Genomic DNA, 71,238 nt, shown 5'->3' with positions numbered 1-71,238 from the left:
GCTTTAAAAATAACCCTTAGGAAGTAAGACCTTTGCAGTTTCTAAGCTCTAAGTGCATCACTGCCATGCAGGAAATGAGACACAAGTTAAAAAAATGATCCACACCGCTGGGCTACTGTAGCCAACCATTGAATGACAGCCATGAAACCTGTGTAAAATATTGCATAGGTAAATTCTTGCTTACGGTAAAGTTAAAGGGACCCCTGACCATTAGGTCCAGTCGTGACCGACTCTGGGGTTGCGGCGCTCATCTTGCATTATTGGCCGAGGGAGCTAGCATACAGCTTCCAGGTCATGTGGCCAACATGACAAAGCCGCTTCTGGTGAACCAGAGCAGCACACGGAAATGCCGTTTTCCTTCCCGGTGTAGCGGTACCTATTTTGACGTGCTTTTGAACTGCTAGGTTGGAAGGAGCTGGGACCAAGCAATGGGATTCGAACCGCCAACCTTCTGATTGGCAAGCCCTAGGCTCTGTGGTTTAACCCACAGCACATTACTCTAAAGGAAATTCCAGAAAAAAATACATGGGAAAATGTAAACTTTTAGAATATGTGATGGACAACAAATAAAGCATTCAATTATTTACAAAACATCAACACACATGGGCCTGGCTGACTCAACACCACGTGATCCGACCATCAGCTTTGGGTGCTTCTGATGGGAAATCACAAAGGGGCACATCCCTAGAGATATAACCCCAGAACTTTTGGAGAAGGTAAAATAACTACTCATTACTGTTGCATCATTTGTAAGAAGGGCTTTGCATAGTGTAGATGAAATATCCCTTTCATGTATGAATCAGAAGTGCAATTAGACCACGGATGAAATATCTTTTACAGGGAAAGTTGGACAGATCTCCTTGAAAGGTGGGCACTGTTGAAGGAAACATGGTTTTACCTCTGCCCTTGGTTCTTTACCTAAGAAAAGAAAAGAAAATCAACACCCATGTACAGCTTTTGGGGGGGGGGAGTAGGTATTGTGGACACAGAATTTGTTATAGAGGCACATCAACAATTATTGTGGTGGTGGTGATGTTGATTTCCTTCTGCAGCTCTAACATCATTGACAATGGGCCTTCACCTGTGCCTCCTATCTGATTGTGGTCAGCATCTTGTATGGAGCAGTCCTTTTCATCTACTTAAGACCTACTGTCACAGGAGCTTCATTCAAGGTGGTGAAAGCCATGTCCGTACTGAACATGATAGTTGTCCCAGTGCTGAACCCTTTCAGGAACAATGAAGTCAAAGATGCCTTACAAAAAGCATTAGGAAGGAAGACCTTTGTACCTCATAAATTATTAGCATCTTTTACCACATAACAAGTAAGTCTGGAACCCCCAAAGAACAGTGTTTGTAAGTCCTACCAGACTTGGTGGCAGCCTAAGAATAACACATTCACTTGGGTGTTCTGTAGAAGAGAAGGCTGTCCCTCAAATTACCAGGTTTGTGGTGGGATTAATATGCAATGAAATAAAATAATGTTGATGATTGGACGAAATATTTGCCTCCATTCTCACTGTTGTCTGGGTACATGTGTATATCCATTGTATTTTAAACATACAAACGCTTTTATTAATGAGCTGCCCTTCATGTATTCTGTGGTGTCTTTATCACACTTAATGATCCAGTTCAGACATATATAACTCATTTTATTGAACTGAAATATGTGCAAGCTTTATGCCCTTTCTCTCCATATTCTTAGGGTGCTGGATTAATCCTGGAAGTCTTCCATTAACCATAGTCTCCAGTTACATATGAACCAAGAGACTAGGTTTACGAGGATCAGGGCAAACCAAGATTTAAACCAATTCTAAGCCATAGTTTTAGATCTTACCTTATTCCGAATCTTGCAATGATAGTTTATTGGTTCAGATGTAAGAGTTATCTATGGTTAATGAAATACTTCCTGGGTTAATCTCAGCACACAATGACCGTTCCCCATATAAAAGGGGTGCACATTTTGTGCGGTCGTGCACAGCCCCCTGGAATCCCTAGGACAGCCCTCGGCAGCTCGGAGGCTGGCACCACCTTCCCGGGCTGGATACCTGTGGTCTCCGCCCACACAGCCAGCCGTCCAATCCAGCTGGGGGAGGTGTTGCCAGGGGGGTTGGCCAGGTAGGAGTAGGTAATCATACAGTGCACACAGCAGAAGGATAAACATACCTGGGAAGCAGCTGACAGCTCCAGAACTTTCCCACCCTCTACTCCCAAAATTAATGCTTACATTACAGGTTAACCTTTTTCTTCTCCAGGCGAACACTCACGCAGGCGCTGCTATAACAAGGCCGCTGTTGAAGGGCCGGAAAGGAATTTCCCTGCATTGGCAGGTTTCGCCTTTCCCATAGCAATTCGTCACAACTTTGGCGGTTGCAGGCTTTGGGCAGAATCCTTTAGTCATTTACCAAAATGGGGGGCGTGGGAGAGGTGACCCCCCGCCCCCATTGTGGCAGCGATACCAGGGTTCCTGTTAAAGGGGTCTAAGGGGGAGGCATTGACCATATGCCCAGAGGTCGTCATTGCGCTCCCCCTCCAGCAGCGGCGAAAAGGGGGGCCGGGCTATCTGCTTGAACATATGTTCTCCAGAGCTAGCCCAACCCCCACATAAGCTGGATGACCCTGAAATTATCCAGATCCCTGGCTGGGGGCTGGGAAGCATAAATGCCCAATGCCTGAGCCAAGGTCTCCCTACATCTGAATCTTAATAAAGTTGTGGTCAATTTTAATCCCATAGAACGTTGTCTGGTGTTGTTATTCCGCTCGGGGGCTGCCTGCGGTTTTGGGGGACTCCGCCAGACCCCGCAAAGAGATGAGGAATGAAGAGGTAGCGTGAGATGAAGAATGAAAGATTTCAGAGATACCTTGGATTAAAGTGAGATTTGAACAGTGACACTGGGCCAACGATCTGTCAAAATTACGGTAGTTCACCCGCAGTGAAAATTGGAATAGGATTCTGTAGAGCTGAAGTTAGGAAAAACAAGTTATAGGATTGCAAAGATTTGTGTACACTGAAGAGGTGATTTATCAGTTGTGTGCATTTATTGAATTCTGCTTCCCTCTCTTGCCTACATACTCCATACATAATGTCTATATATACCGGTATACATTAAGAGAGAGATTCCTGTGTTTGTTAAGTGGATGAAGCCATGACACTGGGAGGATAAATGAGTTAAACATTATGCTCTAATTATTAAAGAATGAGGACCATGAAATGTCCCCATCCTATACCTAACATTCTCTCTCTGCCCTTCTCACACCTGGCACAGCTACAACTGTTTCAAACATCCATCATTAGTTCTGCTTCTCAGTTTCATATTTCTGCACTTAGAATGAAACTCAAAACCTAAAAGTCTTGGTACTTCCCAATACATCTGAAACTCTCACCTGCTCTTTCCTAGTGGCAAAATAGCACAGTCTGATACCTTTGCTTTGGAGAACAAAATATGTTTCCTTATCAAATAATTGAGGATTATTTTATTATTAAAAAATGACCATCATAAATTGTGACAAGCATTTACATCTCATGGTTATCCCTACCCGAAGCCCTTCCTTTGATAATTAGATTATGTCTGTGAAATTGGAAAGCCATGAAGGGATGAGAAACATCTAGACCTCCCAGTATTGGATTCCAACTTCCATAATCTATTAAACATAAAAAGCCTCCCCAAACAGGGCTGCCTTCAGATGTCTTCTAAAACTCTGGTAGCTGTTTTTCTTTTTGACATCTGATGGGAGGGCGTTCCACAGGGCAGGCGCCACCACCGAGAAGGCCCTCTGCCTGGTTCCCTGCAACTTGACTTCTCGCAATGAGGGAACCGCCAGAAGGCCTTCGGTACTGGACCTCAGTGTCCGGGCAGAACAATGGGGGTGGAGACGCTCCTTCAGGTATACTGGACCGAGGCCGTTTAGGGCTTTAAAGGTCAGCACTAACACTTTGAGCAGTCAGAAACATACTGGGAGCCAATGTAGATCTTTCAAGACCGGTGTTATGTGGTCTTGGCGGCCGCTCCCAGTCACCAGTCTAGCTGCCGCATTCTGGATTAGTTGTAGTTTCCAGGTCACCTTCAAAGGTAGCCCCACGTAGAGCGCATTGCACAGTCCAAGTGGGAGATAACCAGAGCATGTACCACTCCGGCGATACAGTCTGCAGGCAGGTAGGGTCTCAGCCTGCGTACCAGATGGAGCTGATAAACAGCTGCCCTGGACACAGAATTGACCTGCGCCTCCATGGACAGCTGTGAGTCCAGAATGACTCCCAGGCTGTGCACCTGGTCCTTCAGGGGCACAGTTACCCCATTCAGGACCAGGGAATCCTCCACACCTGCCCACCTCCTGTCCCCCATGAACAGTACTTCTGTCTTGTCAGGATTCAACCTCAATCTGTTAGCCGCCATCCATCCTCCAACCGCCTCCAGGCACTCACACAGGACCTTCACCGCCTTCACTGGTTTTGATTTAAAAGAGAGATAGAGTTGGGTGTCATCTGCATACTGATGAACACCCAGCCCAAACCCTCTGATGATCTCTCCCAGCGGCTGCATGTAGATGTTAAAAAGCATGGGGGAGAGGACAGAGCCCTGAGGCACCCCACAAGTGAGAGCCCAGGGGTCTGAACACTCATCCCCCACCACCACTTTCTGAACATGGCCCAGGAGGAAGGAGCGGAACCGCTGTATGACAGTCCCCCCAGCTCCCAACCCCTCTAGACCCATCAGTCCCAGACTATCATGATGAGAGCTGAAGTCCAGCAACATCTGGAAGGACATGGATTCACCATCCCTTGGCATAATCCTCCTTCTCATCATCAGCTACAAATCTAGATGATGGACATGGAATGTTCTGTCTCTTTAGCCCAATTAGTAGACTAATTGGGCATCTAAAAGCCCCACAAACCAGCATCCCATAGCTACCCATCCCAACTGTCACAGAGCATGCCAGTCAGTAAATCACATAGTTCAAAGTTGGAGTTAACTCTTTATCAGCAAAAACATAATCTCCACAGGGAAGCATCCATGAGTTTGAATAAACTGCTGTATGAATGCAACCTAACCCACAATTTATGGTAAAAACTTTGTTTGGATCAGAGCTCACTTAGATGTAGAATGTCTCCTATCACCAAACTGTAGTGGGTTTTTTGCACACTAACATGGCTGACACCTCTGTTGCTTTGTGGGATATCATTTGGGAGAAGAAAAACCCAAGGCAGAGTTGTCATATGTCTGGAATTTCCCAGATGTATCCGGAATACTGTGGTTGGTATCATCAGCAAAATGTCCTGGGAAATCCGGACATGGGGCAACTCATGTCGACAGTGTAGTTTTTGCTGATTTTCCATTAAAAAATAGCTTAAAACATCATTTTTTAATGTGATTTCTCAGAGAAAGCTCAACAGTGTTTGAAATATGGCAACCTTACCTAAGGAGTAAACCCTACACAATTCCAGTGTGGAGTCCCTAGATCAGGCATGGCCAAACTTGGCCCTCCAGCTGTTTTGGAACCACAACTCCCATCATCCCTAGCTATCAGGACCAGTGGTCATGGATGATGGGAACTGTAGTCCCCAAACAGCTGGATGGCCAAGTTTGGCCATGCCTGCCCTAGATGGTTGGATGGTGCCCTTGTACGCCTCCTTCTGGAAACTCCTGAAGCCAAGCTGGTGCCAAATGTATTTCTCTACTTTCCTTTGGACCACATCAGCCAGGCTGAGTGAGGGGGGGGGTCTTGTTTTCTGGGCAGCCCAGAACCTCCATACACACTGTCCAAGCTTCTGCCCCAGGAAAGTCACTTTGATGCTGCTAATATAGTGGTTTGACTTCACCCTCAGAGGCTCACTCCATTGTCTCTCAAAACAGATGGATGCTAACAAGATAATATTTTCAGTTACTACTGTATGTAATTTATCATTAGACTATGATGATCAACTTTATTGTGTCACGGTAATAAATTAATACAACTACACATATTTCCCCAAAAGAAACAGGTGTCTGATTAAGGGGGGTTGGGACCTGTTAAAACTGTCCAAAATTAGACCTACCACATTTCTGAACTAGGCATATTTCACCAAGAAACCAAAACTATCTCCTCCTCCTCAGTCCCTGAATAACGGTAATTCGTATTTCTGCTTTCTCATAACTTTATTATCTCAACCAGTTTGTTGTTGATGGAGCTTTCAAATGACATCCAGGAGCCACTACTGAAATACCCAGATGTCAGGATTCTGAGAAATATCTAGACAAAAATATTTCAGAGGTGATAACCTGAGCCAACGGCCACCAACCACAAACGTGCTAATCAGGGTATTTCTTTTGTACATGTGTGTTTTTTAGCGATGCTTTCTGTCACTGTAACGAAAGATGAGGTTTAAGCTTCGAAAGAAGTTTGCGAGAACCTCAGCTGTACAAGTTGTGTTCTCGAGCCCCACCCTTTAAAAAAAGAAATAGGCAATAGAATGATACATTGGGAAAATAAACCTAGTGTTTGGTTTTAGGCCCCAACTGCAATATCCATTAAAGTAGCATAATTCCATGATAAATGGCCATGGCTTCCTCAGAGAATCATGGCAATTGTCATTTATTAAGGGTACAGTGAGTTCTTTGGAGACCCATATTCTCCTTGAATAATAATAATACTGCAATAATAATAATAATAATAATAATAATAATAATAATAATAATAATTATACCCCACCCATCTGGCTGGGTTTCCCCAGCCACTCTGGGCGGCTTCCAACCAAATATCCTTGAAACACAACAATTCCCAGAGTTCCCAGGGCAGAAGGATTAGTTGTTAAACCACTCTGGAAATTTTAGCTGAATGTTGTAAGATTAAGGACAAATAAAAGAAAGTATTTTTTTCACAGTTAAACTATGGAACTTGTTTCTACAGGAGGCAGTGATAGTAGTAGTAGTAATAAAAAATAATTATTTATACCCCACCCATCTGGCTGGGTTTCTCCAGCCACTCTGGGCTTCTCCCAACAGATTATTAAAAACAAGATAAAACATCAAACATTTAAAACTTCCCTAAACAGGGCTGCCTTCAGTTGTTTTCTAAAAGTCGGAGAGTTGTTTCTTTCCTTGACATCTGATGGGAGGGTGTTCCACAGGGTGGGTGCCACTACTGAGAAGACCCTCTGCCTGGTTCCCTGTAACCTCACTTCTCACAGGGAGGGAACCACCAGAAGGCCCTTGGAGCTGGACCTCAGTGTCTGGTCAGAACGATGGGGGTGGAGATGCTGGGCAGAGGCCGTTTAGGGCTTTAAAGGTCAGCACCAACACTTTGAATTGTGCTTGGAAACATACTGAGAGCCAATGTAGAACTTGGATGCTTTGGTTTGTTCCCCCCCCCCAATAATATTTATTGATTTTCTAACATTCCATATTACAAAAAATTCACACACAAAAAGACACAGGAATGAAGACATAAAAAAGAAAAAAAACATATCAAATCTAACATTTTGATTAACCTTGTAGACTTCCTCGATTCCCCTCGCACTGGGTCCATTTTTAACTCCAAATTAAGCATTTCTCGTATATTATCCTAAATCATTCTAACACATTTTTTCATTATCTCACAATTATTTCTATTCATCAATATATCTACTATCTTCCACCCATAATTTATCTTAATCCAAATCTAAATTTATTTTCCCATCCATCTATCCTCTATTTCTCACCTTAGCCTCAAATTTATACCCAAAATTTTTCCATACATTCAAATATTATTTCTTTTATCATAAAAACATTTAAACACTTAAATCTAATTCAGCCCCCCCCCTCCCCTGGACTCAGGGTCTCCCAGATGAATCAGCCAGTTCCATAGGTCGTTCCAGTTTCGGGCCATCTTGATCAGTCAAAAAATAACATCAATTATAACTCCTCACCCCACTCCAGCTCTTTCACCACCTGTCCACCACTCTCCCTTCTTCGTCCCCTGCTGCCTCCCCAATTTCCTAGCTGTTCCACAAAACCATCCAACTACATTTCCACTTTCCAGCCATGTCTCATTTTTGATACCACTTAAGTTCTGGCCCCAGCATGGGTCCTGTCCTCCCTCTCTCACTGGGAGGGCATTGTTCCATGCTGGTTCTTCCTTGAAGGCTTAGAACTTGGATGCTTTGAAGGGGTATTTGTTAAATCCATGGAGGCTAACACAATCAAAAACTACTAGCCGTGATGGTTAAGCTCTGCCTCCATGGTCAGAGGCAGTAACGTTTCTGAATGCCAGTAGCTGGAAAGTGCAGGAGGGGCGAGTGCTCTTGTGGGGTCCTACTTGCCACAGGCATTCAGTTGGCCAATCTAAGAACAGGATGCAGGACCTGAATGGTCATTTGGCCTGATCCTGCAGGCTCTTCCTATGTGCTTAATAAAACAAACTAGAAACTTAAGTTAACAATTCTCCAAATAATTAATTCAATGGCATTTCAAAAAGTCATAAGTGGCTAACCGGATGCCTATGAGATGCCCCAAAGAAGGACTCAAGTGCTACACTGGTGATTCACAGCAACCATACTTGCTGCCACCAGCACTGTTTCTTCACCCACCCACCCCTGCTGCCAGAGGTGAAGTAATACCTGCATCAGCACTAATTTTGGGTGAGATCTCACTGAAATTGACCCACAAGATATGCCCAGGATGCCGATGGGGCTGCCACTTTGTTCTTCTGTCTGAAGCAACTGCCTCATGGCAGAGCCCTCCAGATGTGTATAGGTCAACCAGATGTCCATGAGAAGCCTGGAAGCAGGACCTGAGTGCAACAAAGCACGTTCTCCAATCAGGGAGAGTGTGGGTTGCGGAAGGGTTAAAAGACATCTCCTGGGTTGGGGGGGGGGGTGTTGGATGAGAGGGAGTGTGTGTGATAGGATCCTTCTGGGTTGCTGGGGTAAAAAGCATGTAGCGAATTTTGATTGACAGGAAGTGACCCTTAAAACCTCAGCGTCCAGCAGTTAGTTACACTTTTGCAAAGTGCTTCGGATCTCCCTCCCGCCCACCACCTTTTTCTAATGGTTTAGCCTGACATTGCTTTGCCTTTCATGGGGTCGCTTGCTTTGCAAGGGCCCAGTAGGAATTTTGCCATTTGGTTGATTGGCTGTTGCCATTGGTTTTTGCCTCCTGCTTAGCAAATTGTCACAACTTGGAAGGTTGGCGGTTAGGGATTGGTTAATAATTCTGGTTGGTGGAGGGGTTTGGCATGGAGGTGACTACCCCTCATTAAAATGCTGCTCCACATAGAAGTATTCCTTTAAAGGAATCCTGGGGCTCCGGGGCTCTAGCCAATACACCCCCGCAACAGGCGGGGCTGGGGCCATTACAGAGCACGAGCCTTGGGGAGCATTTCTGGTCGAGGGGAGAAGGCCTGGACACAGCTACCTCCTCTCCCATGGGGTGTTTACTTGACTTCCCTATACGGCTAGGGAAGTCGGAGCTGATCTGTCCCAGGCAGGGGACAGATGGATTAACCAATGCCTAAGCCAACACTCACATTTAATTGTGTTTAAATAAAGTTGTGGCCAAATTAATGCCAAAACCCAAACTAAAATTCTGTGTGTGGTGTGAGTTATTTAGGGGGGGGGGAGTGTCTGGCAACCTCGACACGCAACCCTCTGCCCACTTGTGATTCCCAGTGAAGGCATAGCCACTGTGTCTCAAAGTCACGGATTCTGTGTTCCTTCTCTTCCAGATTTCTGTTTGTTCCTACCAATCCTACTGAACACCTTTTCTCCTAGCACCTTGTTTCTAGGAGCTTTGCCTCCCTTGGCATCTCTACAACTTGGAAATGCTTCCCAGTGCTCAACCTGCCCCACAAAGCTATTTCTGTATGTAGGACCTCTGTGGAAAACTTTATTTCCCAAATAGAAGGCAAACCATTTTGAATCCCTGAGCTGTTGGAACTATGAGCAGCCACATGGTGCCAGGGTCTTCTCTTCAATCATAATACAATATAGATGTTGACATGGGAGAGTTACAAGTTTGTTTACTTATTGCATGGAGCTTACACAGTTCTCCTGCCCCTCATTTAATTCCCAACTCAACCCTGTGAGGTGGGATAGGCCAAGAGGCAGGGCCACCCATTGAGCTTCATGGCCGAGTCGATATCTGAACCCTGGTGGTCTCTTAGGGCCTAGTTCAGGCATAGGCAAACTTGGCCCTCCAGATGTTTTGGGACTACAACTCCCACCATTCCTAGCTAACAGGACCAGAGGTCAAGGGTGATGGGAATTGTAGTCTCAAAACATCTGGAGGGCCGAGTTTGCCTATGCCTGGCCTAGTTCAACACTCAAACCACTACCCCAATTGGGGAATTCAGATTTTAAAAATCAGATCCAATTTCCCCACCCAAGCAGCTACACATTGCAAAATTTGTAATTGTGACTTCTTCTTCTTCTTCTTCTTCTTCTTCTTCTTCTTCTTCTTCTTCTTCTTCTTCTTCTTCTTCTTCTTCTTCTTCTTCTTCTGCATTTTATAAAGGTATTTTCATGTGTTTTAGAGATGTGAAAGCTGCTTCATGAGGCCAGTTTCCCAGGAAGGATGGGATTCCTTTTTAAAATAAATAAAAATTAGGAGAAGTGACCTGTGAATGTATTTCAATTATTTGTTCTTCTCACGTCTAGAAGGATTGCCACTCATTTATTTTTTTAATGTCTTTCTCAAGACATTTAATTCTGTTAATCATTTCTCTCTCTAGCCTGGGGTGTCAGCCCTCTACAGAGCTTCAGACAGGAAGCGACCACAGATGCAGGCCTAGATGCACATGATTCAGTTTGGTTTCCTTTGCTCCGAAAACATCTGCCGATCGTGACTGCACTTGAAAGCAGGGACCGAGAGACTGAGGGCCATTTTTAGTATATCCTTGCAAATGAGCTTGAAAGTGGGGTGGTGGGGTAGGGGGGGGGGAATACACACAGAGAGGCATTGGTCCAGGAAAACAAATTGTACCATAGGGTAATGGTGGTAAAGTTGTTTTGCTGCAATTTCTGGGAGTCTCCATTTTGTTAGTAGGGTGACTATGCTAGAGGATGGATGCAGAGACTCCATTTTGTGCACAGGTTAACTGTGCTAGAGGTTGCATGTATCTGGGAAGGTGCAGATTAATAATAAAATATCAAACCACTGGTGTTTGAAGCCAAGTGCACACGACATTCGCCACAATTCATCAGTATTATGTAGTTCCTTTAGAAAGACCCCTGTTTGATGGGCTTACTCTCCAACTAGCTTCCATCTGATTAGAAAACAGAAGCCATGGTAGAACTGAGATGTGTCAGGCAGCCATTGTAATAATAATAATAATAATAATAATAATAATAATAATAATAATAATAATAAATTTATACCCCACTCATCTGGCTGGGTTTCCCCAGCCACTCTGGGCGGCTTCCAACAGAATATTAAAAATATGATAAAACATCAAAGATTAAAAAGTTCCCTAAAACAGGGCTGCCTTCAGATGTCTTCTAAAAGTCAGATAGTTGTTTATTTCCTTGACATCTGATGCTCGGAAACGTACTGGGAGGCAATGTAGGTTTTTCAGGACCGGTGTTATATGGTCTCAGTGGGCACTCCCAGTCACCAGTCTAGCTGGCGCATTCTGGTTTAGTTGTAGTTTTTATGGGTCACTTTCAAAGTTAACCCCACATAGAGTGTGTTGCAGTAGTCCAAGTGGGAGATAACTAGAGCATGCACAACTCAGGTGAGACAATCTGCAGGCAGGTAGGGTCTCAGCCGGCGTACCAGATGGAGCTGGTGGAGAGCTTCCCTGGACACTGAACTGACCAGCAGCTCCATGGACAGCTGTGAGTCCAAAATGACTCCCAGGCTGCACACCTGGTCCTTCAGAGGCACAGTTACCCCATTCAGGACCAGGGAGTCCTCCACACCTGCCTGCCCCTTGTTTCCCCAAAACAGTACTTCTGTCTTGTCAGGATTCAACCTCAATCTGTTAGCCGCTATCCATCCTCCAACCACCTCCAGGCATGGAGGACATGACAGGAGGACACAGGACATGACAATTTCAGAGAATTGGAAGCAGATCAGGTAATGGGAATCAGAATACCACCTTGCCCCTTTTCTGGTGTGAAACACAATATTAAAAAGTTACTTGAAAAGCAATAGGGAAAACAACCACGAGGCATTTCAAGGTGTTAATATGTACATAGCCATAGTCAAGATTACATTACAAAAGCAAAACAAACAAAAAATTGGGCATATTTTTTTAAGAACACATTTTCTGTGGTTCTTCATTTATACCATATAATAGCTTTATTAATGTTTATTGCTGCGGCCGAAACAACCTCTTTTTGCTCTCCCTTCTTACAATTTCTAAACTTTGCATAATTTAGCCCCTTTAACTGTGAACTAGCACAAATTTCATTTTAGCTTGCTTTTCCTCTCATGGGAGTCCAGGCTGGCAAACAGCAGAACAATATGATATATCATAATTAAAAATATATTCAGAATATATCCTAACTGCAGCTGTTGAGATTGCAATAGACGTTCACATCTTAAAGGGCTGGATAAACATACAGGCCTTTAAGCTGCCCTAAACAGCAGCAGTGTAATACAGTCGTACCTTGTTTTGTGGCCAGAATCTGTTCCGGAGCCCCGGCTGCTAGCTGAAAACGACACAGGGCAAAGTGCTGTGTCTGCGCACACACGCGGGGTGGTTTGTGTTTCTGCGCATGTGCGAGCGGCAAACCCGGAAGTAACCCAGTGGTTAGAGAGTTGGACTAGGACATGCGAGAGCAGGGTTCAAATCCCCACTCATCCATGAAATTCACTGGGTGACCTTGGGCTAGCCACTTCCTCTCAGCCTAACCTACCTCACAGGGTTATTGTGAGAATTAAATGAAGAGGTTGAGAATTATGTAAGCTGCTTTGAGCTCCTTGGGCAAAAAGATAGGAAATAATTGCAATAAATAAATAACACAATAAGAACAATATAAAAGCAATGGAGGGAATTGAATGGCACCAGCCATTCACATAGAATCCATGCAACTTAAAATCGCTGTAGACACATGGATGTCTTCAGAAGACATCTGGAAGTATGAAATGAGGGTGCCTGGAAGATTGCCATCAGGAAGACATTCCACATTGCTGGGCGAGCTATGCCAGATGCTCGATTTTTCAAGGATGCCACATTCAGTTAACTGTATTCCTTAAACATATCTCAGTGATTGGGCTGGAACAGAAGGGCAAAAAATGAAAGGCACAAATACAGGATGGGTGACACCTGGCTTGAGAGCAGTACATGTGAAAAGGATCTAGGAGTCTTGGTAGACCACAAACTTGACATGAGTCAACAGTGTGATGCAGCAGCTAAAAAAGCCAATGCATTTCTGGGCTGCATCAATAGGAGTATAGCATCTAGACCAAGGGAAGTAATAGTACCACTGTATTCCGCTCTGGTCAGACCTCACCTGTAGTACTGTGTCCAGTTCTGGGCACCACAGTTCAAAAAGGATACAGACAAGCCGGAACGTGTCCAGAGGAGGGCAACCAAAATGGTCAAAGGCCTGGAAACAATGCCTTATGAGGAACGGCTTAGTTAGCTGGGTATGTTTAGCCTGGAGAAGAGAAGGTTGGGGGGGTGATATGATAGCCATGTTCAAATATATAAAAGGATGTCATACAGAAGACGGTGAAAGGTTGTTTTCTGCTGCTCCAGAGAAGCAGACACGGAGCAATGGATTAAAGCTACAAGAAAGAAGATTCCACCTAAACATTAGGAAGAACTTCCTGACAGTAAGAGCTGTTCGGCAGTGGAATTTGCTGCCAAGGAGTGTGGTGGAGCCTCCTTCTTTGGAGGTATTTTAGCGGAGGCTTGACGGCCATCTGTCAGGAATGCTTTGATGGTGTTTCCTGCTTGGCAGGGGGTTGGACTGGATGGCCCTTGTGGTCTCTTCCAACTCTATGATTCTATGATTCTAGGTGGTCCTAAAGCTATCCTGGACCCAACTTGTTAATGGCTTTGTACATCAATGACTGTGAACTTGGGCCCTGAGCCATTTGGGGCTTTGAACTCTAGTCTTGAAACTTTTAATCAGGCCCAGTAGCACATAGAAGTGTACTGCTTGAAGGACCTGTGATAAATTGTCCCATTCTTCTGAAGAGCCCCAACAGAAGCATTCTGCACCAGCTACAGCTTCCAGACAGTCTTCAAGGGGAGCTCCACATAGAGTGCATTGTAATTAGACCAGATGTCTGCAGGTCTTTCTTTGAAACCCCTAATCTCTCTGGATTCAGTGTAGCTTTCCAGTGCATTCTCTATCAGGAGGGCTACCTTGCATTTTTTTTTCTAAATTAAGTCATTACACCCAATGCTCAGAACAAGCCAGATGACATCTAGAAGTTTAGTTGGGGGTTTGCCACTTTGCTGAACATTCACAGGTGGCCACGCTTCAAAACTTCTCAGTTTCAGCTGCTACCATAGTTCCGGCATTCAGCATTCAAATGAAGTGGAAGCTGGTGTAGAACCACAGGTGGTTGTTTCAGAACGGCAGCCACATGGTCTGAAAATGAACCCGAGATCCTCAAAATGGTATCGTGTAGAGCAGATTGCAGGAACCTGTTGTTGTTGTTGATGATGAGCTCATAGTTTTAGAGAGCAAACAAAGACTGAAGCTAATTTCATTTACGGATTAGTGAAAAATACAAGACACTGAAATCTTGGAAGGGATCTTGGAGGTCGTTTAGCCGAATGCAGGCTCAACTTTGATGCTTCTCAATGCAGGCTCGACTTCCATATTTTCCACTTCTGTTATCTAATAATCTTTTTGTGAGTCCTTTGCTTCTACAGTACACTATCAGTTGTTGCATGTGTACAGCATTGTCACTGGGCGCACAGAGCAAGTGGGTCAATGGCAATGTAAAGTAATAATAATGATGATGATGATGATGATGATGATGATGATGATGTATTATTTATACCCTGCCCATCTGGCTGGGTTTCCCCAGCCACTCTGGGCGGCTTCCAACAGAAATATTAGAATACACTAATTTCTTAAAGATTAAAAGCTTCCCTAAACAGGGCTGCCTTCAGATGTCCTCTAAAAGTCTAGTAGATATTTTTCTTTTTGACATCTGGTGGGAGGGTGTTCCACAGGGCGGGTGCCACTACCGAGAAGGCCCTTACCTGGACAGTTCCCCTAACCTGGACAGATTCTATAAGTACATAAGAGCTCTGATGGATCAAGCCCAAATATCCATCTGCTCCAGCATTCTACATTCCTCAATGGCCAATGAGGTGACTCAAGGAGACCCATAAGAACGTAACGATGAAGGCACACTACCTCTGGAAATTTAGCTCTTGCGGACACAGCAGCCATTGATAGAATTTATCCTCCATGGATTTGTCTAAAACCCCATTGAAGCCACCCAAAACAGTGGCCATGATCAGAATTCATGGAAGTTACTTCTGTGTTTCTGTGTTTGTGTTTATAGATATTCCACATACACAAAGTCTATTTCAGCTGCCCTTGCTTTGTCACCCCCACCAATCTGAGAACTAATGCTATGTATGAAGAGGAACATAATAAGAGACCTGCCGGATCAGGCCAATGGCCCATCTAGCCCAGCATCTTGTACTCACAGTGACCACACAAGTGCCCATGGGGAACCCCAAAACAGGACCTGAGTACAACAGCACTCTCCCCAACATAGGAGCCAAATCCAGGGAGCCGGGGGTGCTTGGGCACTCACGATAATATAATTGTGGGGGCCGGGCACCCACAAAGTCAACGAGAAAAGGCAGCAGGTGGCAACAGTACTGCCTCTGAGAGAAAAGGAGTTCAGCGCCACCCTCCACAGCCAGCAAGTGAGGCAGCCTTTGGGGGGGGGGAGCAGAGTCTCTCTGCGTCTGGGTCCAAGCCCCTCCCTGTGGAAAAGGGTGCCTTGCTGGCTGTGGAGAGGAGGAGGAAGAGGCACACACACAACGTGAAGGTGTGTGCATGTGCCATTGCATGTCCGCATTGCGGTGGCAGGCACCCACAATCCTGAGGGTGAGTTGGCACCCCTGCCTCCCCAGTTGTGATTCCCAGCATCTGGTATTCAGGGGTGTACTGCCTCCAGCAGTGCAAAGCGAAAATATCCACTGTGGATTGCAGCCATTCAGTTGCTCACGTGGCTTGGGAAGTTTTGAGATTAGATTATGGTCCATTAATTCTTCTTTCCCATTGCATGGTTACTGATGTTACCCTCTCCAAGGCGTTTTTCTAACAGCAATATTCATCATAAGAATCATAGAATCATAGAGTTGGAAGAGACCACAAGGGCCATCCAGTCCAACCCCCTGCCAAGCAGGAAACACCATCAAAGCATTCCTGACATATGGCCGTCAAGCCTCCGCTTAAAGACCTCCAAAGAAGGAGACTCCACCACACTCCTTGGTAGCAAATTCCACTGTCGAACAGCTCTTACTGTCAGGAAGTTCTTCCTAATGTTTAGGTGGAATCTTCTTTCTTGAAGTTTGAATCCATTGCTCTGTGTCCGCTTCTCTGAAGCAGCAGAAAACAACTTTCTCCCTCCTCTATATGGCAGCCTTTTATATATTTGAACATGGCTATCATATCTCCCCTTAACCTTCTCTTCTCCATGCTAAACATACCCAGCTCCCTAAGCCGTTCCTCATAAGGCATCGTTTCCAGGCCTTTGACCATTTTGGCTGCCCTCCTCTGGACACGTTCCGGCTTGTCAGTATCCTTCTTGAACTGTGGTGCCCAGAACTAGACACAGTGCTCCAGGTGAGGTATGACCAGAGCAGAATACAGTGGTACTATTACTTCCCTTGATCTAGATGCTATACTCCTATTGATGCAGCCCAGAATTCCAGTGGCTTTTTTGGCTGCTGCATCACACTGTTGACTCATGTCAAGTTTGTGGTCTACCTAGTTTGTGGTCTCCTAGATCCTTTTCACATGTACTGCTCTCAAGCCAGGTGCCACCCATCCTGTATTTGTGCCTTTCACCACCACCCCCAAGTGTAGTACTTTACATTTCTCCCTGTTAAAATTCATCTAAGCTTTCTTCAGGAGGATTATGTGTATCTTGCACTATTTGTGAAGAACCAAATTTCAACTATTTGCTAGAGAAGTATGCTATCCATTGTTTTTCTTTTTTAAAAAAAAATAGGCCCTTCAGTGGGTAAGACTTAAGCATCCTTCTCTCTAGTAATGTTTGAGAATTCATAAGAATGCGAGAAGAGCTCTACAGCATCAGAACCAGAGGTCCATCTGTTCCAGCATCCTCTTCCTCACAGTGGCCAACCAGACTCATTTATGAAGCCCATTGACCCTCTATCACAGTTGTCTCCCTGTGTCTGGTATTCAGAAGGATGATGCTTCTGGTCCTGGAGATGGCATACGGTCATTATGGTGAGTGCTATCATTGGCTAATGGTCTCAGAGGGTCAGACTAGAACCCAGAAGACCAAATCACTGGATGACTTTGGATCAGGGGCGTACCCAGGATCAAAACTAAGGGGGGGCAAGCCATGGTCGTTCAGGGGCGGGGCCAAGGCACAGGAGGGGAGGGGCCACAAAGTGGGAATGTGGGCGGGGCTACAGGGCCAGTGGGCCCGACGACTCTGCGGCGGCTGCAGCCACTAAATGAACCCCCTAAACTCTCTCACACAAAATTCCCCTGCTCTGAAGCAGGGCCGTCTCTAGGCCCAGGTCCGGTGGCGCGGGGCGCCAGGCCACCAGGGGCGCCGCTGCGCCCGCTGAGAGGCGCGGCGGAGGCCGCCCCAGGCGCGCCTCTCAGCTGTTCAGCGGCTTCAGGCTGCTTTCCGGAGGCGCGTGGGCCTGGGGCCGCCTCCGCCGTGCGCAGGGGCATCGCAACAGGGGGCGGGCAGCACCCCCTGGCCCAGGGCCAGCCCTACGGCCAGGCTGGGTTGCGCAGGGCTCCGGCCCTCCAGGCGGCAGCCGCTCAGTGAGCTGCGCCCGCCGCTGGGAAACGGGGCGGAGTGGGGGCGCCAGAGGGATCTGTCACACCAGGGTGCCAGGGCGCCAGGTATGCTTAAGACGGCCCTGCTCTGAAAACACCTCTCCCATCCATTTACGGCTAGCCACCCCCCTGAAAAACCCCTTTGGGCCCCGCTTTCCCTCCTCCAGGTCCCCCCCGAAGCCTTGCCAGTTCCCACCCTATATATCTGGGATGGGGAAGGAGCTCAGAGGTCTGCTAGTCCTGGGGGGCCATCCCCCCGTAGCCTGGGAGGATACTGGGTACACCCCCCCCAAGCTGAGACCCTCAAAGAAGAAGAAGAAGCTGCCACCGCCGCCTCCCCATCGCAAGGGAGCAAAAGATGGGAAAGGTGGGGTGGCACAGCGCAGGCTTGCAAGCCCCCCCCCAGCTGTGATGCTACGGCGGCGGCAGCAGCTCCCCCACCCTCAACGCCCCTCTCTCGGCAGGGGCAGGAAGGGAGAGCGGCTGGGGGGGGGCGCGCATTGCAAAGAAGGAAACAGCAGCCAATGCCCGGAGAGGGCAATGCACACAGGGGGAGCGGAGAGCTGTGCCGCCCCCCCCAAGGCAGCTCCTTTCCTATTGCCGGGGGTGGGGGGCGGCGAGGAAGGGTCACTGCCGCTGGGCTACTCCTGCCGCCGGCAATCCGGCGCAAACGCCCCCACGCAGCTTCCTTGCAGCAGCCACGACCACCGCCTTCGGGCACCGCCCCCCACTCCTCCTTTGTGGGCTTCTGCCCGCCGAGGCTGAACTGGCTCCTGTTGGTGCACTTCCTCTCCCGGCCCAGGAGGAGTCTCAGTAGCAACTCCTAACTCAGGCGGGGTAGGGGGGGTACGGAGGGGGGAAGGGGGCGATTCCCAGCCCGCGGCACCGACGATCGCAGTGCAGCCTACCGGGAGGCAGAGCACGGCAGCGGCTGCAACCAATGCAGGGAGCCGTGTCTCCTTCGCTTGCCAGCTCAGCAGAACTCTTAGGCAGGAGAGGCAGCAGGGCTTTCCATTGGGAGGCGTGAAGGCTTTAGTGGGTGGGGAATGGTGCAAATGTAGGCAGGGTGGGCTGAGAGGAGGAGCCGCCGCACCAGCAGCGTTTCCTCCCCCCCTCCCGTGTCAACAAGCGGGGCGCCTGCGCAGGGTATTTGCTTCCCTAGTCGGGCCCACGGTTTGGCCTTCTGGGGGGCAGCTGCACCCCCTGCCCCATGCTGGGTACACCCATGCTTTGGATCAGTCACTCTCTTTTCCTCAAACCCGCCTCGCAGGATTGTTGTGAGGATAACAGGGGGAGGGGGAGAACTCTGAGCTCCTTGGCGGAAAGGTGGGATATAAAATGCAATAATAGTTACAATGAAATAAATAGAATGAGATTTTTTCCTATGTGAATGTTGTTATTTAACCTCAGTTCATTGGGTGTTTTTTTTGCGGGGGTATATTCTTTTTATCAAAAATGTATTAGTTTGGTCTACTACTTTACCACTTGACTCTTGATGGACAATCTAAGTCTGTTGCTTTTCAATTTAAAAACAAAACAAAACAAAACTTTTCTGCCTCATTCTCCAATTAGTGTGCAAACAAATGCTAATTGATTTCCCCTTCCAAAGCAGTTTCTCATTATCAGCTTCCCCTAATGTACCAAGAGAAGAAAAAGTTTGCTACTAACTCTCCAAAACTTTGTGGCCTGATTAAGCCCCATGCCTATAAATTAATTTTCTTCACCTTTCTGCAGGATACCCCCAATGGCCTACAAAACTTATCGAATTAATTAAAGTGCTCTACAGTCTGAAACTTCCGCCAAGGGAGATGTTCAAAAGGATTTTGCTAACTTTTCTCCTACTGTAAATGCAGTAACAGTTTTTTCCTGATATAAAATTATACATATATAATGTGTGTGTGCGCGTGCGCATGCGAGTGAGTGCAGGAGCTTTAAGATGTTTGATTTCATGTACTCATCCTAACTTAGACCCCATCTGCACTGTGCATTTCAAACAGTATCATAGAATCATAGAATCATAGAATCATAGAGTTGGAAGAGACCACGAGGGCCATCCAGTCCAACCCCCTGCCAAGCAGGAAACACCATCAAAGCATTCTTGACATATGGCTGTCAAGCCTCTGCTTAAAGACCTCCAAAGAAGGAGACTCCACCACACTCCTTGGTAGCAAATTCCACCGCCGAACAGCTCTCACTGTCAGGAAGTTCTTCCTAATGTTTAGGTGGATTCTTCTTTCTTGAAGTTTTAATCAATTGCTCCGTGTCCGCTTCTCTGGAGCAACAGAAAACAATCCTTCTCCCTCCTCCATATGACATCCTTTCATATATTTGAACATGGCTATTATATCACCCCTTAATCTTCTCTTCTCCAGGCTAAACATACCCAGCTCCCTAAGCCGTTCCTCATAAGGCATCGTTTCCAGGCCTTTGACCATTTTGGTTGCCCTCCTCTGGACACGTTCCAGCTTGTCAGTATCCTTCTTGAACTGTGGTGCCCAGAACTGGACACAGTACTCCAGGTGAGGTCTGACCAGAGCAGAATACATTGGTACTATTACTTCCCTAGATCTAGACGCTATACTCCTATTGATGCAGCCCAGAATTGCATCATACCACTTTAAGCAGCAATGGCTTCCCCAAAAGCATCCTGGGAACTGTAGTCTGATAAGGGCAAGGAGAGTTGTTAGCTGACTCCTTTCCCCCTCTCTGGGCTACAGTTCTCAGAGTGACTTACTGTAAAAATCAATCCCTCTTCCCTGGGGCTACATTTCCTAAGATCCTCTTCAAGCCTTTGGTCTCCACTGCACCGGGTAACAAGAAGAATTGGGCCAAGCATTCAAAAGTAAAGTCCAGTCTGGTCCATCTCTCTCTCTCTCTCTCTCTCTCTCTCTCTCTCTCTCTCTCTCTCTCTCTCTCTCTCTCTCTCTCTCTCTCTCTCTCTCTCGTTCAAAGGTAGGACTGCACAAGCTGAGGCACTCAATGGTTTACCTTTGAAACATCACATACCTGTTGTGTGTCCCAGAAAAAAATGGGACATCCCTTTTTTTCCCGTGCGAGATCACAACAGCCATTTTGCGTGCTGCGAACTCTTGCCGTCTCACCCTGAAAAAGCACTTTTCTCAGGGTAGAGTGATGTGTGGGTCACATGACTCACCTTGGAGTGCATCCCAGAAGACACACATGCTGGTATTAGATCTCCAAAATTTGGAGGGTATGACATCAGAGTGGTTATCTTACATCCTCCCAGTGCCTTTTCCCTGTCCAAAGCTGATTTTTCACACAGTAGCTATCACTGGCAGATTTCATGAGAAAACTTTTAGAAGAGGAAAGGCTCATCAGGTTTGTTTACCATTGACCCAATGAAGCAGATTGCAACAAGCAACCAAATCTAGCAACAGATCAGCCATTTTTTACTATTCTTTCACCAGGATACCTGATAGGAGCCTCCTATGGGAACTTCTGGATGTGAATTTAGGGCTGTAGCCAACTAAGTTCTAACCACTGAAATTAATTGGCCTCAATTGGCAGCTATATTAATTTCAATGGGTCTATTCTGAGTAGGACTAACTTTGAAGACAACTCTTAGTATTGCAAAAGGAGTTGTTCAGATATTGCATGTGTGTGTGTGTGTGTGTTATTTGAATTCCCCCTGAAAGGGTAAATCTAAGATTAAATGGGAATGGGGGATTCTGATGCCAACAATGTTGTGAAGATGCTGGCAAAAATGTGTATGCATAGCACACAGTGACTCGTTTTATGTGAACAGAGGTCACATGAGGGTTGCTAGTCAAAGCTTTGCAGAGCTGCAATTCCCAGCACCCTTAGTAAACTGCAGTTCCCAGACTTTGGGGAAAGCCATGGTTTTTGAAGTGGTATAAGAGTGCATTAAATGTATGGTATGGGTGTAACCAGGGACTTTTTAACCACCCTGGCAGGATGTATGAAATAGGGCACAGGCTTCCTGCCTTATCTACCTCAGAGGGTTGTTGTGCTGAAAAAAACTGCATAGGTAACATTTCCTAATATTTGCTGCCCTCTAGTGGGACTTAAAGGGTTATTTAATCTTCCACAGCAAATATTTCTTCCTTGAAAAAGATACAGTGATAGGTATGTGTGAAAGGAATAAGAACACAATTACCACAAAATGCTTAAGTTTTCTTAAAACAGCCATACTGGGAGTAAAAGTGATTACCAGTATCCAAATACATAGAACTGAGCTTTCTGTTGCTTGAAATTCAAGAGGCACACATGATATGCCAAAACAAAATAAATAAATATTTTTTGTTTTAATTTTATAAATTTCAATTCCAATTTTTTATTTTTATTTTTAGTTTTTGTGCACAGTAAAAGTTGTCATAAGAGTGATTTTGACAGAGCTGAAAATGTTTGTGAAATGCCATGGGTAGTTTCACCTCAGCTCTAAAGACAGCATTTCTGTCAGAAAAGATGACTTTTTTCAAAAGCATGTTGATTTCAAATATACAGCATGTTTAATTACAGGTCTTACACTTTTACATAGGACTTTTAAAAATCCAGATTTCAGAGGTGTTTTCACAGAGCATTGCTAGAAACTTTGCTAGATAATTAGCTTCAATCCTTTTTTCAACAACTGATTAGTTCCCAAGGTCCAGTTTACTTATTAACTTCTTAAAAATTAAACCATATAAGTTGAGATGCCTCCAAGGATCAAAACTTGCCTCTCACTTTAGAGTAATTAATTCTCTATGGAATGATTACTAGGAAAAAACTTATTAAACTTTTTAAAAAAAATAATGATGATGATGATGACGACCTCTAGTAACCTTGCTTGATACCAGGAAGTCAGAAAACAACTGAATGAATACCAGATCACCTTCTCATAGACCAGCATGTAGACAGTGGTGAGGTGGTCAATTCTAAAGTGCAGGAACCTATCAGTACAGCCCCACACCCAACATGGGAGTCCACAAAAGTGTTCAGGTGTGGACTATATACATCAGTGATAGCTCAAATGGTGCCCTCCACATGAAGTTGGAGCGTTGGTACTGCTGTCCCTGACCAATAGCTATACAGCCTGAGGCTGATGGGATTTGTAGTCCAATAACTTCTGGGGGGCATCTTCTTGGTCATCCATGATCTGCATACAGGCACATACACATGAGGCAAAGGACACAGAATATATTATCCAATGTATGAGGGTCAGAAATACGGAAATTCAATGCACGGTTTCCTTGAAAGGAGCCATGAGTGGTTCATCCAGTGGGGCAGATTGCAACAGTGAGGGCATGTGATGATGGCAGCGCTGTGTGGCCCCACCATCAGGGTCAATACAGCTCCCCTGCCATTGCACACATGCAGCCCTGCCCTCACTGCCCATACCTGCCAAGTTGCTGTGAGAGAAATAAGGGACCAGGCCGAAAATAGCAGACCGGAAGTAGCGCTGCTGCCATTTTGGAACTGGGCGGAGCATGCTCAGAAGTGACTTTTGATGCTGCTTTGCCCAGTTCCAAAATGGCCGCCATGCCAGAAGTCGCACTGCAGCCATTTTGGAACTGGGCAGAGCAGCATCAAAAGTTGCTTCTGAGCATGCACCACCCAGTTCCAAAATGCCCGCCGCGCCAGAATAAACCAGGGAAAAAATAAAAAAAATCTGTTTTTTCAGCTAGGAACAGCTGGGGAAACGGGGATTTCCCGGGGAAAACAGGAGACTTGGCAGCTATGCTCACTGCCACCTTCCTCTTCCTCTTCTGGCAAATGCTCAGCTCCACCTTACCAGGACAGATTTTTGAGGAGTGTTTACTTCTGACTGCTTTGGTTCAATGGTTCTGAAATGAAGGGAAAGAGTGGCCCGTACTGTGTGCTTCCATTGGTTCCGGGCTCTGATATGACTCCTAGAAACATGCCAGTTGATCCAATAAAGCAGGAAGTTGATTATTATACAATAAACTGGTGTGGTTCCCTCTTCCATCAGATGCATAAGTATGTACTTGTAATTTTTCTTTGACTTTTTTTGTAGTAGGGTCTGGGGAATGAAGGCTCAAATCCTTGCTCAGTCTTGAGGCTCACTGGATGAAATTGAGCCATTCAAAGTGTATCAGCTTTACATACCTCAGAAAATGGTTGTGTGGAAAAAATAGATACAGCAGAGAGATGTTCATGGTGAGTTCTGGCACCTCTTTTTTATAGAAACACAATAGCACTGCCTAAAACTATGATTCAATGATCTTCAGACTATGAAATGAGGATCTGGTGATAATTCAAAGGTTTTGCAAACCAATAAAGGCTTTTGTTTTCAGGAGAAATCTATTTATTTGGGCTTCGTGGGTCTATTTTAACCAGTTCATAACTCCCCTTCCTTCCATCATTTCAAACTGCATTAGTTTCTCTGCATTTTATTAAATACATGATTGCAGGCAAAAGCATTTTTCAAGGCATCTTGGACCTGCCTGTTCCTCAGGCTGTACACAAAGGGGGTCATAAGAGGACAAACCACATTGTTAAGAACGGCCACAACCTTGTTGAAGTTTTGCCCACCATCCCGCTCAGGTATGATGTACATAGTGATGCAGCTTCCATAGGTGACAGTGACAACGGTGATGTGGGCAGCACAGGTGGAAAAGGCCTTCTGCCTCCCTGCAGCAGTTGGGATGTGGAGAACAGTTGAGATTATATTCACATAAGACACAACAGTGATAGCTAAAGTCCCCAGTAGCGTAAACACCGAAAGAATAAAGCTGGAGAGCTCTAGGAAATGTGTGTCACCACAGAGAAGACGGAGTAATGGTTTGCTGTCGCAGAAGAAATGGTCAATGATGTTTGAGTTGCAAAAGGGAAATTGAATGAACAGCATACTCTGCGCCAAAATCACAGCAAGTGACCCAATCCATGAGAACAGCACCAAAAATGTGCAGAACTTCTTGTTCATGATGGTGGTGTACCTTAGGGGGTTGCAGATGGCCACATATCGGTCAAAGGACATCACAGTCAGCAGGAAGAAATCTGTGGTGCCCAGGAAGAAATAGAAAAATGATTGGCTTAAACACCCAACATACGAGATTGTTTTCCTGCCAGATGCAAGGTTGAACAACGCCTTTGGGACGGCAGCAGTGGTGTATCCAATTTCCAAGATGGCATAATTCCGGAGGAAGAAATACATGGGTGTCTTGAGGTGGGAATCCATGAGAGTGATGGTAATAATGATCATGTTTCCCGTGACAGCTATCAGGTACATGATTAAGAAAAGGACAAAGAAAAATATCTCTAGTTTGCCATTCTCCGTGAATCCCAGCAGTAGAAACTCATTGATCTTTGTTTGGTTGTCCATAAAGTATTGACTTTCATGAGTTATCTGCTGGCAAAAGAGGAGTATAGATAAGTAGCATTATTATCATTATTATTATCATCATTATTAAGAAGTTAAGCCAAGCCTGCCTGGATCAGACCAGGGAAGCATATAGTTCTGCCTCCTGTTTTGTACATTGACTCAGAGTCGGAGTTATAGAATCATAGAGTTGAAAGGGACCACACCGATCATCTAGTCAAAACACCTGCAATGCAAGGATATTTTTTCCCAGTGTGGGGCTTGAACCCAAGACCCTAAGATTAAGTATAGGCAGTTTCTGTACCTGAAAGGGAGGTGACATCATGCCCTTTGCCTCAGGCTCCATAATAAGGCTCTCATAATAATAATAATAATAATAATAATAATAAGGCTCTCCATAATAAGGCTCTCATCATGTCCATTGTATTGTGACTGCCTCCGCCCTGAAAGAGAGTCTGACTGCACTGTGACAATGGTTGTATTACCAAAATCAGAAGCTGAGCCATTGGGATTGTGGCAGAAAATTGGCACAACAGCTTTGCTAACCATCACGGAGCTCAGGCCAGAAAATCACCATGTTCGGCATCTGTGGCTTGAAGTCAGAGTACATAGAAGCCTTTATGACCAAAATGGTTGTGAGAGAGTTCTAACATTTCAAAAAGTGTGTAATTGGAGTTGAGCCACATTGCCTGAAAGACCACAGGTGGAAGGGAGGGAATACTATGAATATAATAGCAAAAGTGGTCAAATTCTGCTGTAATTAATAACAATAACAATTAATACTCCACCCATCTGGCTGGGTTTCCCCAGCCACTCTGGGCCGCTTACAGCATATATATAAAATTGTAAAACATAAGACATTAAAAATTTCCTGATACAGGGCTGCCTTCAGCTGTCTTCCTTCAAAAGCATTCACCCCCTCTAGTATTTCCCCTTAAATCTGGGGGTGTTTTTTGTTGGGAGGGGGAGTATTGTAAATGTACTGTATGTAATTGAAATAGGAACAAGCAGATCTACTGATTTTGGCTCAGATCTCATTCACATGCCTTAATTCTGTTTCTACATCAATTTGATCCTTTAAAAATAATAGTCCTGCCAAACAGATAAACATAGATATATAGATATGCTGTCACACACTTACCCTTATTATGCAGTTAAATGTGTTTTTTTCCTTGTATTTATATAGGGCTGGACACACCCTTTCATGGGGCCAGTTGTCTCTCAGAAAAGGAAGGATTTATGAGTGACTTTTTAGAGTAAGTAAAACTGATTACAAACTGCTAAGGATTTCTGCCATAATTTGAGGGGGGGGTTGTTGTAAAAGAAATAAGTTGAAAGGGGAGAGAAGAAATACTTAGCCCCCACTCTGCTTTCTGTGTGCTGCTGCACTCAGGCCCTACATACAACCTTCCTCTAGGCATATAACAGGCTGTAGTTGCATTGATGTTGCCAGTTGGAAGATGGGATCGGTATCTTTGTACCTAAGGAAAGGGTCTTCAACCAACTACAAACATTGCAGCCACTAATCCATCACCCTACAGCCTCCCTAATTTGCTAGCCACTTTGTAAAAAAGACCACACGTGTTCAGATTTCCTCCTCTTCAGATAGTCTTTGAAGGCTTCATTGACCTTCTCATTCCTTAAAAGGTAGAGGGACCCCTTACCGTTAGCTCCAGTTTTCACCGATTCTGAAGTTGCGGCGCTCATCTCGCTTTTTAAAATAATAATAATAATAATAATTTTTATTGGATTTTACATAGAGAAAAAAGAAAAAAAGAAACGAAAAATTTGAACGAAAGAAAAGAAAAAAGATACAAAAATGCAAAACAATATCATCACATCTTATTTCTTCAAAATTCTTCACTTCCCCTTCTTGCCATTATATTATAATTAACTCATAACATTTCCAAATCTTAACTAAACATCCTAGAATTACATCTTAACTCCCATTTCATATCTTGTTTATAGATAATTCTTGTTCATCTCGCTTTATTGGCCGAGGGAGCCGGCGTGCAGCTTGCACTTCGATGTGCTTTCGAACTGCTAGGTTGGCAGGAGTTGGGACCGAACAACAATTCCTTAGACTATAAATAAAAGGGATTAGAAATGGTGGTAAGGACTGCAACTCCCTTCTGGACATCCCAAGATCGTTCCTGGCTGGGCAAGTAGTACATGAATATTGCACTGCCATAAAAGATGGATGTGACTCTGGTGTGAGAAGTGCAGGTTGGAAATATCTTTTGCTGACCTTTTATGGAGTACTAGTGGTTTTCAGCCCGTTCAATAACGGGCGCTAGAATCCTGGGGTTCGGAGAAGCGCTTGCGCAGCGCTTCTCCGAACCCTGGGACCTGTCCTTGCTGTCGGCGGCAGGGGGACAGGAACGGAGGAGGAGAAAGCGCTGCTTTTTCCTTCTCCGTTCCTCTCCCGCAGCCGCCGACAGGAAGCAGATATCCCAGAGTTCGGAGAAGCGCTTGCGCAGCGCTTCTCCGAACCCTGGGACCCGTCCTTGCTGTCGGCGGCAGGGGGACAGGAACGGAGGAGGAGAAAGCGCTGCTTTCTCCTTCTCCGTTCCTCTCCCGCAGCCGCCGACAGGAAGCAGACATCCCAGGGTTCGGAGAAGCGCTTGCGCAGCGCTTCTCCGAACCCTGGGACCCGTCCTTGCTGTCGGCGGCAGGGGGACAGGAACGGAGGAGGAGAAAGCGCTGCTTTCTCCTTCTCCGTTCCTCTCCCGCAGCCGCCGACAGGAAGCAGACATCCCAGGGTTCGGAGAAGCGCTTGCGCAGCGCTTCTCCGAACCCTGGGACCCGTCCTTGCTGTCGGCGGCAGGGGGACAGGAACGGAGGAGGAGAAAGCGCTGCTTTCTCCTTCTCCGTTCCTCTCCCGCAGCCGCCGACAGGAAGCAGACATCCCAGGGTTCGGAGAAGCGCTTGCGCAGCGCTTCTCCGAACCCTGGGACCCGTCCTTGCTGTCGGCGGCAGGGGGACAGGAACGGAGGAGGAGAAAGCGGCGCTTTCTCCTCCTTCCTTCCTCTCCCCCAGCCGCCGACAGGAAGGACGCGCGCACTCTCCCCCCCCCCGCCTCCTCCAACCGCCGCTCCTCACGGCCAGGGAGGGTTGTGAGGAGGCCTTCGCCGGCCTCCACCCCGGCGGGAGCGGCGGTTGGAGGAGGCAGAGTGGGGGGAGAGTGCGCGCGCGCAGTCTCTGCTGTCCAATCCCTGTATCCCTGGGGCACATGCGCAGTGACCCAGGGACACACGGGACATCTGGACGCAGGGACAACATGGACATTATTATATAGGATATGTGCAAGATGGTGGCAAGTTTTATTACTGGAGCATAGTCACAGAAAAAATGGTCTATGACATTATCACCACAGAAGGACAACCGAGTCAGCAAAAGCATGGGAGCAAAGTTGTTAATGAAAGCACCAACATTCTTCACATTGCATTGTTGTTAAATGCGTGTTGTTGAAGGCTTTCAAAATTTCCTAATAACACATAAGCGGGGGGGGGGTTGTGTGTCATTTTTCAAAATTTTCAGTTCTCGAAATTTTGGGATGCTGTTCTTCAGCCAAGTAGTGGGTGCAAATGTGCATATACTAGGATAAAAGGTCCATAAAAATGCACAAATTGGTGACAATAACATGTCAAAGTTCATTATATTATGAAAAATTGCTTTGAAAAAACGTGTAGATTAGGAAAAAATGCCTACAAAAATGTGCATATTAGCAGATTTTTTCCTTGAAGACTTAAAAAAAATACAGCTTATTTGCCTAGATTTTGTACTAGTTCAGTATTTAATCATATAGCATAGCACTGATAACACACTAGATATCTCTCAAAAAGGGGGGGGGGGATGACATATTTGTCTCATAATAAAAAATAAGAAAACTCTGAATACCTTTATAAAGCAAAGCAGTATAATATGATACAATATTCCTCACCTAGGTATGATGCAGCTATCAACACCAGATCTATAATATAGATTTCCTGTGTCACTTAAATCTTATCATGGCTGGGTGTCTTTCATCATACTCTCTGTAGAATACTAGTGAAAGAAGCTTTGTTTAAAGGTACCTTGGGAGGAGGATGTTCACTGTTAAGTGGAACAAAGCTGCTTTAATTTGCATAGATTAGCCTTCTGCAACCCTTGCTCTCCACATGTTTGGACTACAGCTCCCAGAAGCCACTGCCAGATTCAAAGGGTCCCAAATTCAATCTCCAGGTTAGGAGCTGATGATTATTCCGCTCTTTCCCAGGTCTATCTGAAGTTGGTAGCAATTGAACCCAGGACTTTCTGCGTGCAAATCAGACGCTCTACCACTCAGCCCTCCCCGTCCCCCACAATGGAATGTGTTGCACCCATAACTAAGGACATGAGGCAGTTGGCCAAGTGCTGGAAGCCCCCAATTGTTATATGTATATAACCATAGGTTAGATACCCTTCCTCTGCCTATAGACCTCACCCCTCTCCTTTGCCTATTTAAGTGACTGGCAGCAGTGATTAGAAATGCTTAGCAGACATTTAATTTATTTAAAAGAGCTGTACACCCCATTACAGTGGAGTTTCCAGTTTCATGGTGAGTGTTTCAGTCTCCTGAAATAGCTGCTTGTCCGTCCTCCATCAATGGATGCTAACTATTCCTTGTAGCTCATCTCTCCTCTCCTCTCATTCCTTGAATACTTTCCAAAAAGTACTTTATTAGTATGGCTAGCTGGTACTAGCTGGTATCACTGAGAGCAATAATAGGGAACTGTGGGTGCTGACAAGTGGTGATCCCCCCCCCCAATAACACTGAAATACTGAAAAAAAAGTCATAAAAGTGATTTTGACAGAGTTTGTGAAATACAGTGAGCAGCTTCACTTCATTTCTAAAGAGCTGCTTTTTTCATGAATGAATACAAAGGACAACAGCTTTGCAAAGGGGTGTTGATTTAGAACATATATTGTTTTACATTGATGTTTAAATTAGGGGACTTACTGTTGTTGTTTTTTAAAAAAAACCACTGCAGGAAACGTTGCTATATAATAAACTTTAAACTTTATTATACATTTTCCTAAGTTCCAAGTCTGCTCATTGACATAATAACAATACAGTAATACCTCGGTTTAAGTACGCCTCAGTTTGAGTATTTTCAGTTTAAGTACTCCACAGACCTGTCTGGAACGGATTAATCCACTTTCCATTACTTTCAATGGGAAAGTTCGCTTCAGGTTAAGTACATAATGCCAGGGGAACCCAAGTCTCATACCAAGAGCTTCTGATCTCACTGCCATTGCCCATTGAGCAAGGTGATTGAGCGAGTGGTTGCTGAACAACTCCAAGCACGCCTGGAGGATGCGGACCATTTGGATCCCTTCCAATCGGGATTCAGGCCTCATCATGGGACTGAAACTGCCTTGGTCGCGCTGGTCGATGATCTCCGGCAGGCTAGGGACAAAGGTGAGAGCTGTTTCCTAGTTCTGCTGGTCTCTCAGCAGCCTTTGATACAATCGACCATAACATCCTTCTGGACCGTCTAGAGGGGTTGGGAGCTGGGAGCACTGTCATACAGTGGTTCTGCTTCTTCCTCCTGGGCCATGTTCAGAAAGTGGTGGTGGGGGATGAGTGTTCAGACCCCTGGGCTCTCACTTGTGGGTTGCCTCAGGGTTCCGTCCTCTTCCCCCTGCTTTTTAACATCTATATGAAGCCGCTGGGAGAGTTCATCAGGGGGGTTGGGCTGGGTGTTCATCAGTATGCGGATGACACCCAACTCTATCTCTCTTTTAAATCAGAACCAGTGATTTAAAGGTCCTGTGTGAGTGCCTGGAGGCAGTTGGAGGATGGATGGCGGCTAACAGATTGAGGTTGAATCCTGACAAGACAGAAGTACTGTTTTTTGGGGACAGGGGGCAGGCGGGTGTGGGGGACTCCCTGGTCCTGAATGGGGTCACTGTGCCCCTGAAGGACCAGGTGTGCAGCCTGGGAGTCATTTTGGACTCACAGCTGTCCATGGAGCCACAGGTCAATTCTGTGTCCAGGGCGGCTGTCTATCAGCTCCATCTGGTACGCAGGCTGAGACCCTACCTGCCCACAGACTATCTCACCAGAGTGGTGCATGCTCTAGTTATCTCCTGCTTGGATTACTGCAATGCGCTCTACGTGGGGCTACCTTTGAAGGTGACCTGAAAACTGCAATTAATCCAGAATGCGGCAGCTAGACTGGTGACTGGGAGTGGCCGCCAAGACCACATAACACCGGTCCTACATTGGCTCCCAGTACGTTTCCGAGCACAATTCAAAGTGTTGGTGCTGACCTTAAAGCCCTAAATGGCTTCGGTCCTGTATACCTGAACGAGTGTCTCCACCCCCATTGTTTAGCCCGGACACTGAGGTCCAGCGCCGAGGGCCTTCTGGCGGTTCCCTCACTGCGAGAAGCAAAGCTACAGGGAACCAGGCAGAGGGCCTTTCGGTAGTGGTGCCTGCCCTGTGGAACGTCCTCCCATCGGAGGTCAAGGAGATAAACAACTACCTGACATTTAGAAAACACCTAAAGGCAGCCCTGTTTAGGGAAGTTTTTAATCTGTGATATTTTAATGTCTTTTGCTATTTGTTGGAAGCCGCCCAGAGTGGTGGGGGAAACCCTGCCAGATGGGCGGGGTATAAATAATAATAATAATAATAATAATAATAACCAATCAAAATCATTTGGGTCTTCAGATCAGCCCTCCATATAATATCATATGTTTACATAAATCATTTTTAAAAGTCTTTCTTTATTAAGTTGTTGACTATTTTTATTTATCAATTAAATTTGTATACCGCCCTCCATCTGCAGGTCTCAGGGCAGTTCACAACATAAGAATGCAACATAAAAGCACAAAATACATAATAAAAGCAAGAACTGAAAAGCACAAACCAATAAAACCCCTCCCCCACCCCATTTTCCTATTCATTAAATTTCTCCCCATATCCTGTTCTATCTACAAAATAATCCAAGATTAATGGCAATTGCCATGCCTTTTTAAAAAACATACAATGGCCACCATGGATCGTAACAGTTAATCATTTTCAGTGTTTCAGGACAAACATTTGCTACAAACAGTGCCGAAAAGCTTTCACCATTTTATTTGGGGATTGATAAAATGTGATGCCATTTTGGCTCCTCTCTGAAAGGATAGGATTTCCACTCATTGTGAGAATGCCCACTTCCTCAGACACTCTTTGAAGGCTTCCTTGACCTTCTCATTCCTTAGACTATAAATAAAAGGGTTTAGTAATGGTGTTACAATGGCAGTAAAAACTGCAACCACCTTCTGTACCTGTCGAGAAAATCCCTGGCTAGGTAAAGAGTACATGAAAATTGCACTCCCAAAAAAGATAGAGGCAACAGTGATATGAGCAGCACAGGTGGAAAATGTCTTTTGTCGACCTTTGGCAGAGTGCATGCTCAAGATGGTGACAATGACGTAGATGTAAGAGACAACAGTGACAAACAAAGAGCTCAAGAGCACCACTGAGGACAAGACATTCTCCAGAGCCAACTGGAAATGTACATCATTGCAAGAAAGCTTTATAATTGGGGCATAGTCACAAAAGAAATGGTCTATAGTGTTAGAGCCACAGAAGGATAGGTTGAAGAGCAAAATGATGGGGCCGAGTGTAGAGAGGAAACCACCAATCCAGCAACCCAAGACCAAATTGGTGCAGACCCAACCATTCATGATGATGGTATAGCGAAGAGGTTTGCAGATAGCAGCGTAGCGATCAAAGGCCATCACGGCAATAAGGATGGTTTCTGTGGTTCCAAGAAAGAAGTAGAAATAGCACTGAGACACACAGCCCAAGAAAGAGATGGCTTTGTTCGTGGAAATGAGGTTCACCAGCATCTTGGGGGTGATTGACAAGACAAAGAGGACCTCCAGGAGGGAGAGGTTGCAAAGGAAAAAGTACATGGGAGTTTGGAGGCGCTGGTCCAGGCATACCAGTGTGATGATGGTGAAATTCCCAGCTAACGTTAGTAGGAAAACAAGAAACAACACCACAAAAAATAATACCTCCAATGGCCTGGGAAGACGGAAGCCAATTAACATGAACTCGGACACCTGCTCCATGCTGCTCTGATTCCTCAACCACAGTTTGAGCTGCAAAATTGGCAAGTGAAGACACATGCAAATTACACACGCTGGAGTTTGTGTGATTCAAGGTTGCCACTTTCCCCCTCTTCTGAGATTTCAGATATACAAATACCCATTATCTCCATCTTAAAATGTCTTCTCTTGTATTCCAGTTACTTCTTACTTTTGCAATTCTTCCCTCTTCATAAATTCTAAACATTATTATTATTATTATTATTATTATTATTATTATTATTATTCCTCTTTTTCCATAAGATTTTCATAGTTTGGCTTTTCCCCAGATCAATGCCTAACAACTGGGTGATAGAAAAGTTGATTACCGTATTTTTCTGTGTATAACACTAGGGGTTTTTTTACACACACACACCCAGAAAAGTTTAAAATTGGGGCCCCTCTTATACATGGGTAGTGCTGAGGGGTGCTTTCCTAATTTTGAGTCCTCAAAAATAGGGGGCATCTTATACATGGGGGTGTCTTATAAACAGAAAAATATGGTATCTGTACTGAAAAACATCACTACCCCATGCATGAATATAACAAATGAGTATAATAACAGTATAATAGGCATGTCTGAATGATTCAGTTTAGAGCTGTCTCATGTGAGGAGGGAGAAGAACCAATCTTAATTCACATACCCCTTTCAAGAATCCCCATTATTCTTAAAACCCAATGTATGTGTATAGGGAATAATCTAAAATAAACAGCCAACATTATTTGGTTTTATCCAGTGGCTTCCATTGAGCCCTCTTCTTTCCAGGAGAGCATTGAGTCAGTAGATTGGAGAAGGGGGCATATATTTCTGATTCCCTTTACACATTGCAGGCCCATATGCACCCTAAGATCTTACGCAGAAGGTGTTGCCGGGGAGGGGGGGGGGAGTTAGAGCAGTATTGAAAATGGTGCTGATGGAAGGGGAAATTGGCACACACAAAAAACCCACCTGTATCTTCTCCTGCTCCAGCACCGCAAGACTCCAAAGAATTAGAAAGTCACAGACAAAATTTATTACATCCTCTGAATTTTCTTATGTAGCTAGCGGCGAAATCAGATAATAAAGAAATAAAGTGTTGCTTCAATGGCCCCCTAATCTTACCATGACTTACTGCAGTGTCCTCATCCTCTTCTACAGAATGTGCTGTCCGTGAGACAGAGTTTATATGAAGTTACCTGGGAATGATTATTACCGAGTCCTAAAAGCTCCCAGCTGCATACCTAATGTCAAGGGAAACCAAGTCTCAAGCAAAGTCCTTCTCATCTCACTTTCATTGCCCAGAGAGCCAAAAGTACAGTGAGCATGCTCCGTAGCCATGGAATGCTGCTAGCTCACTCTCGAGGGTGATGGTGGTGGAAATGCGATGGGAGGGGTAATGTAATGACCTGTCTCGCAAAAAGGCCATGGCCAACACATTGGCATCTCCACTAGGGTGATGGCTTTTTCATTTTTTTCCTTCAAAAATTATTTCCTGTAGCACAAATGGATGAACTTTTGCCTGTTAATGACTAAAATGAGGTATATTCCATTGAAATATTAAAAAAGGTTATGCACAAACCGTTTTAATTTTTTTTGTATTGTCATTTTTTTGTATGCCGTTTTACCATTACATAATATTGTATGAACAATTCTATATATATTTCGTATCAGATTTGGACACAACACCACATTCCACAATGGAGAGTGTTCTTAGCAACATAGGGTGTACAAATGTCACACCTACAGGAGAGGTAGCAAAACATTGTCCTCTAGTGGCGTCTATACTGTTACTGCAGCTAAAAAAAGCTTCCTTGTGTGTTTGATGACCCTATATAATGTTGTATATATGTGACTCTAAAGCTTGGGTTCAATTTTATATCTGCTTACAGTGACTTCAAAAACGGTCAAAAAAACTGATAAATAATTTTTTAAAAAATCATTTTGTGTGTGAGGTTTTTTTTAATCAAATCTCTTTGAAAGTAAGATTTTATCTAATCTTTAATGAAAGCTCATCAAATTATGATACAAAGAAATGAGGTTGTAAAAAAGTCATCACCGTAATCTCCACACTTCAACTGCCACAAAAGCATCCTCCACTTTCATTTATGTCCACCCCCACTTCACTCACTTTCAGACCTTAGCTACAGACAATAGGTGTCTCTCAAGGGCTATTTACAATCCAACATGGGCCATCTGAAATGTGAAGTTATATGCATCTCTTTAGGTTTACAGGAATCATTTAAAAAAGATATAGTAGCCACAGGTTGGGGACTTTAAGACATGGGTGGGGTGGGGGTGGGGTGTTAACCTTTTCTTTCTGGCTTTCATCACAATGACTCAGGTTCCCTTCCAACTCCATGATTCTATGATTCTATGAAAATCCTCTCCCCCACCCGGCAGCCTCTATTGGCATTGAGAAGAAAGCTCCCATTTGAGTCAAAGAAAAGGGCTGGAGAGAGATTTGGGTAAATAACTGGGGGGGATTAAAAACCTTGCATTCCCTCCATAGTTGTGAGCTGAATCATCATAATCACATTATGATGCAAGCATTTTAATTTTTTTAATATTAACAGTGTTGACCCTGATTTTTTATTAAAAGTATATAACTTAGGCCTCAGTTATGAATTTTACAGCAATGCTATTTAACTTACTTGCCTTGCTTCTTATCTCACCATTCCATGTATGTTTCCTGCCCCCATTTTATCTTCACAACAGCTCTGCGAAGGATGTTAAGCTGAGAGAGAGTGCCTGGCCCAAGGAAAGTTTCCGAGTTCTCTGGGGATATGTGTTGAGGTCTGTGAGAAACTGCAGCTTTCAAGTGGACAGTTAGCAAGAAGCCAAGTTAAAGAAGAGTATGTGAGAAAGTCTGCTTAGAGACAGGGAAGCCTAGCAACAGGCTGTGATTGGCTTTTAATGTTTAATTGTTTTATTTCATTTTTCTGTTGTAAGCCGCCCAGAGTGGCTGGGGAAACCCAGCCAGATGGGCGGGGTATAAATTATTATTATTATTATTATTATTATTATTATTATTATTATTATTATTATTAAAAGTTTTCCCTTATAAGCATGACACAGCAGTTCAGTGTTGGAGTATGATTGGAGTTGAGAGGTTGGAGTGTAGAGTTTGAATCTAGTCTGTGTATATAGTAACTTGTACAAAGCTGTGCTTTACTCTGCTGTATATAATTAAAGCAAATACAAGTCAAGTTACAGTTCAGCAAGTTCTGTTCCTGAGTCGTCGTCCTGGGCTACACCAACCTGGCAGTCGGTAGTAGAGAGTTTGGTTGAGATTCATCAACAGGTTATGGGCCCAGGTTACCGGCGCAGATTACGTGCATCCAGGTTGTGGAGCGCTGCTTGTTTGCCAGGTGCTAGCCAAGTCATGGACGCAAGGGTCGGAAGTCTCACAGATTCCTAGGGAAGAAATTGGTGCTGACATGCCAGTGGTGATTGGTGGCAGAGTGTCGTGGAGTCGATGCTAAGAGCTGATTGGCGGTAGACCCGTGTCTACAAGATGACTGGATGCTGACTAACACAGACATGGCTCATCCGTTTGCGTTACCTTTTGAGGGTCTCAACAATCACAACTACTTGCTGTGGTCCCAGTGGATGCAAGCTATGTTACAGACAGACTCTCTCTGGGATATTGTGGCTAAACCTCCTTTGAAGCCTGATGCTGGGGATTCGGAGCAGGATCAGAGGGCAAGAGCTACTATTGTTTTGGCGCTGGATGATTTAGAGCTGTTTTGTCGCTGGATGATTTACAGGTTGAATCTAGTCTGTGTATACAGTAACTTGTACAAAGCTGTGCTTTACTCTGCTGTATATAATTGAAGCAAATACAAATCAAGTTACTGTTCAGCAAGTTCTGTTCCTGAGTCGTCGTCCTGGGCTACACCGACCTGGCAGTGGGTAGCAGAGAGTTTGGTTGAGATTCATCAACAATATGAACCTTGCCCTCCTGGGTTTAAGCTCACCCCACCCCACCCTAGATGCAACATGTCCTCTTCATTTCACTCCCCCATTTCAAGTACGGAGTCCGTAGAATCAAAACAAGAGAGGGTTAAATTAATCATCCGTTATCAGGACACATAGATCTTCTGGGAACCTATAATCTTCTGGGAACCTATAATGAGCGACAAATATGACAAAACCAGGTCTCTGTACGTCAATATTTCTATGCAGTTTTCAAATTAGAAAAAGAAAGGAGATATTAGGGGGCTAATCATTCACAAAAGTTGGTCCTTTACACTGCGGTTGGCACAGCCACAATATTGAAGGCACGAAATAATTAGCAAGGTAAGCTTAAAGGAAGGAGAGGTGGCTCAGATCCTCTGTCAGGAATGGGGAGCCTGTGGCTCTGCAGATACTTTTGAACTTCAACTCCCACACTCCTTGACCATTGGCCATGCTGGCTGGGGCTGGTGGGAGCTGGAGTCCAACAACCTCTGGAAGACCTTAGGTCCACCAGCCATCTTAATTTAAGATAGACCCCCTATCTTTCTACCCATTGTTATCTGGATATACAAAGTACATTGTAATGTTTCTGCAGTTTTCCATGATAGCAGGGATGCCATTTGGAACCTGGCAATCTGACTTCATAGTTCCTGCAAAGAGCTGGAAATGGTGTACATGGTTCTCTCGTTCCCAATCTTCATAAAAGTAAGCCTGAGAGGTAGATTAGGCCAAGGTTCATGACTGTGTCAGGATTTGAACTCAGGCTTCCCAGGCCCTAGTCCAACACACTAAACACAGCGCCATGCTGGTTCTTTTCCAAAGGTGACATTTAGAGTTACTGGGAGGGTACAGAGAAATGATTTTCCGTAGCTTAGAATTTTGTATCTATCCATCAGGATAAAAAGCACACACAGGCTTAGATTCTTCTCTTTCTCCTCTTCCACCCACCTCTGCCTTTCTTATGCTTTACTCTTCTAGCCCTATATGTGTGTGTCTGTCTCTCTGTCTGTCTGTCTGTCTGTCTGTCTAAATATAGTAAAGGTCAGCATCATTTTTCCGACTTTGTATGTTTTGCTCATATTTTGTAGGGGCCATAGCCCAGCAGTAAAGATAATGGTTATCTTGATTGAACTCAATCCTCAACATCAACACCATTAAGCAATTTAGATTGGCATATTTTAACTTGGGGGTTGCACATGTAATTGTCTACAGCTCTGTAGTTACATGATTATGAACATTTATTCATTTGAGTTTGCTTAGATTTATCACGTTTGTACACCGCCATTCATCCAAAGATCACAGGGTGGTTCAAACATTATTTGTTTGTTTGTTTGTTTGTTTGTTTGTTTGTTTTGATGTTATTTATTTCAGTCCATCACTTTCTTCTCCCACCCCATCTCTAGTTCTAAAGAAGGCATGAAGTATAACCAAACGACAGTCAGTGAGTTTATCCTTCTGGGCTTCACCGACATCCGGAAACTGCAGCTCCTGTTATTCACCACCCTTCTCTTTTCCTACCTTCTGTCAATCTTAGGCAATGCTGTGATTATCACTGTTGCTCAAATAGATCACCGGCTACACACTCCTATGTATTTCTTCCTCCAGAATTTCTCTGTCTTGGAAATTGGCTTCACCACGGCAATCATCCCCCAAACCTTGGTCCACCTTTCAACCGGCAATAAAAACATCACTTACATTGGTTGCCTGATACAGTCCTTCTTATATTTCCACCTGGGAACCACCGAGTTCTTCCTCTTAGCTGTCATGTCCTACGATCGATATGTAGCCATCAGCAATCCTTTGCGATATCCAGCTATTATGAACCATTACTTATGCATCACGCTGGTTGTGTTTTGTTGGGCTGGCAGGTTTCTGCTGATCATAGGTCCATCAGTGCTTTCCCTACAGTTCCCAATGTGCAAGTCCAACGTCCTTGACCACTTCTTCTGTGACAATACACCATTGATCAAACTCGTTTGTGGGGACACATCGCTTTTGGAATTCGTTGGGTTCATCACTGCTGTGCTGTCTGTGCTGGGAAGCTTGGTGATTACAGTAATGTCATACGTCAATATAATCCGAACCATCTTACATTTCCCCACTGCCACAGGGAGACAGAAGGCTTTTTCCACTTGTGCCTCTCACTTCATTGTGGTCTCCATCACCTACGGGAGCTGCATCTTCCTTTATATCAAACCGACACAGAGTAGCAAAGTGGAGTTTGGCAAAATGGTGGCCGTCCTCAATACTGTTGTGTCCCCTTTGCTCAACCCTTTCATCTACAGCTTGAGGAACAAACAGGTTCAGGAGGCCTTGAGAAATTTGTTTGGGCAACTCAAAACCATTGCTAAGGGACCAGGGACCACCTGAAGCCAGTGTGGTGGAGTGGGTAAGAGTGGTAGACTCGTAATCTGGGGAACCGGGTTCGCGTCTCTGCTCCTCCACATGCAGCTGCTGGGTGACCTTGGGCCAGTCACACTTCTTTGAAGTCTCTCAGCCCCACTCACCTCACAGAGTGTTTGTTGTGGGGGAGGAAGAGAAAGGAGAATTTTAGCGGGATATCAAATACAAACTCTCCTTCTTCTTCTTCTTCTTCTTCTTCTTCTTCTTCTTCTTCTTCTTCTTCTTCTTCTTCTTCTTCTTCTTCTTCTTCTTCTTCTTCTTCTTCTGAAAAGGAGCTCTGAAAAGGGACCATCTGAAAAGGGACTGTGAAAGGAAATGGGCATTGTATTATTCTTCAGAAGTATCAATCTTTGCAGAAGCTCTGCCTAGAAAAATTAGTGTTACACTCCATCTTGAAACATCATCATTATTACCAGTGCTTTTTTTCTGGGGGACGCAGGGGTGCGCATACCCCTAAACATTTTTTTGAATCTTCATACTTTTGTCCTTTTACTGTATTTATTTTTCCCAATTTGAACTATAAAATGGTGATTTTCTTGAGTCAAAACGAGAGTACCCATAAACATTATTTAATTCTGTTAAATAAATGTATTATTTCATTCCATTCCATTAAATAGACAAACATGTTTATATATTGCATAATGTTCTGGAAGATGTATTATATATTATCTTATATAGCACAAGTTCTACTTTGAATTAGGCTTTGCCAGCATCCTGTAGCTGAGATGGTTTTTCATGCAATGCCAGAATTGAGACTGAGGAAGGTAATATTTTCCACACCTTCCAAGGCCAAATGATGTGCATTGGACATTGTTTTGCACATAGGTATTCTCATTTGAAAATTCAGTAAGGAAGCAGGTCTTCTAAAATCCATACTTCATGAGTTGGTTCAGATGTTCTTGCTCCAGATCAGGCATTCCCAAATTTTGGCCCTCCAGATGTTTTGGACTACAATTCCCATCTTCCCTGGCCACTGGTCCTGTTAGCTAGGGATCATGGGAGTTGTAGACCAAAACATCTGGAGGGCCGCAGTTTGGGGATGCCTGCTCCAGATGTTCAGATGTTCTTGTTTGAAAATGATGTCAATAAAAGATTTGATTGATTGATTGATTGATTGATTGATTAATGTTCTTGCTCCAGATTTCCTGAATTGAACAATGATATGGATTATATGGCGTAAAAGGTATAGAGAGAGTTTTTTAAAAAATAAAATAAAATAAAACTATTTGTTCCAGCTTTTGACATGCCACAAGATGTATTATGGGCCTATTTGAGATGGTTCACACTTATCCCTCCTCTCTTTCTTTTGAACTACACCAGTTTATTTGTCCTTTATTAAATAAATGTCTGCAGTCAAAAAGCACCTTTCAAAGCATCTTTAACTTGCCTGTTCCTCAAGCTGTACACAAAGGGGGTCATTAGAGGACAAACCACATTGTTAAGAATGGCCACAACCTTGTTAAAATTATACCCATCACCCTGATCTGGTATGATGTACATAGAGATGCAGCTTCCATAGGTGACAGTGCCAACGGTGATGTGGGCAGCGCAGATGCAGCAGTAGGGATGTGGAGAACAGTTGAGATTATATTCACACAGGACACAACAGTGATAGCTAATGTCCCCAGTAGTGTAAACACCAAAAGAATAAAGCTGGAGAGCTCCAGAAAATGTGTGTCACCACAGAGAAGATGGAGTAATGGTTTGCTGTCGCAGAAGAAATGGTCAACGATGTGTGAGCCACAAACAGGAAATTGAATGAACAGAACAGTTTGGGCCAAAATCACAGCAAGCAACCCAATCCATGAGAACAGCACCAAAAGTGTGCAGAGCGTCTCGTTCATGATGGTGGTATACCTTAGGGGGTTGCAGACGGCCACATATCGGTCAAAGGACATCACAGTCAGCAGGAAGAAATCTGTGGTCCCCGGGAAGAAATAGGGGGGGGGGAATTCACTTATACATCCAGCATACGAGATTGTTTTGGGCGGTCAGGCGGAGTCCCCCAAAACCCCAGGCAACCCCCAAGCAGAATAATGACACCAGACAATGTTCTATGGGATTAAAATTGGCCACAACTTTATTAAGATTCAGGTGTAGGGAGACCTTGGCTCAGGCACTGGGTGTTTATCCTTCCCAGCCCCCAGCCGGGGATCTGGGTAATTTCAGGGTTATCCAGCATATGTGGGGGTTGGGCTAGCTCTGGAGAACATATGTTCAAGCAGATAGCCCGCCCCCCTTTTCGCCGCCACTGGAGGGGGAGGGCAATGATGACCTCTGGGCATATGGTCAATGCCTCCCCCCCAGACCCCGTTTATGGGAACCATGGTATCGCTGCCGCAATGGGGGCGGGGGGTCACCTCCCTCATGTCCCCCCTTTCTGGTAAATGACTAAAGGATTCCGCCCAAGGCCTGCACCTGCCACCCAAGACTGCAAATCAAGGTCTCGCCACCAAGACTACCTACACCTGAAAAGACGCTTCGCAAACGGCCAACCATTGCAAGAGGCCATGCCCATTGGCTCGCTCAGCCAATAATCGTTACCAGTGGCTGTGAGGTGTACACTATCGGGCTGTAACAGTTCCTTCCTGTATATTTTGATGACAGGATCCTTCACAACATGACCCCCAATGCATGTGATGTCCCCAGGAAGAAATAGGGAAACAATTGACTTATACATCCAGCATACGAGATTGTTTTCCTGCCAGATGCAAGGTTGAACAACACTTTTGGGATGGCAGCAATGGTGTATCCAATTTCCAAGATGGCACAGTTCTGAAGCCATTGGCAGAATACCTGTGAATATCATTTGGTTTATTTTATTTTTACTTTAATGGATGAGGTAGGTAAAGCTGATACACTTTGAATGGCTCCATTTCAGTCTTTCTGACCCTCATGCATTGGATAATATATTCTGTGTCCTTTGCCTCATATGTATTTGCCTGTATGCAGATCATGGATTACCAAGAAGATGCCCCCCAGAAGTTGTTGGACTACAAAGCCCATCAGCCTCAGCCTGTATAGCTTTGGTCAGGGACAGCAGGGTCCAACTTCATGTGGAGGGCACCATTTTGGCTATCACTGATGTATATAGTCCACACCTGCCTACTTTTGTGGACTCTCATCTTGGGGATGGGGCTGTCCTGATAGGTTCCTGCACTTTAGAATTGACCACTTTACCACTGTCTACATGCTGGTCTATGAGAAGGAGATCTGGTATTCATTCAGTTGTTTTCTGATTTCCTGGTATCAACCAAGGTTACCAGAGGTCATCATCATCATCATCATTATTATTTTTAAAAGTTTAAGAAGTTTGCTCCTAGCAATCATTCCCTAGAGAATTAATTACCCTAAAGTGAGAGGCAAGTTTTGATCCTTGGAGGCATCTCAACTTAGATGGTTTAATTTTTAAAGAAGTTAATAAGTAGACTTGGGAACTAATCATTTGTTTAAGGATTGAAGTTAATTATCTAGCAAAGTTTCTAGCAATGCTCTATGAAAACGCATATGAAAACTGGATTTTTAAAAGTCCCATGTAAAGGTTTTTAACTTTTAACATCAGTTTAAAAAGACATGCTGTATATTTGAAATCAACATGCATTTGAAAAAAGTCATCCTTTCTGATATGTAGAATGCTGTCTTTAGAGATGAGGTGAAACTACTCACGGCATTGCACAAACACTTTCAACTCTGTCAAAATCACTCTTATGGCAACTTTTTCTGTGCACCAAAAAAAAAAAAAGAGTTTAAATTCCCATCACTTGCCCACACTCTCAGTTCCTCATAATTGCCCCCCGTTATGCCAACCTGTCAAATCTGGGTGGCTGTAAGGGTCTCTGATCTGCTAGAATCTAGTAAGGTTATTGGAGGTCAAAATTATTCTGTCACAGTTTAATAAATTTGTTCCTTGAATTCATTCCCTAGAGAATTAATTACCACCCGGAAAATGAATAAGAAGCGCAACTTGATTCATAGAGGTATTTCAGCATAGATATTATCATTGTTCTTGTTATTGTTAAGAAGATAATGAGTAGACTTGGAGCTTAGGAAAATATATAATAAAGTTTAAAGTTTATTATATAGCAAAGTTTCCTGCAGTACCTTTAGATAGTCTATAAAAACTGGGATTGTTGTGTGTGTTTTTTAACAAACTAAGTCCCCTAACTTAAACATCAATGTAAAACAAATATACCTTTTAAATTAACCCATTTGCAAAACTGTTGTCATTTGTATTCATTTCTGAAAAAAGCAGCTCTCTTTAGAATCATAGACTCATAGACTCATAGAATTGGAAGAGACAACAAGGGCCATCCAGTCCGAAACCCCGCAGGAAACACCATCAAAGCATTCCTGACAGATGGCCGTCAAGCCTCTGTCTCCACCACTCCACCACATTCCTTGGTAGCAAATTCCACTGCCGAACAGCTCTTACTGTCAGGAAGTTCTTCCTAATGTTTAGGTGGAATCTTCTTTCTTGTAGTTTGAATCCATTGCTCCGTGTCCGCTTCTCTGGAGCAGCAGAAAACAACCTTTATCCCTCCTCTATATGACATCCTTTTATATATTTGAACATGGCTATCATATCACCCCTTAACCTTCTCTTCTCCAGGCTAAACATACCCAGCTCCCTAAGCCGTTCCTCATAAGGCATCGTTTCCAGGCCTTTGACCATTTTGGTTGCCCTCCTCTGGACACTCAAATGAACAGAACACAGAACACAGAAATGAACAAACACTTTCCACTTTGACAAAATCACTTTTATGACAACCTTTTCAGTATTCTGGGAAAAAGGAAAACCACTTGTCAGCACCCTCAGTTCCCTACTATTGTTCTCAGTGATACCAGCTAGTCAAATTTGGGTGAGTGCACGTTTTGATACTTATAAAGTACTTTTGGAAAGCATTCAAGGAATGGGAGGAGAGGAGAGATGAGCTACAAGGAATAGTTAGCATCCATTGATGGAGGTCAGGCCACAGCAAGCATGAAGAACTGGCAAGCAGCTATTTCAGGAGACTGAAACACTCACCATGAAACTGGAATCTCCACTGTAAGGGGGTGTACAGCTCATTTAAATTAATTAAATGTCTGCTAAGCATTTCTTGGGGGGATGGAGAGCGGAAAATGGACCCATTTCTAATCACTGCTGACCGTGACTTAAACAGGCAAAGGAGAGGGGTGATGTCTATAGACAGAGGAAGGGTAGCTAACCTGTGGTCCTATCCAAGTTAACCAATTGGGGACTTCCAGCACTTGGCCAGGTGCCTCCTGTCCTCTGTTATGGGTGCAACACATTCCATTGTGGGGGATGGGGAGGGCTGAGTGGTAGAGTGTCTGATTTGCACGCAGAAAGTCCTGGGTTCAATTGCTACCAACTTCAGATAGACCTGGGAAAGAGCGGAATAATCATCAGCTCCTAACCTGGAGATTGAATTTGGGACCCTTTGGATCTGGCAGTGGCTGCTGGGAGCTGTAGTCCAAACATGTGGGGAGCAAGGGTTGGAGAAGGCTAATCTATGCAATTTAAAGCAGCTTTGTTCCACTTAACAGTGAACATCCTCCTCCCAAGGTACCTTTAAATAAAGCTTCCCTCACTAGTATTCTATAGAGAGTATGATTAAAGACACCCAGCCATGATAAGATTTAAGTGACACAGGAAATCTATATTATAGATCTGGTGCTGAAAGCTGCATCTTACCTAGGTGAGACATATTATAGCATATTATACTGCTTTGCTTTATAAAGGTGAGTTTTCTTATTTTTATAATGAGGCAAATATGTCATTTTTTTTCCTTTTTTTGAGATATATCTAGGGTTGAATCAGTGCCGTGCTATATGATTAAATAGTTAACTAATACAAAATTTAGGTAAATCACATTGTTTTTACTTATGTTTATTTATTTATTTAAGTCTTCGTGAAAAAAAGTTCTCCTAAAATGCACATTTTGGTAGGCATTTTTTCCTAATCTACACGTTTTTTCAAAGCCATTTTTCGTAATATAATGAACTTTGACGTCTTATTGTCACCAATGTGTGCATTCTTACAAATATTATAGGAGAATTTGACCACTTTTGCTATTATATTCGTAGTATTCCCTCCCTTCCACCTGTGGTCCTTCAGGCACCGTGGCTCAACTCCAATTACACACTTTTTGAAATCTTAGAACTCTCTCACAATCATTTTGGGCATAAAGGCTTTTATGTACTCTGACTTCAAGCCACATATGCCGAACATGGTAATTTTCTGGCCTGAGCTCCATGATGGTTAGCAAAGCTGTTGTGCCTATTTTCTGCCACAATCCCATTGGCTCAGCTTCTGATTTTGGTAATACAACCATTGTCACAGTGAAGTCAGACTCTCTTTCAGGGCAGAGGCAGTCACAGTACAATGGACATGGTGAGATGAGGTATTACGGAGCCTGAGGCAAAGGGCAGCTGACTCTTACATCAACACTGGTGACACAGTGAAGTCGTCTACCATGCTTTAGCTGAAGGAATATATGGCAGGGGATGTGGTACCCACAACTCTGTCCTCCAACATTGCACTGAACCGTTCACCTTCTGTTCCATAAGGTAACTGCCTCACTCAACCTAAGTTAAGACCTGCCCTGGTGATGTGCAAATTCAGTAGCTGCCTTCCTCACACACTATCTCACAAACATTGTTATTAGTTCTTCATTACGTGGAAGTACTAACCAATAGTGTGAACGCCAAATTACCAATAGTTATTGGCAGTCTCAATTAATTTCTTTGCAGATATGTTGCCAGAGAAGGGCTTTGCAACTGATCAGCTGATTGTTCAATGTTTGCAAAGCCTTTACTCTTTGCATGTGTGCTTTGGATAAAAATGGCACTTGTAAATGGACATTTACCGCTCTCTTTGCAGGTATGGTCAATTGAATCCAGTTGTGTGAATTTCCACTGACTGGATAGCTCAGTTGGAAGAGAATGAGACTCTTAATCTTAGGGTCTTGGGTTCAACCCCACAATGGGCAAAAGGATTCTTGCATTGCAGGTGTTTTGACTAGATGACCTTTGTGGTCCCTTTCAACTCTATGATTCTATGACTCCGATTCTGGGTAAATGTATGAAACAGGAGGCTTCCCTGGTCTGATCCAGGCAGGCTTGGCTTAACTTCATAATAATGATGATGATAATGATGCTACTTATCTATACTTATCTTTTCCCAGCAAATAACTTGTGAACATCAAGACCTTATGGAGAACCAAACAAAGATCAATGAGTTTTTACTGCTGGGATTCACTGAGAATGGCAAACTAGAGATATTTTTCTTTGTCCTTTTCTTAATCATGTACCTGATGGCTGTAATGGGAAACATGATCATTATTACCATCACTCTCATGGATTCCCACCTCAGGACACCCATGTATTTCTTCCTCCGGAATTACGCCGTCTTGGAAATTGGATACACCACTGCTGCCGTCCCAAAGGCATTGTTCAACCTTGCATCTGGCAGGAAAACAATCTCGTATGCTGGATGTTTAAGCCAATTGTTTTTCTATTTCTTTCTGGGCACCACAGATTTCTTCCTGCTGACTGTGATGTCCTTTGACCGATATGTGGCCATCTGCAACCCCCTAAGGTACACCACCATCATGAACGAGACGCTCTGCACACTTTTGGTGCTGTTCTCTTGGATTGGGTCGTTTGCTGTGATTTTGGCCCAAACTGTTCTGTTCATTCAATTTCCTGTTTGTGGCTCAAACATCATTGACCATTTCTTCTGCGACAGCAAACCATTACTCCGTCTTCTCTGTGGTGACACACATTTCCTAGAGCTCTCCGGCTTTATTCTTTCGGTGTTTACGCTACTGGGGACTTTAGCTATCACTGTTGTGTCCTATGTGAATATAATCTCAACTGTTCTCCACATCCCAACTGCTGCAGGGAGGCAGAAGGCCTTTTCCACCTGTGCTGCCCACATCACCGTTGTCACTGTCACCTATGGAAGCTGCATCTCTATGTACATCATACCTGAGCGGGATGGTGGGCAAAACTTCAACAAGGTTGTGGCCGTTCTTAACAATGTGGTTTGTCCTCTTATGACCCCCTTTGTGTACAGCCTGAGGAACAGGCAGGTCCAAGATGCCTTGAAAAATGTTTTTGCCTGCAAGCATGTATTTAATAAAATGCAGAGAAACTCATGCAGTTTGAAACGATGGAAGGAAGGGGAGTTATGAACTGATCAAAATAGATCTATGATACTTCTTATGGAGTTTCAGAAGCCCAAATAAATAGATTTCTCCTTTTTAAAAAAAACCTTCATTGGTTTGGAAAACCTCTGAATTATTACCAGATCTTTATTTCATAGTCCGAAGATCATAGAATCATAAAGGTATCTAGTCATCAGCCAGCCATCTCATTTGTATAGCTCTACCTATGCACTTTTGTCAGCACAACAACCCTCTGAGGCAGGAAGCCTTTGCCCCAGTTTATACATCCTAGAAGGGTGGTTACAAAGTCCCTGGTCACACCTATACCATACATTTAATGCACTCTTATACCACTTTAAAAGTATTGGCTTTCCTGAAATATTTCTGGGAACTGTAGTTTACTAAGGGTGCTGGGAATTGTAGCTCTGCAAAGGTTTGACTAGCAACCTTCATGCGACCTCTGTTCATGTGAAAACTGGGCCTTCTGGCTGGAATACACTATTGCGAAAAGTCCAATCTGTGAGAGAAACAAATCACATAAAAACAGGCTGCTGTGTGCTTTTAATGCATACACATTTTTTGCCAGCATCTTCACAACATTGTTGGCATCAGAATCCCCCCACCCCCATTTAATCTAGATTTACCCTTTCAGGGGGAATTCAAATAAACTACACACACACTTGCAATACCTGAACAACTCCTTTTGCAATACTAAGAGCTGTCTTCAAAGTTAGTCCTACTCAAAGTAGACCCATTGAAATTAATATAGCTGCCGATTGAGGCCAATTAATTTCAGTGGTTAGAACTTAGTTGGCTACAGCCCTAAATTCACATCCAGAAGTTCCCATAGGAGGCTCCTATCAGGTATCCCAGTGAAAGCATAGTAAAAATGACTGATGTGTTGCTAGATATGGTGGCTTGTTGCAATCTGCTTCATTGGGTCAATGGTAAACAAACTTGATGAGCCTTTCCTCCTCTAACAGTTTTCTCATGAAATCTGCCAGTGATAGCTACTGTGTGAAAAATCAGCTTTGGACGGGGAAAAGGCACTGGGAGGAAGTAAGATAACCACTCTGGTGTCATACCCTCCAAATTTTGGAGATCTAATACCAGCATGTGTGTCTTCTGGGATGCACTCCAAGGTGAATCATGTGACCCATGCCTCACTCTACCCTGAGAAAAGTGCTTTTTCTGGGCAAGATGCCGAGTGTTCGCAGCACGCAAAATGGGTGTTGTGATTTCACACAGAGAAAAAAAGGGATGCCCCATTTTTTCCTGGGACACACAACAAGTATGTCATGTTTTGAAGGCAAATCTTAATGTGGAAAACCAGCTCCACAACCAAAATCTGTTGAGGCTGAATACAACCTGAACCTTCTGCTAGAAATTTTTTTTAGAGCAGCCAACCCAGGGGTCAGCAAACTTTTTCAGCAGGGGGCCGGTCCACTGTCCCTCAGACCTTGTGGGGGGGCGGACTATATTTTGGGGAAAAAAATATGAATGAATTCCTATGCCCCACAAATAACCCAGAGATGCATTTTAAATAAAAGTACACATTCTACTCATGTAAAAACATGCTGATTCCCAGACTGTCCGTGGGCCGGATTTAGAAGGTGATTGGGCCGCATCCGGCCCCCGGGCCTTAGTTTACGACCCTGAGCTAGTCTGTATTGAGTGCCTCAGCTTGTGCAGTCCTAACTTTGGACATATGACGGAGCTGTACCAGTTCAGAATTACGCCTTCTTTTATGTTGTCCCCTTTCCCAACTTGAAGTGTGTGTGTGTACCAGGTTTTTGGCACTGTACCAGATTGCTTTAAAATGGCCTAGGGTCGGATAACTCCATACCCTCCAACATTTCTTCAATGAAAATAGGGACATCCTAAGGAAAAGTGGAACATTCTGTGATCAAATCAGAAACCAGGATGGCTTCTCCAAATCAGGGATGTCCCTGGAAAATAGGGACACTTGGAGGGTCTGTGATGGTTGATGTTTGGATGGTTTGAACTGGGCAGGACCTACTGGGAATTGTATTCCAAACATAAGAAGAGCACAGATTGTAGAAGGCTGATTCAAGCATTGTGACCATTCTCCCAAGGCACCTTTTAATAAAGCTTGCTTAACTGATATTATGTCAACAGAATGAAGGCAAGACAACCAGCTGTGGTAAGATTATAGGATTTAGAACTCTACATGAAAGATAACTGCACCATGGCTATGCCAGGAATATTACAGAATATTCTTCTTTGTCACGTCTATTATCCCCAAGATGCTGGTGGACATGGTTTCTCTGAACAAAGCCATCTCTTTCTTGGCCTGTGTGGCCCAATGCTATTTCTACTTCTCCTTTGGCGCCAGTGAAACCATCCTTCTTGTTGTGATGGCCTTTGATTGATATGTCACCATCTGCAAGCCACTGCGCTATGCCACCATCATGAATGGATGGGTCTGCATTGATTTGGTCCTGGGGTGCTGGATCGGTGGCTTCCTTGCTCCTGTTGTCCCAATCATTTTACTCTGCCGCCTATCCTACTGTGACTCTAATATTATAGACCATTTCTTCTGTGACTATTCCCCAGTTGTAAAGCTTTCTTGTAGTGATGTGCAGCCCCTCCTGGCTATAGAGAATGTATTGTGCTCAGTTATGCTCCTCAGTTCTTTGTTTGCCACTCTTCTCTCTTACATCTACATCATCGTCACCATCTTGCGCATGCACTCCACCACAGGTCGACAAAAGACATTTTCCACCTGTGCATCTCACATCTCTGTTGCCTCCATCTATTATCTCAGTTCAATCTTCATGTATTCTTTACCCAGCCAGGGATACTCCCAAGATGTCCAGATGGGCCTTGCTGTCCTTACTGGTGTTGTTACTCCTTTACTGAACTCTTTTATTTATAGTCTAAGGAATGAGAAGGTCAAGGAGGCCTTCCAAGACTGTCTGAAGAAGAGACAAATCATGCCCTGAGAATGAAGCAACTTGTTGATCCATCCTGCTCTTCCTTTGTTGAACCGTAATTGGTTTGATTTATTCTTCCACAAATTGCCTGGGGAATGAGGGAAGCTTGTAGGGTGATGTTGTCAGTACTTTTTTATAAAATAATTTAAAAAATGTTTAGGGGTACTCTCATTTTCCTACTCATATTGAAATAATGCTCCTCAACGAGGCCAAACGTAGATTCACAAAATGTATAGGGATATGCGTAACCCCAGGGAAAAAAGCACTGGATGGGTTAAATCCCACCTTACCTCCAAGGAGCACAAGGTTCTTTGCATGGTTCTCGCCACTACCCATTCCACCCTCACAACAACTCTGTGAGGTAGGTTAAAGGAACAGAAATACAAAAGTGGGTCACATGACCAGAAGATTGCGTGCGGAGGTCCCCAAAACCACCCCTCAAAAGAATTCACACCACAGACAGAATTTTTGTTCTGGGTTTTTGGCATGAATTTGGCCAGAACTTTATTAAAATACAAAATATGTGAGTGGTTGCGTAGGCATTGGTTCTCCAACTGTCCCCTAAGGACAGAACTAAACTACCGGTAGCCTTGTCAACAAGGGGAAACCCTACAGGGAGAGACAGGGAGCCGGCTGCGTTGGCCCTCCCCTCAGGCTCCCAGGGGCTCTCACGCGGCCCTGGCCCCCAACCGGGGGTTACGGACACTGCATCGAGCCCCTGTATTCCTGACCGGAATTTCCCCAACACACAGGCATTAACTTGAGGGGCCAACACAGTCAACAAGACCCCTCATACAACCAAAATAACCAATGCCTAACTGCCAACCTTACAAGTTGTGACAATTTGCTATGCAATAGGCAAAACCAGATGGCACCAGCCAATCAGCCAAATGGCAAAATTCCTACCAGGCCCCTGCCAAGCAGACAACCCCATGATAGGCACAGCAAGGTCAACACAAAGGCCTAAACATAGGGAAGGAGGGCGGGTGATCCGAAGAATGCAGCCAAGAGGAGGAACAAATCACATGCTTGCCTTTTATACCCCTGGCTGTCCCACAGAAATTGAAACATGCTTTTCTCCCCAACAACAGCCTGGGTCCCATCAGAACGGTGGCCAACTCATAGCCCCCACCCCAGCAACTCAGGGGTAGTTTTTAGGCCCCCACCTCAACACGTGCTCTCCATGAAGGAGAACCCACATTATAAACAAAAACAAAAACAATGCACCTTTTCTCTCTCACACATGCCCAGAAAAAGGAGAGCACTGAGGAAACTTTTTCTCCAGGTATTTTCCATACTGTTAGGGTGCGTGTAGGGGAATAGTAACCTTTCTCATTTAGAACATGGATGGGGAATCTCTGGCATATGGCCAAATGTGGTGTTCCAGGCACCTCCATTGGGATCTTCAAACCATTTTGGGGTAAACTGCACCCATCCACCATACACATGATGTGATATTTGCATCAGTTATGGGGCAGACAAGGGTGCAGTTTCAAAGGAACTATTATGAGATTAAAGCAGGCTCCTGATTATTCCTTTGCTGAAGGAAGGTTTCCTTCCCAGTGCCCAGCAGCTGATCACTTGTAGGCACACAAATGCTCAAGGAAGATGAGGTAGTCCCCATTCAATGAAACCACTTCTTCCTCCCCATGATGTTCCTTGAAGTTGTCCCATGCTGGGGACTTCGGCAGGTTGGCAGAACTACCAATCCTGCGACTTCATAATGATGCCACGTGATTGCCAAGTGAGCTGTCCCACCCAACAGCCAATTGTTGTCCCACAGGGTGGAGCTGGAATGTTCCCCTGCCTTCCCTCTAATGTCACTAAGTTTGGGGTCCTGGGAAGGATGAAAACTCCTGGCCAGAATTCCAATACACTTCCTGCTGCTGTGCCCAACCCCACTTGCAACCTTGGGGTGGAGGAGAGAAAGAAGAAGATACGCTAATGTATTGTCATCATTATTATTTATTTATTATTTATTTATTATAACGCCCTTCCTCTGAAGATCACAGGGCAGTTTGCAGTACAGGCATCCCCTCCAGATACACATGATCAATTAATAATCAACTGTGTATACACACAGTGCTGGGAAATAATCAAATAATTCATTCAAACCTGGAAAAGGTGGGAGAGAGCTGGAGAGTCCTCGTGGCTCATGGGGAGACCCTCCCCGGAGCCCAAAGAGGAAGCCCCATAGAGACCAGAAGTGCAGTGGGGCTTTGTTTAGGCTGCTCAGCCTCCCTGCCTAACAGATGATGTGTGGGGCAGTGCAGCAGCAGCAGCAGCCATTTTCCCACACGTCCTCCAGCCTCCTGCCAACCCCAGAGCTTCAATTGTAGTTGTGGATATTTTTGGACACAGTATTTTTGGTATGGATTGAAGAGAGAGTGGCAGAGAGGGAGTTTAAAGGGTGTTTAAAGGGCGCTCCCCACTTTATGTGATTTCACTTAAGCGTGGGGGCCCCTGGAACGTAACCCCAAGATAAGTGGGGAGTCACCTGTATAAAAACACAACAATGCATAACATAATTACAAATGAAACCCGTCCCCAAACCACATGTTGTTGTTTAGTCGTTTAGTCGTGTCCGACTCTTCGTGACCCCATGGACCACAGCATGCCAGGCACTCCTGTCTTCCACTGCCTCCCGCAGTTTGGTCAAACTCATGTTCGTAGCTTCGAGAACACTGTCCAACCATCTCATCCTCTGTCGTCCCCTTCTCCTAGTGCCCTCCATCTTTCCCAACATCAAGGTCTTTTCCAAGGATTCTTCTCTTCTCATGAGGTGGCCAAAGTATTGGAGCCTCAGCTTCACGATCTGTCCTTCCAGTGAGCACTCAGGGCTGATTTCCTTAAGAATGGATAGGTTTGATCTTCTTGCAGTCCATGGGACTCTCAAGAGTCTCCTCCAGCACCATAATTCAAAAGCATCAATTCTTCGGCGATCAGCCTTCTTTATGGTCCAGCTCTCACTTCCATACATCACTACTGGGAAAACCAAACCACATACCACTTACACAGTTTCAAAGGCCATAGATTATTTAATTAGCCAAAGGTACAGAGAGGATGAATGTTGTTTTTTTCCTGGCACCTAAATATATAAAAGGAAGGCACCAGGCGAGCCTCTCTGGGGAGAGCATTCCACAAACAGTAAGAAGAGAAGCGCTTACTGTTGCTAAAGGTGCGCCCTGCTCTAAGTGAACTGTTGGAAAATAACTCCTCCCTCTGGAAAATAATTGATGAAATAGTACGTATTATAAGATGTTTCTCCTTTTGAATGCAACCTGCCAATATCATGCCAGCACACATGTTTCAGAGTAGGAGAATATAGTAGCTGAATTATAGATCGTCTGCTTTGCCCAAATAAGGTCCCAGGTTCAATCTCCACCATCTCCAGCCAGAGAAATTGCTGGAGAAATTGCCAACTCAACCTGGATATAGGATTGAACATGGGACTGTTTGAATCTGGCAGGGGCTGCTGGGAATTGTAATCCAAAGAACATTGATAGCACAAGGTTGGAGAAGACTGATTCATGCAGCAGAAATCTGGTCTGTTCCACCTCAGTATAATTGCCATCTTCCCAAGGTGCCTTTATAAATAAAGTGTGCCTTGCTGGTATTGTATAGAGGATTATGAAAGGCAACCAGCCATGGTAAGATTAATGGACTTGCTAAATTTACATCATTGGTCTTTGAGACTTTCAGCTGATAACTGCACCATACTTAGGCAACACTCTACAAATTTACTCTACACACAAACACTTATCTCTTATTTAACTTATGGATCAACATGGGTAACTTTGATTTTTGTGTAATGTTTACTTTTCTCTTTGTTTTCTTTTTTGTTGTTGTTGGTTTTAATGTCTCTGTTCTTTTGTTTATATATTGTAAGTCACTTGGAATTACTTTAGTAAAACAGTGACCAGTAAATTTAATGAAGCAAATAACAGGCACACTATTATCGATGCTATACAACACATTCCAATCATTACATAGCAAAAAGTTAGCATTTTAATTGTTTTAGTGCTTGATCTGAAAATGCATATGAGGTTCTCCTCTCCAGGGAGTGATTTAATGGGCAAATTTTTGATGTCTAGGAGCCAATAAAACTGTTTAGAGGATTTAATACAACCAAGCAGTACATAAACGTTGCAAAATTAGTTGTGCTTTTTAAAAAGTACAGTAAGAAGTGAGTCGCACAGGGTTCAATGGAAATTTGAACACTAATAATGTATGAGAAAATTTTCATATATATATTTTATTATTATTCCTTAGGAAGATTGGGGTGCCCTGGTTTTATGTGTAAGCCTTTTTGCAACTGTAACGGAGGGGGATCCTGTTAGTGCCCAGATTACTGGAAGAGATGAAAAACAGCTTTCCTTAAATCATACAAACCCTAAAGTGTATATGTGTGTGTTTCACCTGCTTGATCATCATCCCACGATTCCACTTTGGTCATGGGAATGAGGAATCACAGCAGCATGGAACAGGTGACCGAGTTCATCTTAATTGGCTTCCAACTTCCTAGGCAATGGGAGCTGTTCCTTTTTGTGGTGCTGCTTCTTGTTTTCCTGTTAACGGTAGCCGGCAATATCACCATCATCACACTGGTATGCTTGGACAAGCGCCTCCAAACCCCCATGTACTTTTTCCTCTGCAACCTCTCACTCATTGAGGTCTTTTTCGTCACATCTATCATCCCCAAGATGCTGGTGAACATGGTTTCTCTGAACAAAGCCATCTCTTACTCAGGCTGTGTGGCCCAATGCTATTTCTACTTTTCCTTTGGTGGCAGTGAAGCCATCCTTATTGCCGTGATGGCCTTTGATCGCTATGTCGCCATCTGCAAACCTCTTCGCTATTCCATAATCATGAATGGATGGCTCTGCACTGATCTGGTCTTGGGCTGCTGGGTTTGTGGTTCCGTCTCTACACTTGTCCCCATCATCCTGCTTTTGGACCTATCCTTCTGTGGCTCTAACACCATTGACCATTTCTTCTGTGACTATGCCCCAATGATAAAGCTTTCCTGTAATGATGTACATTTCAACCTGGCTCTGGAGAATATTGTGTCCTCAGTGGTGCTCCTGGGCTCTTTGTTTGCCACGCTTCTCTCTTATGTCTACATCATTGCCACCATCTTGCGCATGCATTCCACCACAAGTCGACTAAAAACATTTTCTACCTGTGCATCTCACATCACTGTTGCTTCCATCTTTTATCTCTGTTCAATCTTCATGTACTCTTTACCCAGCCATGGATACTCCCGGGATGTCCAGATGGGCATTGCTGTCCTTACAGCAGCGGTCACGCCTTTACTGAACCCTTTTATCTATACACTAAGGAATGAGAAGGTCAAGGAGGTATTCAAAGACTTTCTGAAGAAGAGGAAATTCACACTGTGAGAATGAAGCAACTCTTTGATTCATCCCACTTTGTCGTCATTGCATCCTTCTGATTCAGTTTGTACTGGTTGATTGGAATGCGAACAACGGTGTTGGACTGCTGGTTGTGTTGCTTCTTCTGCACTGATGTAGTTCAATAGGAAGAAGCAACCCCTTCTTTCAACTTCAATGAAGGTAATTAAAGAATGTTTGAAGTGCAATTCAGTCACCACGTGTAAAATGAGGGTAGATAGAAAACTGGGTAACTGGGGTTTGACCCTCACTCTGTGTGTTCCAGTCTATGTTTTCTGGCAGTTAGAGCTGCTGGAATAAAAGGTGAAAGGTAGGATTAAATATCCTGTAGATCCCTTGCTAGTCATCTTGGGGATGCAATCTCAAATTTAATTTCCCCCCTCCTCATGAATAAGTCCCAATCCAGGGAAAGTATATATTGGCACTGCTACTGACATCTTCATGAGTTTTCCCACTGCCTGAAACTACTTCTGTAGAAACTGAGCTCCATCTGATACAGGCAGACAACTGGCATAACTGTGTGTGATTGTTATCTGCATGACTTTGGAGTTTAAATTGTTGATTTTTAGTCATTAAGTCGTGTCCGACTCTTCGTGACCCCATGGACCATAGCAGGCCAGGGACTCCTGTCTTCCACTGCCTCCCTCCAACCATCTCATCCTCTGTCATCCCCTTCTCCTAGTGCCCTCAATCTTTCCCAACATCAGGGTATTTTCCAGGGAGTCTTCTCTTCTCATGAGGTGGCCAAAGTATTGGAGCCTCAGCTTCAGGATCTGTCCTTCCAGTGAGCACTCAGGGCTGATTTGAAATTATTGTGACTTATATTGTAATTTGATATTCTTTGAAAAATGTGTTGGGATTGAGTATGGCATAGGGTTTTTAGGGGATAGTGTAGAGAGTTTTCATTAGAACTGAGCTGAAATATCAGATAATTGTCATTATTATAGAATCATAGAATTGTACAGTTGGAAGGAACCCGGGAAATCATCTAGTCTATCCCTGTGTGATGCAGGAATCTCAACTAAAGCATCCATGACAGATGGACACCCAACCTCTGCTTAGAAACTTCTGAGGAAGGAGAGTCCACCACCGTTTAGGGGAGTCTGTTCCACAGTCAAACAACTCTTACTGGATCAGAAAGTTCTTCCTGATGCTTAGTCAAAATCCCCTTTCTTGTAACTTGAACCCACTGATTCAGGTCCTACTCTCTAGAGCAGGAGAAAACAAGCTTGCTCTATATTCCCCAAGTGATAGCCCTTTAGATATTTGAAGACACAAAGGCAAATCTAGGGGAACAAAAGTGGTTTGGTTGCACTGGCCACGTAACTTCTGGGGCGCCGCAACAATTTGAGGCACCAAAGTCTGCAACTAGAAGATGGCTAGCATATTTCTTCTCAGTCTCTTCTTTACCTTGACCTAAGCCTCTCTATCTGGTGTCTAACCGGTGTCCACAACTCTCCTCAGGCCACACCCTTCATTTGCTCTTCTTCACACCTGCACGTTATTCCACATCTTGAACTCTGCTTCTTGCTTGTCTGGATGGAAGACAGGGAGAGGAGTGTAAGTGTGAATGTGGCCCTGAAAAGAGTGCTGCCCTTGGATCAATAAAGTTTCTCAACCCAGGCAATAGAAGAAGGATGTCAGCAGGCTTATATGTCATGTCAGGATTTATGATCTCCCTCTCACACCAAAGAGACAGCAGGCTGGTGGTTTTACTACTTTCAGATTTATTGGTATTTACACAGTAAATCAGTCAGAGCACACAGCTCAATCTTCCTCACTCGATGGGTCAGTTGAGCCCACTGGAGGGTGGGCTCTTTTCCAACAGGATACCCACCATCTGCTCCTCCTTCTGTTGGCTTGATGCCAAGCCTGGACTCTGCTCATCCTCCTAGTACAAGGAGACTCAGGAGCAGATTGTCCAGTTTGTCCCTCCTCCCCGGAGAGCGTGTCTGAAAGATGTGGCCCCTCTGTCTGTCTTATGCTGTCCTGGAAATTTACGACCTGCATTCCAGGATGGGAGGGGCTTACCTCACTCTTCACATTTGAAGAAAGCAATCCTACTTTGATCCTCGGAGCCCTCTCTGCCATTCTGGGAAGGAAAGATTGTGACATGTCGCAAGCAGCCCCCCTCTCTTTTTTTCTTTTTCTTTTAAAGAAAGCTAGGCAACACCTGTGGGTCTCAAACTGCTGGAAGCGATTAGGGGATCTAAGCAATGGTTTGGTCAAGGAACCACTGAGCTGAGCTGGCTCTGTAAGCAACCTCCTCTTGACTGAGCTGTGATAGCTCAGTCAGTACAGCATGAGACTCTTAATCCCAGGGTTATGAGTTCAAGCCTCATGTTGGGCAAATGATTCCTGTGTTGCAGAGGGTTGTATCCTCATGGTCTCTCCCAACTCTGCAATACTGTGCTTATAATAATAATAAAATAATAAATTTTTATTTATACCCCGCCCTCCCCAGTCAAAAACCGGGCTCAGGGCGGCTGACACCAACAGAATTACAATAAAACATAAAAACAATTAATTAAAATACAGATTAAAATACAGTATTAAAATTTAAAGTGCAGCCTCATTTCAAGTAGTCCATAAATCCAAGCCATGAGGGAGGAAAACACAGGGGTCAGGCTGAGTCTAAGCCAAAGGCCAGGTGGAACAGCTTCCATGATATTGGTCTGTGCAAAATTAGCCACCTTCCTCCTCCCAGTGGGCATAATTGATTCTCCTGCTGAGAGGTCAAGCAAGCACAGCTGCCCCATCCTGCCACCCATTATTCCAAAGGAAACGATCTGGCATTACTGTTGCAATGCTTTGAGTCTACAGTTGTTGTTGTTTAGTCGTTTAGTCGTGTCCAACTCTTCGTGACGCCACGGACCAGAGCACGCTAGGCACTCCTGTCTTCCACTGCCTCCCGCAGTTTGGTCAAACTCATGTTGATGGCAGGGCTGGAGCGTCCATTTAGGTGGACTAGGCAACTGCCTAGAGCGCCAAAATGGAGGGGGCGCTGGCCAGCCTGCCCCACCACCCACCGCCCGGTGCTGCCTGCAGGACCGTCTCTAGGCCCGGCCACCGGGGCGCTGAGGGGAGGAGGATGCGGGAGGCGATCCTCCTCTGAGGCCGCTGCTGCTGTGCGCGTCTTCCTGGAGGCTGACTTTGCGATGCAGCACGGCTTCTGATTGGCTGCAGGAGTTTCCAGCAGCCAATCAGAAGCTGCGGGCGCCTCTGGGCACCACCCCTTCCAGCACGCTTTCTGATTGGCTGCAGGAGTTTCCAGTTTGAGTGTTTCCAAACACCCCTTAAACTCCCCCTCCCATCTTGTCCCTCCAATGGCAATGGGTAGATCACTGCCAGTTTTTGATACTGGAGATTGCAGCCTGGTTTATTGCTTTCATTTTATGGATCAATTGCCTCATTTGATAGTAAAATTCATGTTGAGTTGCTGTTTTAGGGGTTGCTTTTCATCGTCGGGAATGGATTAATCCATTTTCCATTACTTTCTATGGGAAAGCACACCTTTGTGACTTTGGGGAGCTGTTTTATATTCTCAGGGGGCCCCACCAAAAATTGAGGGACGTTTCAGGGGGGGTTGTACTGGTGGACGGGCGTGCATGCCTTTAGACATAGCAATTTAGATTTAGGTATGTGTGTGACTTTATTCATTTACAGTATTTGCTGCATCTAAATTGCTGCTGCTGTTGTTTCTTTTGCCACAAAAAAAGAAAGAAGGAAGAAGACAGGAGAGACAGGTGGGAAGGAGGATATTATTTCCAGTGCCCAGACATGCAGACACGGGCAGCCCGGGAGGATATTATTTCCAGTGCCCAGACATGCAGACACGGGCAGCCTGGCACCGGAAGTCACTTCTGCCCTGGCAAATTGTAGAATCGTAGAGTTGGAAAGGACCCTGAGGGGCATCTAGTCCAACCCCCTACAATGCAGTAATCTTTTGTACAACGTGGGGCTCAAACCCACAGCCCTGAGATTAAGAGTCTGCTGCTCTGCAGATGGAGTGTAGGGGAATGGGATGACGTGAAGGGGGTCTGCCCCCCACCTGGTTTGCTTTTAGACAGCAAGTCACCTCCCGATACCACATGGTTCCACCCTGGTTTGCATCAGGGAAGGAGCCGTTGAAGGCAGGGACATACCTAGGCATTGGCCAGGCTATCATATCACCCCTCAACCTTATCTTCTCCAGGCTAATCATACCCAGCTCCCTAAGCCGTTCCTCATAAGGCATCGTTTCCAGGCCTTTGACCATTTTGGTTGCCCTCCTCTGAACACGTTCCAGCTTGTCAGTATCCTTCTTGAACTGTGGTGCCCAGAACTGGACACAGAGTCATTTCCCCTTGAGCTCCTTGGAGGGAAGGTGGTATAGAAGTTTAATAATGAAATAAATCCTCCACGTTTCCATCCTTCTCTGGAGGGAGATAGGATGGCCATTCAATCTGTTGAAGAAAGATTCCAACAACTACAACACTATAATTCCGTATTTGGCTTCCTGTATGATATATACAGCATCAACAAAAAATGTACTGAAGATGTACAGAAGGTCTGCAAGACTTTGGAGCAGACATTGAAAACAAAGATATTGATGCTGAAGATCTGTGCTGTGAACTTCAAGCAGTTGCTCGAAGGCTTCCAGAGTCTATGCCACCACAAAAAGTACTTTTCTTCATACTATAACACAAAATCCAGAATAGTGTGCCTAATGTTTCTTGTTTCTCTTAGGATCCTTCTCACACTTCCAGTGTCAGTGGCAAGTGGTGAACGCAGTTTTTCAAAACTCAAACTTTTAAAAACACACATACGCTCAACTGTGTTCCAAAAGAGACTAGTTGGTTTGGCAACTATATCAATCGAACATGCTGAAGCATCAGCACTTGATCTGAAGGAACTGTTAACAAAATTTGCAAAGGAAAAGGCACGCAAAATAAGATTTTGATTTGCTTGAAATTGAAACATTTAAAGAGACTTAAATTTCAGCATCAGATTTAACATTTTTCAAAGTGATTTCTGAGCTAAAATTGTGTTCTGTTAGAGAAAATGAATCTGAAATTGTATTATGACTTGTTTTCACAATTTGAAAAAAAATAAATTAACAATTTCAAATTCTGTGCTTTTCATTCTTCCTATAATACATCAGTGTTTGAAATATGGTTGGCCCGGGGGGGGGGGCAGAAGGTGATCTCACCTAGGGCGCAAATAACCCTAGCACCGGCCCTGGTTGGTGGCTTCGAGAACACTGTCCAACCATCTCGTCCTCTGTCATCCCCTTCTCCATGTGCCCTCCATCTTTCCCAGCATCAGGGTCTTTTCCAGGGAGTCTTCTCTTCTCATGAGGTAGCCAAAGTATTGGAGCCTCAGCTTCAGGATCTGTCCTTCCAGTGAGCACTCAGGGCTGGTTTCCTTCAGAATGGATAGGTTTGATCTTCTTGCAGTCCATGGGACTCTCAAGAGTCTCCTCCAGCACCATAATTCAAAAGCATCAATTCTTCCAGCTCTCACTTCCATACACCACTACAGGGAAAACCATAGCTTTAACTATATGGACCTTTGTCAGCAAGGTGATGTATTTGCTTTTTAAGTGAGTAAAACTGTGAGTAAAAAAAAGCAAAGGAGCCACTCAGAATGAAAACCCTGACAAAGTCATTCATAATCGTACCCAGCAATTCCCCTAATTAGGGCAATTTCTTCAACAGATCAAACCTCCAGATGCTTCCCAGAAGCAGCTAGAAAACAACAAGCAAGCCTGAAAGTGGTTATAACTAACCCTGTGTACTGAGACCTGGGGTAGGGGTGACCTAACAAGAGAGAGGAGTAAGCTATCCCATTGGTGGCTCAGTAGGGCCAAGGCAGTAGTGTCCTAGCGTATTTGTTGGGGCAGCAATAGGATTGAAGGAGCCCCAGGTTTTTGTACCCCCACAGGTACAGGTGACCCAGCAGGGTCACCACTAACCTGGAGCACTCTTGACCTTACAGACATTGCCTCTCCCTGCTCCACTGCTGTCCTGACCAGCACAATGCAGCCAATGACAGGAGTGACCACCAGGAAACACTGTTTCCTACTTACTAACAGTAACACACATTAACATAATAGCATCAGAAAATGGGGTGGGTCCTCAAGGGTCATTTAGCTGTACAGTGGTACCTTGGTTCTCAAACACCTTGGTACTCAAGTAGTCCAAACCTCCTGCTCATGCAGGGAATCTGCTGCTCCTAGCCCAAGAGAAAACATTCTGAAGTGTGCTTGATTCAACTTGAATCCTCAACAGTGAAATGTTATGCCTGTCTACTCAGAGGAAAGCCACAGTGAGTTCAACGGGACTTGCTCCCTGGTATGATGCAACCCTATAAATGTTTAACTGGGAGTAAGTCCTGTTGAATTTAGAAGGAGCTCCCTTTGTGTAGATATGCATAGCTACTGCATTGATAGTATCAAAACTAGGAGTGGCAAACCTGTGAGGCCCTACAGGTCAACTCCCAACATCCCTGATGATTGACCTTGCTGTCCTGGGCTATTGGGATCTGGGAGTTCTGCAGCATCTGGATGGCGAAAGGTTAACCTCTTGCTTCTAAAGCATCAAACATTTGCTTTTCAGCTCTTAATTGTTTGTAGCTATTATTCCTTTGGGAACCTCTCCATGAAATGTAGAAAATGAAGACTTCTGGGAATTTGAGTTTACAAGCACCTAAGAAGGCGTCTATCTCATGAGGTAGATGATAGATACCAATGACAAAGAATGCTAAGAATGGCTTGTTTCTCCTGCTATTGCCTCCTTGTGTTTGTCTTCCCTTTTTATTTCCAGAAGAAGCAGCACACAATTATACTCTGAAATCTGTATTGTTGTTCCTAATGCTACATCAAAAGAACACATTCTTGCATGCTCTTTAATTTCTGTTTTTAGTGGGAGTTTTGTTTTGTTTTTTAAGTATACAATTGCTAGGAGATTCCAGTGTTCCTTGTTGGATGGGAAGAAATCCCAATGCTCTTCTTTTTATCATACCGTATATTAAAATAGCTTTTTATTTATTTCTTCATAGGCTGAAGAAAGGAAACACAATAGGTAAGTTCAGCAAACAATAGATTGTAGGCAATAATGGATTGTAGACAATATTAGTTGAAATTACTGAGTATGATTGGGGTCCTTGAATTTCAACAGGTCTACCGTGAATAAAAATTAGTTGGATACAACATACAGTGGGGAAATAACCAGTTGTCCTAGACATAAAGACCAGTGAAGAATGTGGAGAGAGAATACTTTTGCTCCCTCTCTGATAACATTAGAACCTGGGGACATCCACTGAAGTTGGACATTGGAAAATCCAGGACAGACAAAACAAAGTACTTCACACACCGTCTCGCCAGAGTGGTGCATGCTGTAGTTATCTCTTGCTTGGTCTACTGCAATGCACTCTACGTGGGGCTACCTTTGAAGGTGACCCGGAAACTACAACTAATCCAGAATGCGGAAGCTAGACTGGTGACTGGGAACAGCCGCCGAGACCACATAACACCGGTCTTGAAAGATCTACATAGGCTCCCAGTACGTTTCCGAGCACAGTTCAAAGTGTTGGTGCTGATCTTTAAAGCCCTAAATGGCCTCGATCCAGTATACCTGAAGGAGCGTCTCCACCCCCATCGTTCTGCCCAGACACTGAGGTCCAGCACCGAAGGCCTTCTGGCGGTTCCCTCATTGTGAGAAGCCAAGTTGCAGGGAACTAGGCAGAGGGCATTCTCAGTAGTGGCGCCCACCCTCCCATCAGTTGTCAACGAGAAAAACAGCTACCAGATTTTTAGAAGACATCTGAAGGCAGCCCTGTTTAGGGAGGCTTTTATGGTTTAATGAATTATTGTATTGTATTTTTCTGTTGAAAGCCACCCAGAGTGGCTGGGGAAACCTAGCCAGATGGGCAGGGTATAAATAAATTATTGTTGTTATTGTTATTATTATTACACAGCACATCCTTGACTGATGGATTACCTTTGTGTGAATGTGTTTCTTCCGCTTGATCATTCCACAACTCCACATTCACCATGGGACTGAGGAATCAGAGCAGCGTGGTTCAAGTGGCCGAGTTCATCTTAACTAGTTTTCAACTTCCTAGACACTTGGAGCTCTCCCTTTTTGTGGTGCTTCTGGTTGTCTTCCTGCTAACAGTAGCTGGGAATATCACCATCATCGCACTGGTATGTCTGGACCAGCGTCTCCAAACCCCCATGTACTTTTTGCTCTGCAACCTCTCACTCATGGAAGTCTTCTTTGTCACATCTATCATCCCCAAGATGCTAGTGGACATGGTTTCCCTGAGCAAGTCCATCTCTTTTTTGGGCTGTTTGGCCCAATGCTACTTCTACTTTGTCTTTGGCACATCTGAAACCATCCTTCTTGCTGTGATGGCCTTTGATCGCTATGTTGCCATCTGCAGACCACTGCGCTATGCCGCCATCATGAATGGATGGGTCTGCACCTATTTGGTCTTTGGCTGCTGGCTTGCGGGATTCCTTTTTCCTGTTGCCTCAGCCATTTTGCTCTATCCACTATCCTTCTGTGACTCTAATATTATAGACCATTTCTTCTGTGATTATGCTTCAATGCTAAAGCTTTCTTGTAATGATGTATATCTCAATCTGACTTTGGCTTCTGCCCTGTCCTCAGTGGTGCTCCTCAGTTCTTTGTTCGTCACTCTTCTCTCTTACATCTACATCATCGTCACCATCTTGCGCATGCACTCCACCACAGGTCGACAAAAGACATTTTCCACCTGTGCATCTCACATCACTGTTGCCTCCATTTTTTATGGCAGCTCAATTTTCATGTACTCTTTACCCAGCCAGGGACGCTCTCGGGATGTCCAAAAAGCAGTTGCTGTCCTTACCGGAATGCTTACCCCATTGCTGAACCCTTTTATTTATAGTCTAAGGAATGAGAAGGTCAAGGAGGCCTTCAAAGACTGTCTGAAGAGGAGGAAAGTCACACTGTGAGAAGAAGCTCTTTGATACATCCTTTCCTTTCTTCATTGCATCATCATGATTCAGTTTGTTCAGGCTGATTAGAATGTGAGCAAGTATGTGATGGACTGCTGGTTGTGGTGTTTCTTCTGGGAGGGGGGGGTGCAGCTCCTGTCTTTTAACTACTATATCACCAGCAAATGACTGCATGAACCTTGAAAATGCAAGATATCACTACATGTAAAATGGTTATAAATAGAAAACTGGGTAACTGGGTCTGACGGACAGACAGGTTAGCCTCCTGTTGAACCAGAAACCAATCAGTACTGTGTGGAGTATTGTCAAATTAGGTGAGTTTTGTTATCATATATGGCTTTTCTGACAGCAAATGTTTGTTAGGGCTTAGAGCACATAGATAGGGTGCAGTTCAGAGCCTGCTTAGGGCTGAATTGGAAGTTAGCTAGGCAGGGCAAGCCAGATCATTTTTACGAGGGGAACATAAAGATCTTAGAAGGGACTGGGAGAGTTTTACTGGTTGATGTTGGCATCCATCTGTCTCAAGAGACTATGTAGTGTGACCAGACCACTAATCGCTCTAGAAGAGATTGTTGTATTCAGGGAGAGGTTCAAAGTGTGGATTTTAATAAAGTTATGTAAAGAGTGAGTGAAACAATGAGCTGTGCCTTATCAGAGTAACCCATTAAGCTGTAACTCTCAACAAGATTATGTAAATAAAATTCTAGTTTTGTTCCAAAAGTGCCTCATCCTTACTTTGATCCTCTGGGAGGGGGATAAGTAGGTTAAAGTAACAGAGGTATAAAATTGGGTCAGGTGACAAGAAGGCTTGGGGGAGGGGGAATCAATAGAAATTATGTCATGCACACATACCCAATAAAGGAAGCAGATTCCTCCCCCCCCAAAAAAAACCCATCTTTTTGAGTGGAGGTTATTGTGTGCCGAGGTACCAAGATATCCCCCCAATAACTCACACATCACATGATATTTAAGTTTGAGGTTTTTGGCATTAATTTTGGCCACAACTTTATTTAAATACAACTGAATGTGAGTGGTTGCTTAGGCACTGGTTCTTGCCATCTGTCCCCCAACTGGGACAGATCTGACTCCCACTAGCCTAGTAGGGGAGCCAGTAGGTGAACACCCTCTGGGAGAGATCGGGGCAGGGGCCTACACCCTTGACCTCATCCCTCAGATGCTCCCCGAGGCTCATGCGTGGCCCTGGCCCCTAACGGGGATGAACGGACAAACATGTAGAGCCCCAGGATTCCTTTAGAGGAATACCCCTAAAGGCAGCAGCAACCCTGAGGGGCAGGCCCAACCAAAATCCATACCCCTCCACCATCCAATTTGAACCAATGCCTAACCACCAACCTTACAAGTTGTGACTTATTGCAGCGTAGTAGGCAAAAACCACATGGCACCAGCCAATCAGCCAAGTGGCAAAATTCCTACCAGGCCCCTGATCCAAAACAGGCGACCCCATGACAGGCGCAGCAAGGTCAAGCAAAAAACACCTAAAATTAGAAGAGGGCGGGCGGGAGATTCATTGCGAGCAGCAAAAGTGGGGGGAAAGCTGCTCGCTAAGCATATTTAAGTGTAGAAGCTGTCAATCAATCATTTGCTACATGCTAAATTCCCCAGCAACAGCTCAACCCACCGATCACACATGTGGCCATCCAAATTGACCCGCCTCTCCAACCCCGGGATATCTTGTTAACCCTTCCGCAACCCATGTTTTACTTTAAGGGTAGAACCTGCTCTGTAGTAGTCTTTCCCTTGTCTTCATCACCAAAATGCCCTAGAATAGCAATAGATCTGGGTACTGTGAGGAGTGAAAAATAATGGCCAGGCTCCCAACACACTTGCTGCTGCCCCCCCCCCACTTGCAAGCTTGGTGGTGGTTGTGGATGGAGAGAGAAGAAGCTGTGGTAATGGCGAGCCCCACCCTCAATGAACTCTTCAAGATTCCCTTCCTGGATAAATTTTGGTGCAATGGTTCCCCCTCGATTTCTCTGTTCACAAAAATGAAGCATGTTCAGTATTGTTTCCTGCTGGGGTCAGTAAATGCAGCAGAACAGAACAGAACAGAACTTTCCTTTTCTCTCAGCCAAGGAAATGAAAATGGAACAACTTTACCCCTGATTTCAATATAATGATGGAATCATCAATTCCATCAGGTTTGATGGAATTGATTATTAAAGAATGAGTAAGTAGGGTTGGCATATGTTCATAATTTCCCATACATATCAAGGACGTATGGCAAGTCATTTCGGCAGTGTTGATTTTGCCGAATATCGAAAAATAGCTCAAAATAGCTAAAAAGCAGCTCAACAACTTTGGCCAAAAAAAAGTCTCGATAACTTTTTTGCCCAGATTTTTTGAAATATGGCAACCCTAGACGATAATAGCCACCTATGATAATCTTATGTAGCACCGCCGAGAGAAGGAGGATGGGGAACCTGAAGCCCAAGAGCAAAATTTGTAACTCTTCAGCCTTTCTATCTCTTCCATGTAACTCTCCCAAAGCCACAAGTCTCATTGACTCTGATTCACACCCCAAAGTGTTCTTTGCATGGCTATTTCACCCCATCACCTGCTATTCCAATGCAAACACTTTAGTATTACTATTCCAATGCTTTGAGTCCATACTCGTGTGACCTTAGAAGAGAGAGAAGCAAGGATCACCATCAGCTCATGAGGGCTGAGACAGCGGTGTCCTAGTGGTGGTAGGACTGCATTTGTTGGGGCAGAAGTGGGATTGAAGGAGCTACAGGATTTTGGTAGCCCCATAGGTGTAGGTGCATTGCTGTCCTGACCAGCGGAGTGCCACAAATGGGTCAAAGTTAATTCCTCTGCACCCCCAGAGTGACCACTTGAGTGACCATTGTCTCCTACCTAGTATCAGAGAGCTGGAAGGGACCTCAAAGGTCATCTAGTAGCAGTCGTACAAACTTTCTGCTACTGCAGGAGATCTGCTGCCTCTCACCCAAGAAAAACAATTATGAACTGTCCTCGAACCATCTTGAATCCCCAGCAGTGACATTCTATGCATGTCTCCTCAGAAGAAAGCTACATTAAGTTCAATGGGACTTGCTCTGCAGCCCTGTGCATGTCTACCTGGGAGAAAGTCCTATTGAATTCAGTGGGAGTATCCTCTGCACTGTTAGTATTGAAAATAATAGAATAGAATAGAAAATAGAATAGAATAGTATTGAAAATAAAAGCTGTAAACCACATAGTGGGAATCTTCAACTCCCAATATCCCTTGACGTTGATTATGCTGATGGGCCGGCAAGATTTGGGAGTTCTTCAGCGTCTAGATGGTGACAAATTAACCACCCTGGTCTAAAGCATCCAACATTTTGCCTACCAACTCTTAATTGTTTGCAACCATTATTCCTTTGGGAAGCTCTCCATGAAATACAGAAAATGAAGACTTATGGGAATTTGAGTTTGAAACCACCAAAGAAGGCATCTCATCACATAGATATCCTATAGATACCAGGGACAAAGAACGGTGAGAATGAATGCCTTCTCTTGCTATTATTCTGTGCCCCGCACCTCCTGCTTTTTACTTTTACAGAAAGCAACACACAAACATCATCAAAACTCTCATAGAAATGCTCTGAAATCTGCATTGTTTCTTCATCAAAGAACACAACTTTTCTATTTTGGCATTTGCTTTGATTTCTGTTGTTAGATTTTGCTTTTTGCTTTTTAAGATAAAATTGCCAGGAGCTTACAATGTTTATTGTGTGATGGGATGAGATTTATGTGCTCTACTTTTTCATTTAACACATTTTAAAATGACTTTTTCTTCATATATTTACAGGCAGAAGAGAGGAAACACAACTGGTAAGTTCAGTACTTAGTGGGCTGTATCCAATATTAATTATACTCAGACTTGCCTCATTGAGATTAATGAGCACAACTAAGCAAGGTCCTTTAATTTCAACATGTCTACTGTGAGTAAAATTTGTGTGGCTACAACTTAATGTTTCCCTCTTGTAGCCTCTGAACTGTCACACTGCAGACTAATACAGAACTATTTATGTATTTATTATTCGTGGTATTTCTATGCCACCCCACAACTAAGGTTATCTGGGCAGTGTACATAAAAGTCTGTAGGTCGATCAATCCATAGATAATAAAGCACAGCAAAATTTAATCAGTAAAATTAAGCACAAGCTAGCCTTTAAAATACTAAAGCTGGAAGCTCAAAATCCTTTTTAAAAAGGACCCTAGATACGTTTTTATCCCTCTCTCATAAAAGTTGAACTTGGGGACATCTAATGAAGAATACAAAACAAAGTCCTTGTTCACTTCCCCCCACCCAACCACTCTTTTCTCTATACTTCTACATCGAAGTATCATCTGTGCTTGAGATATTTATCTCCTGAGTACATTGAGTTAAGTGCATCTACTTAATGAGTACCCATTGTTTATGTTTTTTAGGTAATGTTTATGTTTTTTAGGTAACTCCCAAATGTACAAAAACAACCAAACCACAAGCAAAGTCAATGAATTCATCTTGCTGGGCTTCTCGGTAGTCTGGCAGGTGGATATCGTTTTCTTTGTGGTGCTCCTTTTGGTCTACATGTTGACCATCACTGGCAACGTGGTCATCATTACTGCAACATGGGTTGACCGCCGACTCCACAGCCCCATGTATTTCTTCCTCTGTAACCTGTCCTTCCTTGATGCCATGGTGGCCACAGCCATTGCTCCCAAGATGATGAGGGACTTTTTATCAAAGAAGAAGGCCATATCCGTATCTGGGTGTATCTCTCAGTGTTATTTCTACTTCTTTCTTGGCACCACTGAATTCATCCTCTTGGCTGTCATGTCCTTGGACAGGTATGTTGCTATCTGCAACCCACTCCGATATTCCACCATAATGAATATACGCTTGACAATCCAGCTAATGCTTCTCTCCTGGTTTGGGGGCTTCTTTTCAGTCCTGTCTCCAATCATCATTATCTCTAAGCTACCTTTTTGTGGTCCTAACATAATTGACCACTTCTTCTGTGACATTGAGCCATTGATAAGACTTTCCTGTGCTGACACTGCCCTCCTGGAGATGATTGAGTTCTCCCTTTCGGCCATTGTGCTCTTGAGCTCTCTGATGCTGACAGTGGTATCCTACCTGTATATCATCACCACCATCCTCCGCATCCCATCCACGACAGGTAGGAAAAAGGCCTTCTCCACTTGTGCTTCCCACATCACGGTGGCCTCTGTCTTCTATGGAAGTGCTATCTTTATGTACATCGTGCCCAACAAAGGCTTTTCCTTTGGCCTCAAGAAAGCTGTGACCCTCCAAACCTGTATTGTCACCCACTTGTTCAATCCATTCATCTATACGCTGAGGAATCAGCAGGTCAAGGAAGTGCTCAAAGACACAGTGTCCAGACTCTCATGCACCACAAAGAAGCTGAAGACTAGCTTTCCAAGGAAGGAAGGGTAATCACCAGTGCCGGATACAACTTAGGGCCCCACTCTCTGGGGGGGGGGGGAGAAATTCACTTCTTAATTGTATTTCAGTTCAACAATTACTTTGATAAACTACATATTTTGTTATGTGCAAATGGCTTTAGCTACCTATTAGGTCCATAAATTACCATATAGCATATATTCAATACAAAAAAACAGTGACCATTTGTTGTTGACAAAGGACAAAGGGCCCCATTACCTTTAGTACCGTAGGGCCTCATCAGAACTAAATCCGGCCCTGATAATCATTGCCATTCAGTGGAGGATGAAAGAGACAATACTCATATATTGGAGACGGCACCCTCCTTCTGCCCAATAGCCTACTAGAACCCATGTATCCTTCCTTCCTTCCTTCCTTCCTTCCTTCCTTCCTTCCTTCCTTCCTTCCTTCCTTCCTTCCTTCCTTCTTTTTCCCTGTTACAGTCCTGAGTATGAAAAACATATTGAAACTTTCCTTACATGCAGGAAACATAGGAACTTTTAAAAGATTCCCAGATGTTTTGAGAATTCTATTCCAGACATTTAACTTACAAATGGTAGTTTTAGTTTTTTTGAAG

The 71,238-nt window shown here is 44.3% G+C and overlaps 7 protein-coding genes and 2 pseudogenes across 7 annotated transcripts; 6 read left to right on the top strand and 3 right to left on the bottom strand.

Moving 5' to 3' along the window:
* Window positions 1–24,284: 24,284 nt before the first annotated feature.
* LOC118095701 (olfactory receptor 6C65-like) lies at window positions 24,285–25,232 on the bottom strand. Its single transcript, XM_035136933.3, has one exon. The coding sequence runs from the start codon at window positions 25,230–25,232 to the stop codon at window positions 24,285–24,287; it is 948 nt and encodes a 315-aa protein (XP_034992824.3).
* Window positions 25,233–32,399: 7,167 nt separating this feature from the next.
* On the bottom strand, window positions 32,400–33,329 carry LOC118095702 (olfactory receptor 6M1-like). The gene has a single exon (XM_035136934.3). It carries the CDS (start codon window positions 33,321–33,323, stop codon window positions 32,400–32,402), a length of 924 nt encoding a protein of 307 aa, XP_034992825.3. The 5' UTR covers window positions 33,324–33,329.
* A 5,362-nt stretch (window positions 33,330–38,691) lies between these two features.
* On the top strand, window positions 38,692–39,645 carry LOC118095703 (olfactory receptor 6E1-like). The gene has a single exon (XM_035136935.1). It carries the CDS (start codon window positions 38,692–38,694, stop codon window positions 39,643–39,645), a length of 954 nt encoding a protein of 317 aa, XP_034992826.1.
* Window positions 39,646–41,031: 1,386 nt separating this feature from the next.
* On the bottom strand, window positions 41,032–42,803 carry LOC118095704 (olfactory receptor 6E1-like; annotated as a pseudogene).
* A 4,083-nt stretch (window positions 42,804–46,886) lies between these two features.
* LOC118095705 (olfactory receptor 6C1-like) lies at window positions 46,887–47,885 on the top strand. The gene has a single exon (XM_035136937.3). It carries the CDS (start codon window positions 46,893–46,895, stop codon window positions 47,874–47,876), a length of 984 nt encoding a protein of 327 aa, XP_034992828.1. The 5' UTR covers window positions 46,887–46,892; the 3' UTR covers window positions 47,877–47,885.
* A 2,231-nt stretch (window positions 47,886–50,116) lies between these two features.
* LOC118095706 (olfactory receptor 6M1-like) lies at window positions 50,117–50,815 on the top strand (annotated as a pseudogene).
* A 4,451-nt stretch (window positions 50,816–55,266) lies between these two features.
* Window positions 55,267–56,208, top strand: LOC118095707 (olfactory receptor 6C75-like). Its single transcript, XM_035136938.2, has one exon. The coding sequence runs from the start codon at window positions 55,267–55,269 to the stop codon at window positions 56,206–56,208; it is 942 nt and encodes a 313-aa protein (XP_034992829.2).
* Window positions 56,209–64,255: 8,047 nt separating this feature from the next.
* Window positions 64,256–65,203, top strand: LOC118095708 (olfactory receptor 6M1-like). The gene has a single exon (XM_035136939.3). It carries the CDS (start codon window positions 64,256–64,258, stop codon window positions 65,201–65,203), a length of 948 nt encoding a protein of 315 aa, XP_034992830.3.
* Window positions 65,204–69,674: 4,471 nt separating this feature from the next.
* Window positions 69,675–70,655, top strand: LOC118095709 (olfactory receptor 6M1-like). Its single transcript, XM_035136940.3, has one exon. The coding sequence runs from the start codon at window positions 69,675–69,677 to the stop codon at window positions 70,653–70,655; it is 981 nt and encodes a 326-aa protein (XP_034992831.1).
* Window positions 70,656–71,238: the final 583 nt, after the last annotated feature.

The sequence above is a fragment of the Zootoca vivipara genome, chromosome 12, assembly GCF_965207765.1.
Source record: "Zootoca vivipara chromosome 12, rZooViv2.hap1.1, whole genome shotgun sequence".
NCBI classification, from domain to species: Eukaryota; Metazoa; Chordata; class Lepidosauria; order Squamata; family Lacertidae; genus Zootoca; species Zootoca vivipara.
The sequence above is the reverse complement of the archived record's forward strand: the minus strand, read 5'-3'. Positions and strand labels throughout refer to the sequence as shown.

Coding starts and splice junctions, on each gene's coding strand:
- LOC118095701 (XM_035136933.3), bottom strand. CDS start 25,232: ATGGACAACCAAACAAAGATCAATGAGTTTCTACTGCTGGGATTCACG.
- LOC118095707 (XM_035136938.2), top strand. CDS start 55,267: ATGAGGAATCACAGCAGCATGGAACAGGTGACCGAGTTCATCTTAATT.
- LOC118095709 (XM_035136940.3), top strand. CDS start 69,675: ATGTACAAAAACAACCAAACCACAAGCAAAGTCAATGAATTCATCTTG.
- LOC118095703 (XM_035136935.1), top strand. CDS start 38,692: ATGAAGTATAACCAAACGACAGTCAGTGAGTTTATCCTTCTGGGCTTC.
- LOC118095708 (XM_035136939.3), top strand. CDS start 64,256: ATGGGACTGAGGAATCAGAGCAGCGTGGTTCAAGTGGCCGAGTTCATC.
- LOC118095702 (XM_035136934.3), bottom strand. CDS start 33,323: ATGGAGCAGGTGTCCGAGTTCATGTTAATTGGCTTCCGTCTTCCCAGG.
- LOC118095705 (XM_035136937.3), top strand. CDS start 46,893: ATGGAGAACCAAACAAAGATCAATGAGTTTTTACTGCTGGGATTCACT.